At 56.0% G+C, this 70,198-nt stretch overlaps 1 long non-coding RNA gene across 1 annotated transcript; it reads right to left on the reverse strand.

Moving 5' to 3' along the window:
* Positions 1–29,875: 29,875 nt before the first annotated feature.
* LOC116451246 lies at positions 29,876–33,734 on the reverse strand. The gene is made up of 3 exons (XR_004243147.1): positions 33,515–33,734; positions 33,114–33,276; positions 29,876–30,930 (listed from the first exon to the last, which is right to left on the reverse strand). It is a non-coding gene; the product is annotated as an uncharacterized LOC116451246 (long non-coding RNA).
* Between the last annotated feature and the right edge of the window lie 36,464 nt (positions 33,735–70,198).

A 70,198-nucleotide genomic window follows, 5' to 3' on the forward strand; every position in this document is an offset into this window, starting at 1 on the left:
CATCAGAGATGCAGCCAGAGGACGCACTGGCTGTGTGGCACTGAGCCTCTCCCAGCCTTGGGCAGTGGTGTTGCTCCTGATTTGAGTGACACCAAGGTTTCCTTGGAATTGCTATGTAAGGAGGGAAAGGGGGAAGATGGAGAGAGCGGCATCCCCTGGTCCCTGTGGGGTGGGGTCGCAGTTCAGTGTGGAAGGTGTGGGCAATAGATGGTGGATGGGATGGAGGGTGTGGGGACCCCACGGACCTCCACCAAGAAATTCCTGAGGCTGGCATGAGCTGGAGCAGAGCCAGTATGCCCTGCCTGGTCTGGGAGCAGGGGGAGAGCTCCAAAGGCTCTGCCTGGGGTGCAGGAGCACAGCACAGAGTGAGCGCAGGCCCGTGCGGGCACAACCCCAGCCGCATTGCGGGGCTGCCTCTGCCTCCACCTGCAGTGAATTTGGCCTAATGACTTAAACACAGATCCCATTTCCAGGCAAACATCCCAAGTGTTCTGTCCCTGGTGGCAGGGAAACTCCTTAAATCAAAGCGGAGCAATCCGATAGCCGGGGCCGCAGCTCGGAGCTTTATTGATCACATCTGGGCTGGGGCTGGGCTGGGACTGGGAAGCGACTGGGATGGGACTGTAGGGAGCTGTGGCTCCTGGGGACACACTTCTCTCCTGCCCTGCTCAGAGCCCTGGCCCTGCAGCCCCTCACGCCGAGCACTGGAAGGAGAGAGAAGAAACGCCGGAGTTTCTGACAGCTCCAGCCTTTCCGAGCCCAGTGCCACAGATTCCTTTGTCTCTCCAGTTCCCAGGAGTTTCAGAGCACATTGACTGCTGCTGTTATTGTTTGGTAGGGTTTTGTGCTAATTCCTCGTTACCTCTGAGACTTGGTTATAGAAAAGCTGGAAAAAAGCAAGAGATTGGGGGAATTTCCCTTGCTCTGCGCTCCAAATGTGATTAAACACCAAGGTCCCCTCGGCGCTGGGCTGTGACATGTGGTGCTGGCAGTGCGGTGCTGGGGTGGCCGCTTCCCACCCGGGCTCATTCCTGAGCTGCTCCTGGTAACTCCCGGGAGTTAATGGTGTGGGACACACCAGCAGTGGCAGGGTCTCACTGCGCTCTGTGCTGTGCCTCAATCACTCTCTGGGGTGGAGATCCCTCTCTGCCGGGGTTTCAGCTCCATGGGAAGGAGGTTTTTGAGGCAGTTATGCACAACCTTGGGAGGAGCGGGGAAAGGTGGGATGGCGCACTTGGAGGGGGAAGCAGGGCCAGGCTGCCATTAGCCTGGCTGAGCTGTCTGTGCTGGCCCTGACGGCTCTGCCAAAAGGCAGGTGCCACACACAGCTACAGCGCTGGCAGGACAATGCCACCATGTCCCAGGCCATGTCCCCAGGTCCAGGGCAGCCCTGGCTGGGTGCCAGTCCCCTGTAGCTCAGCAGGATTGCGGCCTGTCCCTGCTCCTGGGACCTCCACAGCCTCCCTCTGCGCCCATCAGGAGGCTCAGAGAGCCCTCAGGGGGCATCCGTCATGTCCCATTTGGGAGGCAGGACACTTCCCGTCACATTGTTGTGTCTGGAAGCAGGTCACCCCTCGTTTCCATAAGATCACATTTCCAGGCCAGCGCTGCCCGCAGCCCTGCCATTCATGCTCCATTGGAGAGCCGCTGCTGCCTGCACGGAGCGCGGGAATAAAGTGATGTCTTAATTCATTGCACATTCTTAAATAAAGGAGCGGGAGAGAAAGGGAGCGGCTCAAGGTCAGCACTCGTTGCTGAGTGAGATTTCTTCAGCAGATTGTCTAAAATAGCCTGGAAAAAATAAATAAAAGCAAATTGATGGACACGCTATATTGAGGCGATGGGAAGTGAAGATGAAAAGAGAAGTGCCAGCTTGACTGCCAGCTTGGTGTGAGAATAAAACCTGCAAAAACATTCTCAATTGGTATTTTAATGGCTGACCTGAATGCTTAAAAAACCCCAGGCTTGCTGACTTGAGCCAGGCAGATGCTGAAGCCATTTGTGTATGGATAACACTGGGAGAATCCTTCAAAAATTATTTAATGATCAATCTCTCCAATTCTGGCTGGAGCTGACCAAATTCATTTGAAATCAAAAGAAAGGCTCTCCATTACTTCCTTGAGCTTTGGATCAGGACCCTGAAGGCATTTATAGGAGGCTTTGTTTTGTTTTGTTTTGTTTTGCTTTCCACAGATATTCCCGTGAATATTTTGGGGGGGTGTTAATTGGAACTGGTGGTGGAAGTTGGACTTTGCAGACTGTTGGTTTGATACCCTTGACCTTCAAGCCCATCCCATCCCACCCCCTGCCATGGGCAGGGACACCTTCCACTAGCCAAGGGTGCTCCAAGCCCCGTCCAGCCTGGCCTTGGGCGCTGCCAGGGATCCAGGGGCAGCCACAGCTTCTCTGGGCACCCTGTGCCGGTGCCTGCCCACCCGCACAGGGAGGAATTCCTTCCCAGTATCCCATCTAACCCTGCACTCTGGCAGTGGGAAGCCATTCCCTGTGTCTTCTTCCTCCATCCCTTGTCCCAAGTCCCTCTCCTGGAGCCTCTTTAGGCCCTGGAAGGGGCTCTGAGGTTTCCCTGGTGCCTTCTCTTCTCCAGGTGAACCCCCAGCTCTCCCAGGCTGGCTCCAGAGCAGAGGGGTTTGTGCTGTTGTAATGAGGTGCAATTATTATTTTGGCCCTTTAAAATAACCATTCAAAAAACCCAAAAAGACTAAAAAAAATGGAAAAACATTGCTGGGATGGGATGGAATTATTCCAGTAGGAATTAGAGCTAACTGCCCTGGAAAGGCTGACAGGAACAGAGGCTGGATGGGGTTGGATTCCCGTTCCCAAAGCCCAGGGTCTGTTTTTTCCAGGTGTGAGCAGAGCAGCCCCAGGGGGATGAAGAAGGTACCAGACTGAGGTGAATTCCCAGCCAGACATCGGCTCCTGTCCCCTCTTTGGAACAGCTCTGGGGGTTGTTCCAGCACAGGTCCTGACCATGGTGTGCTCAGGGTGTCACAAACAGTGTCAGAGACGATCCCCAGAGCACCTGTGTGACAAACATTAAACATTCCCTGGCTGTTCATGCTCGGGTGTGACACAGCAGGGAAGCTGGAGCAGCCTGGAGAGAGGGCAAACTGGACTGCCAGGAGAGACAGGGAGTGCAACTGCTGCCTTTTTGTCCAAAACAGGAATTTCTGGTTAAAAACAAAACATGGCTGAGATAAATAAAGATGAGTTAAAATGTAGGCAGCTGCCTTGGAGATCTTTCCTGCAGGCAGATCCTGAGCCTGCTGACAGCTCCCTGGCACAGAGAGGCTCTGAAAGCCACAACACCTCCAGTGGCTGGGAAGGAGAGATCCTGGGATGTGCCCAGGAGTTCCTGAGCACTCAATACTTGGGGAAGCAAGGGTTGAGGTGTCCTGTGACAGCGGGAGCCCAGCTGTGTGGGCTGGGAGCAATGCTGAATCATGGAGACACAGAATCCCAGAATCACTGAGGTTGGGAAAGCTCTCCAAGATCATCGAGTCCAAGCTGTGCCCCATCCCCACCTTGTCACCAGCCCAGAGCACTGAGTGCCACGTCCAGACACCTCCAGGGATGGGCACTCCAAACCTCCCTGAGCAGCCCCTTCTAATGCCTGACCACCCTTTCATGAAGAAATTCCTCCTGATCCCACAAATGGAGGGGTTTCTCATCCCACTGCCCAGCCGCCATTCCCACTTTGCCTTGTGACTCACAGAAGGACATTTGTCCCCTTCCAGCAATGCAACAGCCCAAACTAAACCAGGGCTGGAGCTGCTCAGTCTCTGCTCCCAGGCTTCCCTCTGGATCCTGCTCCTGCCCTACCACAGCCTCCACTTGCCTGGAGCAGGATTATTCCCCCATGGATGTGAGCTCCTGCCGGCTCTGCCACTCGCTGACCAAGCGCTGCTGTGCAGATATCCTCGGATTAAAAGGAGTGGCAATTCTGAATGCCCAGTTGGAGGCAGGGGATGTTTGATGGCACTTGGCCTTTTCTGTAACAGCCTGGCTGTTCCAAGCCCAGCTCATGATGGCTTTCCTCAGAGCCAGGGATGTTCGGCACCCCTGAAGGCAGCTCCCAGGATCTTGGATTTGGATATTTAGGGCATAAGGCTTGCACGAGATGTTCTGCTCACCAGCAAAAATCGTGGCTAGGGACACCAGCAGACATCATGGCCTGAGCTGGGGACTGCTCCCTAGAGGGGTGCTGGATGTCTGAATCCCAAATCCATCTCCGTCCTTCCTTTTCTTGCTTCACAGCCACCATCCTGATCAGGATTTTAACGGCAAAGATACAGCAAATTCTGATGAACTGTCCTGTTCAAGGCTCAGCACGTGGCCAAGTCTGGATGTGTTTTCCAGGCAGGAGGACACAAAGGGCATGTCCAGGCACAAAAACATCCTCCCAGTTTGGAAGCTCCTGCTGTAAAGAGACCTGGGGAAGAGCGAGAGCATTGTAAAGAAACGGCTGTCAGAATTCAGCACATTTTTTTCATGAGCTTCATTCCTGGGAGCAGATTTCAGCATTTTGGCTGAAACTTCGCAGAGTGATTTCGCTCCAGGCAGACACCAGCCCGGAAAATTTCATCTCCAACCATTCCAGTTTGGCAAAGCTGAGAGCAACTGCAAACACAGACCTGTAATGTGTGGAGTGGGAGCAGCCCGGGAACCAGCACTGCATCCCACACCCCATTCACTCCTCTCTTTCTGTAATTATTTGCTTAATCACAGCACACTTTTAATCCTGTGCCCTAATTAATGTGCTATGAAGAGCCATGCAGGCCATAAACCTCCCCGTGGCATGAGCAGGATCATTTGCATTTGAGCTCGTTTTTTCAGCCCAAGATCTTGAAGCACTTTCTGAAGTAGAGATCATTAACCCCAGGTTCCAGCTGGCGAGGCCCAGACAGAGGAGATGTGACACCAATTGTCCCTCTCAGCAGCAATGCCCTTGTCTGGCAGATCGCTGGAATATCCATTGGAATGCACAATCTGGGAGTGCTGCTGTCCTGGGGGTCCCGGGAGTGCTGAGCTCAAGCACCACCTCTCCGTGGATGCTCTCCCTGTGCTCTGGCTTGTGGTTGTCGCCACCGCCTGAGAGTGAGGCTGGCATTGTCCTGCCCATGGAGAAGGAGGATGGCACTGGGATGGCAGGGGAAGGGCAGAGGCGCCGTGTCTGGAACGGCGAACAGGGACAGCGGGACAGTGGGACAGTGGGACAGTGGGACAGTGGGACAGCGGGACAGTGGGACAGCAGGACAGCGGGACAGCGGGACAGTGGGACAGCGGGACAGCGGGACAGCGGGACAGTGGGACAGCGGGACAGTGGGACAGTGGGACAGTGGGACAGCGGGACAGCGGGATAGTGGGACAGCGGGACAGCGGGACAGTGGGACAGAGGATAGCGGGACAGTGGGACAGCGGGACAGTGGGACAGTGGGACAGCGGGACAGCGGGACAGTGGGATAGTGGGACAGTGGGACAGCAGGACAGTGGGACAGAGGGACAGTGGGATAGTGGGACAGCGGGACAATGGGACAGTGGGACAGTGGGACAGCAGGACAGTGGGACAGAGGGACAGTGGGAGAGCGGGACAGCGGGACAGCGGGACAGTGGGACAGTGGGACAGCAGGATAGCAAGACAGCGGGACAGTGGGAGAGCAGGACAGTGGGACAGTGGGACAGTGGGACAGCGGGACAGTGGGACAGCGGGACAGTGGGACAGTGGGACAGTGGGACAGAGGGACAGCGGGACAGTGGGACAGCAGGACAGTGGGACAGTGGGACAGTGGGACAGTGGGACAGCGGGATAGTGGGACAGCAGGACAGCGGGACAGTGGGACAGTGGGACAGCGGGACAGTGGGACAGCGGGACAGCGGGACAGCGGGATAGTGGGACAGCAGGATAGCGGGACAGCGGGACAGCGGGACAGTGGGACAGCGGGACAGTGGGACAGCAGGATAGTGGGACAGAGGGACAGTGGGACAGTGGGACAGTGGGACAGAGGGACAGCGGGACAGTGGGACAGCAGGATAGCAAGACAGCGGGACAGTGGGACAGCGGGACAGTGGGACAGCAGGATAGCGGGACAGTGGGACAGCAGGACAGTGGGACAGTGGGACAGCGGGACAGCGGGACAATGGGACAGTGGGACAGTGGGACAGCAGGACAGTGGGACAGAGGGACAGTGGGAGAGCGGGACAGTGGGACAGTGGGACAGTGGGACAGTGGGACAGAGGGACAGCGGGACAGTGGGACAGTGGGACAGCAGGGTAGCAAGACAGCGGGACAGTGGGACAGCGGGACAGTGGGACAGCAGGATAGCGGGACAGTGGGACAGCAGGACAGTGGGACAGTGGGACAGTGGGACAGCGGGACAGCGGGACAATGGGACAGTGGGACAGTGGGATAGCAGGACAGTGGGACAGAGGGACAGTGGGAGAGCGGGACAGTGGGACAGCAGGATAGCGAGACAGTGGGACAATGGGACAGTGGGACAGAGGGACAGCGGGACAGTGGGACAGCAGGATAGCAAGACAGCGGGACAGCAGGACAGCGGGACAGTGGGACAGTGGGACAGCGGGACAATGGGACAGTGGGACAGTGGGACAGCAGGACAGTGGGACAGAGGGACAGTGGGACAGCGGGACAGTGGGAGAGCAGGACAGTGGGACAGTGGGACAGTGGGACAGCGGGACAGTGGGACAGTGGGATAGCGGGACAGCGGGATAGTGGGACAGCAGGATAGCGGGACAGCAGGACAGCGGGACAGCGGGACAGTGGGACAGTGGGACAGCGGGACAGTGGGACAGCGGGACAGTGGGACAGCGGGACAGCAGGATAGCGGGACAGAGGGACAGTGGGACAGCGGGACAGTGGGACAGCAGGATAGCGGGACAGCAGGATAGCGGGACAGCGGGACAGTGGGACAATGGCCCAACATCCCTCCTGAGCCTGGGCTGCCGGAAATGCTGGCCTTGCTCCGGGATGGGCTCTGGGTGCTCGCCAGCGGCTCCCGGTGGATGCGCTCGCTCCAGGGCTGTTTACACAGGTGCTGCTTTGAAAAGCAAATGTTGCTGTTTATAAAATATTTTGCATCCATTTCCTGGGGAGCAGCGGAGCTGAGCAAGGTGGCTGAGCCCTGGCAGTGCCGATGTTCCGCTGCCAGCAGCTCCCGGTTTCCCAATGCCGTGTCCTTGGCACATCATCCCTGCAAACTCTGCTGTCCCTGACGGGCTGGAAATGGATGCAGGTGGAAACAGAGATCAGCAAAACTCTCCCAGGCCCTGCCTTAAAAAAAACCTGCTGCGGAGAAGGACAGTTTCCCTTTTTAGGTCTCTCCGGATAGAGACAGCCAGAACTGTCTGGAAACAGCAAGAGGAATCTTCATTTCCTCTGGGTGTGCCTTCCATGACTGCCGTGAGCTTAGATTTGGGGTGCACATGGATTTCAGGCTATTCCCCTAAGTATTTAATAGAATCACAGAATTCCAGAACACTTGGGATGGAAGGGAAATTAAAGCTCATCTTGTTCCAATCCCAGGGCGGGGACACCTTCCACTAGCCCAGGTTGCTCCAAGCCCCGTCCAACCTGGCCTTGGACACTTCCAAGGATGGGGCAGCCACAGCTGCTCTGGGCAACCTGTTCCAAATTTCTGCAGAGGGGAGGAGGGGGTTGCCCCGGGCTCAGCCTTGCCGCAGCCCCAGGCCTGGCTCTCCTTGCTGAGCTGGCTCAGGGTCGTTTGTCTCCCCCAGTGTGTCTGGGTTTGATCAGCCCTTCCGTCCTGGAGCTCAGAGATTTCCCCTGATGACAGTCTCGTCAAAACTATTCCATTTCCACACAACTCCTCGGCTTTGACAGCTCCACATTTTCTGACAAAACCCAAACCAAAACAAGGCGCTCTTGGAAATTTCTCAAGCGGCTGCAGGGGAATGTTGATGAGATTGGACACATTTGGGTGAGAAAAGGAATGGGGAACAACCCTCAGCTTTCCTACTTTGGTTCCCGAGGATTTGATTTCAAAGCATGGACAGAGCCGCCTCACCCTGGGTGACACAGAGCCACCATCCATCACCTTCACACCACAGGGGGACCACCTTGGGCACAGAGAATGACAGTGGTGACAATTCAGGGAGGAAAATCAGAGGCTTTGGACACCAGAGTGTGTGGAGGAGATTCAGTGTGGGAAGAGTGACACGGCTTCAGCGTGTTCCCATCCGCTCTCCGGTGCCATCACCTCCCACCTGTCATTCTCACAGTAACTGGCCAAGAAATGTCAGGTTTTTTAACCCCTCTTGCTTTATAGTATTTTTCCTGTGTCACAGTAACCTGCCTGCCCAAAATTTGAAGGTCATTCGAGGGTGAGGTGTGTTGATTCCATTTTTCCAACAGTCAGGAGCCTCTTCTGGTCTTTTCTCGGCAGCTTCTTCACGCCTCCTGCATCCTTGGTCTGGAAAATGAGGTTTCACTGAAACCCCCCCAGCCCCACTCATGTATGAGGGACACAGGTGTTTCTCTGTTTCACAGGTTGCTGTGCGAAGAGAAAGAAACAAAAAACCTGAATTTCAGAACGTAATTTTGGTTAAGCCCCACTAAAGCTTGTGTTGAGAAAACAAACTATCCTTGGGCTTATTTGTCTTAAATGAGCCCCAAAATATTTACCATCTGCCTGTTTACCCCGTCAGCCACTGGGATGAGGAAAGGCAGCACTAGGAGGATGAACAGGGACCACCAGCAAAGGGAATTGAGTTCAGAGCCTTTCCCACGAGAGGCCTCTGCTCAGAGAACCTCCTTTGGGTGCTCCTGTGAATGCTCAGGGCCAATGCAGTAAATTGAATCATGGAATGATTTGGGATGGTTTGGGTTGGAAGGGACCTTAGGGCCCTTCTCATTCCACCCGCTGCCACGGGCAGGGACACCTTCCACTATCCCAGCTTGCTCAAATCCCTGTCCAACCTTTCCTGGAACACTTCCAGGGACAGGGCAGCCACAGCTCCATGACCTGGGATTTGTTCAGGGGATTCAGCCTGGCACCCCCAGCAGCAGCCCAGATCTGGCTTCTCCAATTCTCCATGTTCTCTTCCAGCCGGCAGCTGCCCCAGGAGCTCTGTGCTCTTCCCAGCCGCAGCTCTCTGCTTCTACAGCTGATACCAGAAATGCCTCTTCAGGCACTCTGCTGACTCCCATATCCCAACCCTGCCATTCCTTGGGGAGCTGTCGGTGCCAGCAGGAAGGGCTGGCACTCAGTGGGCAGAATTCCTGCATGGAACTCAGCGGCCTCACTGGGAGTCCTGCTGCAGACATGGCACAGGCACGGCACGGCATGGCATGGCACGGCGCAGCCCTCGTGCAGGGCAGCTGCCTGTGGACACAAAGAAATTCACCAAAATTAGTGGATCCGCCACCTCCAGAGGGGTTCAAGTGTGCAGCAATTATCTCCTGAACCACCCGTCCCACCTTCCTCTGGGAATGCCCTGAGGCACCGCCTCGCAGCCAGGGCTAATGAGTGGATTATTGCAGCATTTTAAAACTCAGCTGTTTTGTAAATTGGGATTATCCACTGAAACCAAGACGACTTTCAAGAAGGAGCAGCCCTTCACCCCCTTTTCACTCTCTGCAGCCCCTGTAACAGCAGCACGGCCGTGGGGAAGGGCTCATTTTTCAAATTCTCCATCTCAAACACTTCCTTTTCAATCAACATCAAGCCTCTCCCTCCTGCTTCACTTCTCCAGTGCCAAGGAGCTGCACTTCTCCCTGTCCCCATCTCCCACTGAAAACACGGCAAATCCAGGCAGTTCTGAAGATCCATGAGCTTCAAGATTCCTCCCAACCCAAAGCATCCTGCGCCTCCATAATTCTGTGTGTGGGGCTTCCAGACAACCCCTCAACCCCTGACCCCGGTGTCAGAGTGGGACACCCACGGAGCCACCCGGGAGCCCTGGGCAGGGCCATCGGCTTTCCAGGCACCAGGGAAAAGCAATCCAGTTGTGAGATGTGGCTGGGAGTCCGCTGGCAGCATCTTCCCAGACCCAAAATATTTTAATGAAATATTTCAGTTTTGACGAACTGGCATTTTCTTTCCAAGCACATTTCCCCCAGCTTTAGCTGGAGGAGCCCAGCACTGGGAACAAGTCCAGATCCCACAGCCCTCCCTTCCCACTGCTCCAGCCACCAGCAGGGCTTGGCTGAGCCAGGTACTGCATCCCCGGCTGTCACCTGCACCCCTGGCCAGGCTGGGATGTGTGACCAACAGATTTGAACCTGTGCTGGAGTCGAGCTTTGGACAAAAGCCTCTGTCTGCTCCCAGAATTACCCCAAATAATTTGCTTTCCCAAGCCCTTTAAACTGGGATATTCTAATAACACTTCCAGGAGAGAATTTCATACACATCAAAGATACCGATGGGCCTGCTTGCCCTTTACTTCTTCCAGGAATTCGTTTTCTGAAGGATTTTTCCTTTTTTCTGAGCAGCACGGAGAGCTGTGCTCGTCCTGTGGGGCTGTGGCACAGGATGACCATCAGCCCGAAGAACCAGATCCCAAACTCTACACCAACCTGACCAGTGGGGTGAAACCCATCCCCCTCCCCAGAGCCCTGGCAGAGCAGCACAACAAAGGCAGAAAACCAAGGAGGTTTCTTTGGAAAGCTGTTTCCATTTTCCAGAGCATTGTTCCGTGGGTATGAAGTGGAGCTATTTCCCTGGGGTTTATCCCAGATGAAACCCAGGAACAGCAGATTTTACCATAATGGGATGTGCCTGCAGAGCCCCGGCACAGAGCAGCCCCAGCCCAGGAAATCCGGGCTTTCCTAAAGGGAATGGATTGTCCTTGTCCAGGGTGATCACTGATTTGCTTTGGGCATGGAGGGAGGAGGTCCCAGGGGACGCTGGGCTCTGAGGGCCCCTCAGCTGGCGAAGGTTTATTATAAACAAAGATTTAAAGGCCACCAAAATTATTCAGCATTTCTCTGGTTGGGTGTGGCACCAGCCCCAATCCCAGCCGGCATATTCTCTCCTGATTTTCCAAACCCTTATGCTGTGGTGGCCGGTGAACATACAGTACAAGGGACAGAGAGTTTCCAATAAGACAAGTCCCCAGTACCACAAGAACCACTTCAGGTTAGGGTGACCAAAAAGGCTTCTCCCGGGATGCATTGTTCGGTTATGTGAATCTACCCCAGTTTGGATTCCCGGGTTGGCTGTCAGCCTCTGCCCCTTGTCACTCCCCCAGAGCTCCCCATTGGTCCCCATTGTTCCCTAGTCCCGCCTTTTCCCCGCCCCCAGATAAAACCGTGAGCTTCGGGATCGCGTTGGTATTTGCCCCTGCGCCCTTCAACAGTGTAGCAGCCGTGAATGCTCCTGCTGGAAGGCACACAAATGCCCTTCTCGACTCTTTGCTGCCGACTGTAGCACTGAACCCACCCGTGTGTCTGTGGGGGCACGCGGGACCCCACGGAGCCGGGCAGGGACAGTACCATCGTGCCTCCGTGGGTGACGCTGTCAACCGGTCCTTGAAAATGTCACACTTCTGGTGTCTCTCATTTGCTTCTCTCCCTTCCAGCTGCTTCCCAGTGAGGAGGAGGGAAAAGCCCTCAGGCTGCCCCAGAACGCCCCTCCTTGAAGTCTCCGTCCTCCCATTAGCTCGACGCCCCCCACGCTGCCATCGGGAGCAGGGTTGCCTTTGGCTCCCTTTCATCCCCTCTGTGACATTCAGGCGCTGCCATGAGGGGCAGAGAGGATTTCCATTCTGAAGGATGCTGCTGAGCCCCTGGGGGCCTGCCATTAAAAAGAAGACGGGGAACAAGAGGAGAGGAGAAAAAGGCGAGCCCAGCCTTCCCGGCTCTTTCTTTTCCCTTTTCCCCAGTCAGAAGTCCCTAATTGGTCTGAACTCTGTGGGTGTCGCGGGGGCCCTGCTGGACCACTGACCCCACACGAGACCCCGGCGCATCAGCTGTGGAAGGAGAGGCTGGAGCTGCTCATCTTCCGTCCCTGCTCCCACCAGAAACGCTGATTCCTGCAAAGCTGTGACAGAAAAATGTGGAATAAATAATTGCAAAGATCTGAAAAATGTTATTTTTGTGGTGGGAAATGCATTTGGGGGAAGGGTGAAAAATAAATAAGAGGAAAGGTTTTGAACTGATGAAGAAAACAGGGTCTCGTCAGAGCGTCCCAGAGAGACCCCGTTTGCCATTAATGGGGAAAGCAAATTGGAGGCTAATTGCTGGATTTGGAGAGGGGGTTTATGCCGTAGGAAACAGGATCTGGGTTATGATTGCTGTGTTCTGGGCACGAGTGAGCACTGGAGGGAAGCTGCTTTAGCGATCAGGTGCCATGGGGTGGGAGCGATGGGGATTTTGGGATGGGGCATTGCCCCGGCAGCAGCGGGTGGGACAGGGCAGCTCCTCCTCCCTCCTCTGGAGAGGGACCACGTCCCACAGTGGCAGCTGTGACCCCACTCCATGCTAGGCTGGAGCACCTGATGGTCCTGTAGCTTCACCCAGCACCTCCAGCTCCTCATTCCAGTTCTCCCAGCACCGCTTCCTGCCCTTTCTGGGGTGATGGGATGCTCATGGACTCTTGTCACCCAAAGTTGACCAAAACTCTTCACCACTGGAGATGCTCTGGCCTGGTGGGAGTGCCAGTGGTGGAATCATCTCCCCTCATTGCCTTGTGGGAGGCATCTCCGTGGGAGTGGCGACGGAAGAGTGAGGGGACAGTGGGACACGGGGACAGTCGGACACAGGGACATGGGGCTGCAGGAGCAGCACAGTTCAAAGAGGGGTGCAACAGCTCCTTCCTGCTCTTCCTGCTCGAAGGCAGAGAGAGAAATAATGGACAGAGAGAAGGAAGTAAAGGAAGATGAAGGGCAGAAAGGGAAGAAGACAGGACGGGTGTTTTCCACTTGCCTGTTGGCTGAGCAGAGTTATTTTTGGGACCCTCTGGGGCATCTCAAACAGAAACAGCTCATGACGTGCAGCCCAGCCCCTGGCACCTGGAGGCTCTTGGGGGCTGTTGTTTGAGTGCAGATGGTCCTCAAGTCCTGGTGGGGTCGGACCATCATGATGGGGAAGGGATTCCAGAGGCTGCATTCACTCACTGCCCAAACCCAAACCCCGTGTGTTCCAGCTGGGAAAATGATGAGCAAATTCCAAGGCTCCCGACAGCCAGCCCCAGGTGAGCATCGCTCAGGAAGTGTCCTGAGGGTTGCTCCCCCCCAGCCCACCCAGATTTCATTCCCAACAAGCAATTCCCACCCCCAACCCTGCCACCAGGAGCGCCGGGATGAGGCACCCGCAGTGCTGGAGCTGAACACCCCCACAGGCAGCCAGGAAAAGGAGCAGTGTCACCCTCGGAGGCTGGCACCGCGCTGCGTTTCATAGTAACAGGGAAATATTTTATGCATCAAAAATAATATTTTGGCAAGATCCTTCCCAGGCACTTGTAAGTGCTTATCACGGCACAGGAGCCTGGATACTCCAGGCCCTTGGACCCAGATGCTTTTTGTTCTTGTTCAACCTGATGTAGGTGCTGCTGCAGAGAGAAAAATAAACACTGAAATCAGAATAAACACCCTGTTGTCTGCTGCCCCCACCAACTGTGTCTGTTCCTAAAATAATTGCGTCTGTGGTAAACGCCGACTAATTAATGCGCACATATTTAGAAGAGGATTAACATCAATAATAATCAATGGAGATCTATTATGGCTAATTACGGATGTGGATCTATTGCATAGCTCCTAATCTTCTATAAATATGGTTTTTATAATCACTTTGTTAGCAGGTATCTAAAGCAATGCAAAGAATTTGCAATACAAGTTAGAGCCTGGCTCTGTTCCAGCTCAGGTAATTACACCCTGGCTAGGTCTATCCTTCTGCAGCTCCCGCTGGGAATATATTTATTTTTAACTTCTTACCCAGAAATGTCTCATGTCACTGAGGGCCATGTGCTGTGTGACACCCCAAAGGACACGGAGCACAGGGGGGATGTGGGATCTCTCCGGGTGAACCTCAGAACACGCTGGGTGTGTTTAGTCAATCACAGCTCGGGATTTGGTTGTTATTATTCCCTACAGAGCATCAGGAACAGCTCTTTAGTCCGGGGAAAGAGGCTCTTAAATAACAAGGAGGATCTGAGAGCTTTGTTGGATGAAACACTTCGCTCTGTGTGTCTGGGCTCCTCACCATTTCACGGCCACTGCTCTCCTCCGGGACTGATGCTCAAATCCTGCTGGTGCTGATGTGTGGCTGATCCATCCCAGCATCCCAGCAGGGTTTGGTGTACATGGATCCCAAGGAGCCCCCAGGTCTGGGGGATGCTCAGCTGCTCGGCCATGGAGCTGCAGGAAGGGGCAGTGGGAGCTCTGCGGAGCTCGATGGGATGTGGGGTCTGGGCTGGGAGGAGGAAGACCATGATCCAGCATCTGGAAGCCTGGGAGCTGGGTGGGCAGCGGTTCTCTCCCACTTCTGCCCAGGCTGCTGAGTGGCTCCTGGACTTTGGAAGCACCAGACTCTGTTGGTTTCTTCTTTTTTTCGCTTTTTTTTTTCTGAGCAATGACCTTGGGAAAAGTGAGCTGGGGTGGGAACTGTCACACTCTGAATGGGAAAGAGGTGGCAGCTGCACAAACCTCAGGCTGTCCAGGAGGCTCAGGAAGCAAAAAACAACATCCATGTTTCACCACAGCCCCAATTACAACAGGGTTAAGTTTGGCACTTCAGCAGTCAAAACATCTTTCCAAAGTCTCCTCAGGCTGGAACCCCCCTCCAAGAGCCATGGGAAGGAGGACACATAACCCAATCTGCTGCTCCAGATTATGCAGTGTCCGACCATGTAATTGAGATTAATCACTTCTTCCCCCATGCCCAGAAATACCTTTCATGTCTGGAACACTCTTCCCCATCCTGAGCCACTTGAACTTTGAGACTTGTGGGCGATGGAGATGGAGGGGAGAGGGCAGGGTGGGATGCATCAGCCTGGCAGCACTTCCCGAGTGTCCTGTGCTGGTCTGCAGGGTGAGACACCACTCAGCAACCTCGAGGGAGCAGCCTCTCTGCCTCCATCCCACCACATTGTGCCTCAGCCCCCAGAGGTCTGTGGTGTGACACTGATCAATTATTTAATCATTGGCAAACCCAGCTCACATGACCTTCTCAGGTGCTGTGGTAGCACCAAGACAGGTGGCAAGCGTGGCCTGAAATCTGGCAGTGATTTATTTAAACCTAAACCTGGGCTCAGCAGTGCTGAATTAACAGCTGCACTCGATGATCTTAAAGGTCTTTTCCAACGTGAACTCTTCCATGGTTCTCTGAACCATCCCTGCCTGCTCCCACACAGGAGACATCACAATCCCACCAGGCAGCTCTGGGGAGGTGAGGAACCCTCTCAGCTGCTGGGGAGGATAATTCTCCTTCCTTCAGCAGTGGGAGTGAAGCAGATGTGGGGTTTCTTGTAATTCTCCAGGATTTGGTAATGTCGATGTGCAATAGCCTGAAGAGCTGTGGTGGTTTCCCAGCCCGGAAAAGGTGGGAATCTCCCTTCAGTCATCATAAGGAAAGTATGTGTGACCTTGCTTGTTTGTTCCTTCATGGGGCAGAAAGGAAAGACCCCACCCCAGGAAGTCTGGGTTGGGGTCAGGAACATCCCAACCACACAGATGTGTCACTGCAGGGACACAGGGCATGTCCCAGGACATGGGGTTGGGAAAAGCAGACTTGTCAAAGTGGGATGGTGAGGGACACACAGGTTCCTGCTCCAGAAGGTTCTGGGATTGCTGGGAGGCTCAGCAGGCTGTGCTGCTGGCACAGCCATGCATGCAAGCTTTGCTTTTCCATTTTAACCTAAAGACCCGAAAAGATTGGGTTCCAGCTGACAAGTCATAAAAGCTGTCGTGTCCTGTATCACAGCAAACATCTGCCAGCGGCATGGCTCCCAGCGGGATCAGTGCTCTGACACGAGTTCAAGGGCTTTTTGGGGGCTTGCTGGAAGAGAGCCGAGGGAGGAAGAGGAGCAGCAATGCCCCCGGGGTCCCCTTGGCCAACTGCAGAGGAATTGCAGCTTGGGCTGGAGCTGGGGCAGACCCAGCGAGACTCTCCAAAGGTCAGCAGCATTCCAGATGCAGGAGCTGCGGGACGCCCGCTCTGGGTAACCGGAGAAGGAGCTGGATAAGCGGCTGAAGACACGGTTTAAGGCAGCTCGTCCCTGCCATAAGGGGCCTGCTGTGTTTATGGGTTCTGCTCTCAGGACAGGACAGGTTTGCACTTTACTGGAGCTCACCCGGAGCCTCAGAGCTCCTTCTTGGCACCAGCAGCACTCAGGATCGTGGGCCTTAGGGCTGAGTGTCTGAGGGTTTATGGGAAATGAGCCCCACAGACTGCAGGGGATGGAAGGGAAGGATGGGGGCAGGAGGTGCTCAGACCTCAGCCCTTCCACTTCATAAAGCAAGCCTGGTGGAGGGAACTGACTCCCATCCCTCTGCCAGACTTCCTCCCCTCCCCGGCTGCCCTGTGTGGCCATGTCAGGGTTGGGCAGGACAGTGACGGGGCCAGAACACAGGAAAGGTGGCTGGGAGAGGAGGGCTGGTGGCCAGGCTGCATCCCAGAGGTGGCACAGTGGCTGTGTCCTGCTGAGGTGGCACAGTGTCCCTGCTCCCAGAGAGCATAGCAGTGGGACTGTACAGACCATTGCACAGACCCCCAGTGCAATCCAGCCATCCCAGTTCCCCATGCAGTGCAGGCAGCAGCCACCACAGAGGAAAAGCCCCAGTGCCAGTGAGGGAAAGGCAAGGCAGAGCCGTGTGTGGCAACTGAGAAGGAAACGAGTGTAGACCCTGCAGGACTCACTAATGGCCTCCACCGCGTGCCTCTGCCTCGTACGAGGCCTTCACTGTGCGAGTTTGGACACATCCCATTTCCCACAGACCCTCATTATCCTACTCGTGTTCACCGCAGTTCTCCATAAATATTTTATGAGCATCCTCTTTGCAAGGCTTTCGTTTGGATTTGCCCTGTGAAAGCGTCTGCCTGGCAAGGAGAAGAGAAGGGAAATGAATAACAAGAACGATCACGGAGAAGCGGGTCGAGGGGGAGTGGAGGGGATGGCGGGGAGAAGGAGCCTCTCTCTCTCTCTCCTGTAACTGGGTTGTCTCATCCCTGCTCTTGTGTGATAACAGCAGAGCAGCTGCGTCCCTGAGCTGGGATCCTTCGGAGCACTGTCCTCAGGAGTGGTGCCCAGCTGCCTCTGCCACCACCCAGGGGGACAGAGCCCAGCTGTGCCGTGTCCCCCTGGGATGGGGAGAGGGAGAGTGAGGAGACGAAACAGCCCCAGCATGAGGAAACACAGTCACCTGCTGTGCCCTACTTGGCTGAGGCCCTGACACACGGGAATGTTTTAGCACATCCAATCCTGCCCATGCCAGGCAGAGCCGGAGCCTGATCCAGCAGGGCACAGGTGTGTGGGGCCCAGGTGTGCTCCAACAGGGCACCCTCCAACACAGCATCCCCTGCCCACAGCATTCCCTGCCCACAGCATCCCCTGCACACAGCATCCCCTGCACACAGCATCCCCTGCACACAGCATTCCCTGCACACAGCATTCCCTGCCCACAGCATCCCCTGCACACAGCATCCCCTGCACACAGCATTCCCTGCCCACAGCATCCCCTGCACACAGCATTCCCTGCCCACAGCATTCCCTGCACACAGCATTCCCTGCCCACAGCATTCCCTGCCCACAGCATTCCCTGCACACAGCATCCCCACACAGCATTCCCTGCACACAGCATTCCCTGCCCACAGCATTCCCTGCACACAGCATCCCCTGCACACAGCATCCCCTGCCCACAGCATCCCCTGCCCACAGCATCCCCTGCACACAGCATCCCCTGCACACAGCATTCCCTGCACACAGCATCCCCTGCACACAGCATTCCCTGCACACAGCATCCCCTGCACACAGCATTCCCTGCACACAGCATTCCCTGCACACAGCATCCCCTGCACACAGCATCCCCACACAGCATCCCCTGCACACAGCATCCCCACACAGCATTCCCTGCACACAGCATTCCCTGCACACAGCATTCCCTGCACACAGCATCCCCACACAGCATTCCCTGCACACAGCATCCCCTGCACACAGCATTCCCTGCCCCCAGCATTCCCTGCACACAGCATTCCCTGCACACAGCATTCCCTGCACACAGCATCCCCACACAGCATTCCCTGCACACAGCATTCCCTGCACACAGCATCCCCACACAGCATTCCCACACAGCATCCCCACACAGCATCCCCCATTCCCCACACACAGCTTCCCTAGGCCGCTGTGCAGGTGGGGATATCTGTCACCAGTTCCATCTTGTCCCCCTGGATCAGGCACATTAGCCATGGCTCCATTTCCCTTTGGGACCTGCCCTCCCTCCCATCGCACCCCTGGGTGCTGCAGCCCTGGCTGTGGGGTTTCTCTCCTCTGGTTTCCAAGGCAGAGTCCGAGCCCTTTCCAGCCCACCTCCACCCGGGAGAGCCTCCGGCCTATCCTTCTGCTTCACAAGCGAGCCAGGGCTGGCTGGGAAGCAAGAATTCCATTTAGGGAAAAAAAATCAACAAACCCTGAGGTTTGGAAATTGGTTTTCATCATTATTTCGAAGAGGGAGCAAAGTGCTGATGACACTAAGGCAGGAAGGGAGCCGCTGGCACCGCTCTCCCTCTTTGTGACCGGGGCCCTGCAATCCTGCATTTCTGTGGATGAAGGACCTGGGGCAGAGCTCAAACCATTCCTGGGCTCTCTCCAGAGAGCTCAATTTATGGACTCCATAAATCTTCTCAGCTGTCCAATGGGATAACCCTCCCATCCCGCTGGAGGAGCTGCACTGCAAATTCCTCATCAGCCAAAGCTTTTCCCAGAAAGGGGCTGAGCTGGGCTGAGTTGGGTGACCAAGGGGTAACAGGGGGCTGGCGCTGCCCCAGGAGCCACAGCCCAAAGCCCAGTGGGTTTGAGGGTCTCTTGAGCCCCTCTGGAATTGGAAAATGTCTCTAGTAAAGGAGGAAAGGCAGTAGGGATGTTCCAGGAAAGCACCCATACTGAGCACACATAAAATCCCACTTCCCTCCCTGGTCCTGTAGCCCACATAGCCTTGGAGGCTTGTCAGGAGAGATTTCCTTCCCAGATTTTCCTTCGGAAGATGCTTTTTACAAGTGTGTGTTTATGAACGAGGAGCTGGGCTTCCACCCTTCCCTTTGCACGACGGCAGCTCTTGCCGCTGGGGTTTTCCTGCTGAGGTACGTTCCTAAATAAATAAATAAAGCAGTTAAATAATTTCCTGTCTAATTGGTAAGAGGATGAAATAAGTGACCTAATCAGCCTTTTCTGTCTCTCATTTCTGCCTAACTCTGACCTTACTCGCCCCAGCTTGGCAGTACAGGGAGCCCGGTGCGTGTGTGGGGTTGCCCCGTTTACCCTGGAGCAGACGTGGGAAGCATCAGGCTCGTGGGCTCTGAGCTTTCCTCGGCTCATTTCAATCCCATCAACCCTTACCTGGAGCTGCAGAGGCCATAAAGCCTCTCTGTGCATCCCAGTTCTCCTTGCACAGCTGTTGGGAAGCAGGCCAGCCCGAATGTTTGTTGAGATGCTCCCACACAGCTAAAAAAGCCTGGAATTACCCCAAACCAGGCTGGTCTCCTGTGCCCCAGCGCAGCAAACACTGGCGCCAGGGTGTGTTGTCAGTGTCCAACCCTGGATGGTGCAAGGAAAGTGCTCCAGGATTTGTTACTGGCGGGGGGAGAAGCCAGGAACGCTCCTTTCAGGGCTGGGCTGGGTCCCAGCATGCAGGAGTAGAACCAGAATTAGGCTCTCTGTCCCTGATAAGAGGAATTCGGTGTTTTCCAGCTGGCTCTGCCTCAGTGGGCCATCCCTGCTCCCTGTGCCACCCCCAAGGAGATGCAGGGCTGCACATTTTGGAAGTTCAGCTGATCTCCCATGGCCACAGCAAGATGGTCCCATCTCTTCCCAGAGAGGAGTTTCTCACTCCTCTGCCTCTCTCTGTTGGATTATTGCCCTGAAATTTATCACCTGTTTTCCTTTTCTCAACTCCACCTTCCTAACTCCACATTCCTCTACCTTTCTAAATCATTCTCCTCCCTTCTGCCTGCTGACACCTTTAAGCCAGGTGAAGGTCAATGGTTGGACACCTCTCCCCTGCTTTTCTGCCTCTTCCACCCTAACACGAGCAGGTTCCAGTCCGCAGACTGTCCCTATGCAGTGTCTTCCACTATAAAGATGATTTTCCTTCCTGGTTCCATGGGCCAGCTCCCAGGTGACAGCCATGAACAAAAAAAGCCTTGGGATTAATTGCTCAACCTCGAGTGGAGGTTTCCCAGTTTTCCAGCAGCTGTGCTGAAGCATTGGACATGCACAGGTGAGAACATCTGCCACCCACCCAGATGGGCATCTTCTTCCTCCTCCTCCGCCTCCTCCTCCTCTTCCTCATCCTCTTTCTCCTTCTCTCCAGCCCTTCCCATGCAACTCCTGGGGCTCTGCTCTCCCCCTGCCGTCCTGTCTCCCTCGTGCCCATGTCTCCTCCATCCCTTGGTGTTTGGGGTGTGTTCCCAAGTCCTGGCCAAGCAGGGACACAGATCTGGCTCCGGGGGAAGTCAGGCAGGGAGGGCTCCGTGCTCCAGCACCGCTGCACCTTCCAGCCCCCGCTGAAATTTGTCACTCTAATCCCGTTTGGACACCGCTAACTCCGGCATCCTCCGCCTCCGCCTTCCCTCTCCGGTGCCTCGCGGTGACTCCCGCAGACGCTGCCTTATCTACAGCCCATTTGTTATTCCCATTCCTATTCATCCCGCGTTCCCGGGCTGCTTGTGCTGCGGGAGACAGGAAAACAAAGTCAACTCTGGCCTCGGGGGACCCCGCGCTCGGAGAGGAGAGGCACACGGCAGAGGGATGCGGGATTCGGAGCAGCACTGATGTGGGGCGCTTTCACCGCGTCTCCATGGCCAGCTCATTTCCCATGGCTGTCACGGAGGGAACAGGAGTGAGGGCAAGTGGATGCTCAGGAGAACGTCTGCGAACCCCCGTCAGCTGCCCTGGGCCCTGCCCCGGGTGCTGTGGCACAGCCAGGCAGCTCCGGGAGCGGTGACACACGGTGACACGGTCCCGCGGTGGCACTGCCGAGCTGGAGCAGCTCCCTGCGGCTGCCGCTGTGCTCGGGAGCCGACATCTCCTCCCAAGATGGATTTCCGAGCAGGGACCATTCATCACCCATTAGTCCTGTATTTATTTGAGGTTGGTCTTGAAGTGTTGTTGCTTTTGACCACTCGCTCTGCACTGGGGAGGGATAGGGGAGATGAAAGAGCAGGGCCGGGTAGGGGGGCCCATCCATCACCGGCCCCGGATCCATCCCTGGATCCATCCATCACCTGCACAACCCCACGGCGGGACAAGGCTGAGGAGCCAGGACAGGGGGATGGAATCCCAGATTATCCCGATTCAGAAGGGACCCACGGGGATCTCTGAGTCCAACTCCTGGCCCTGCACGGGACACTCCAACAATGCCACCCTGTGTTCCTGCCCAGACCAGAGGCTGCCTCCCATGACCACTTCCACTCCATCTTCCCTCCAAGGGCCGATGCCTTAGGGCTGCTTTAGTCTTATCCTTAATAGGAGAAATTTAAGGCTAAGGATGGCTGCAAACTGGAAAACAAATTCCCCAAAAGTAGGGCAGGCCACAGAGCTGAGCCGAGCCCATCGCATTGTCTTTTCCTGGAGAAGTTCACATTTTTTCAGTGAAAAACAAAATTAAAGCAAACGAGTTGTGTTTGTTGGGATTTTGTTCTGGCTGTTGTGTGCCCCAGTGTGCCTGTGCCTCAGTGCATGCGTGGAATTGCTTGCTCTGGCTCTTTTCCCAAGGGAAGCCAAAGTAGGGAAATAAAAACCTAAAGTGGTTTTTTTATCATTGCTGCTCAGAAACTAAACAATTCCAGCTATGCAGGATCCTCACAGAGGAAGGTAATTGAGATCACAGAGGCTTTTTCCCCACACAGGCACTTCCATGGGGAGGTTTTGCTCCACCAGTTTTTAAGTGCTTTATTTTTAAATATGTTTTTTCTACATGGCAAAAGAGTTTTCCCTAAACCAGCATTTTCCCCCAAATCCTCCTGTTCAGCCTGTTCCTGTGGCCACGGATGTGCTAACCCAGGTGACTCAGGCTGAGCCTGGGCTACAGGCCCACGTCAGGGACGATGTCACTGACTAAGGTGGTGTCATGTGTCTGGTGACCCAACTGTGGAGGAGAGAAAGACAGAGAGCTTGGCCTAAAAAAGTGTAAATAAAGGACATCTAGTTTGTGGGACCCAGGCAGGGAAAGGTCTGATCAGCCCCTAATGAACAAATGGCCCAAAGCACACCAGGAGCTCAGGTCCCAGAGACACCAGTAACCAGTCCCAGTGACCAGACCAGCCCCTTGGGGACATCACAAAAGGCCTGGCAGTTTCCACAGACACTGATGGGACTGCCAAAACCTACCCCGTGGGAAGCTGTGGGTGCTCACCCCTTCTCCACTCGCTCCATCCTCCCTCCTACAGTCAGGATGAAGATGGATCCGTGTGGATTCATTCATCCAGGGCTTGCTTTACCCCACCTCTCCCAGGATATCCTGCCAGGCAAGACCAGAGCCGGGCTCCTCGTGGCAGCCGTGCCCCAATCCTCCCACACCTCACTCCCGACACTTTCTGTGAGTCTCCTGCTTTTCCCCGGGCCCGGGGCCGCAGCCCTGGGATGCAGGGAGAGATAAGGCCCTGCTCACATTACCTGATGCTGCCTTCCTGCCACCTGATAGCATTAATTATGACTTATTCTAATACGAAAGGAGCCCTTCAGAAGGTTTCCCCCCGCTCTGCCTCCATCCCCATGCCCACCACAGGGACCCCCCACCCCTCCTGCCTCCCCTTCCCGAGCCCACGGGACTTCCCAGTTTTCAGCAACACGAGATACAGGAGGCTCTTTGAAAACGCTGCACGCTGGCAGCTTTCCCACCTCAGTTTCAAATCTCACTGGATAATATTCTCCATATTCCTTTATGGAAACCAGAAATTCTGGCTTCGCCGTGTCTCAGCATGGCCACGCTCACACCCGAGCAGCAGCTGTGGGGAGCTGGGGGACAGCAGTGGTGACAGCAGGCACAGCCCTTGCCACCAGCCATCGAATAAGGCCACAGAAGGCAGAGCTGGGGGAAGCTCCTCTGCCAAACACGTTGTTTGCCCAAAAGTGCAGCCACAGGTCAACCGCGACACTGACGCAATGGGAATGATCTTGTACCCCCCCAAAAAGGGGGAAAATCTGATCAAATCAGCCAAGTTGAACCGGTTTGTTCTGCTGGCTTTGAAGGAAGGCTTCCTGAAGTTCTGTGATTTGGGCTGAACTGATGTTTTCAGGAGAAATTTGCCTGTGTTTAACTCAAGCCCACTTAAGAAGCTTAAAAAGGAAAAGCCTGGGGCGCACGTGGAATGTTTGCCTGATGACTGAACCAAACATTTGGGTTGACTCGAGGCAGGTTTTGGAGAGGGATTTTTTCGGGTTGTTTTTTGTTTTACTGAGTGCAAGTTTGGGTTTTGTAAATGTCTCCCAGGTTTCCTGTAACCCCTGTGGACAGATGGACTGCTGAGGGCTGGGAGAGCACCATGTGCCAGTGCAGGAATGGTTACTGCATTCCTCCAGTCCCCAGAATGGCCAGGGGCCTGCAAATAACCTGATGGGCTCTCCAGGTGCTGGGAATTCCCAGCCTAGGATGTATGGGATTATCCAGAATGGGAAGGGCTGTGCTGGGGCACAGGGGAACACTCCAGGGTCTCTGGTTCTGGGATTGCTGTGGAGAGGATTGCTTGGAAAACCTCCCTTGTAAATGTGGTGAAAACAGGTTTTCCCCCAGGATATCAGTGAGGGAAAAACTCAAATCTGCTCTAATCTGGTGCTGCTGGGAGCATTTGTGAGCATCTGCCTGAAGGTACGGGAGGGTGGCACGTCCTGTGGGGTGACAGGGGGACATTTGTATTTCCATACAATTTATAAATGGGCCAGGCATGGGGATAACTGGGTGGAATGCTCTCAGGAACAGGGCCGGGAGTAGGCAGGAGTAGGTAACAGAGCCCTCCCGAGGGGAAAAGCCCCATGGGATGGGAATGGAGCTGAGCACGGGGGCAGCAAGAGGTAAAAATGCACATTTTCAGGCCCCAAAATGTGAGCTCCTTCCCCTGAGTAAGGGCGGCACCACTCCAAGGACAGGGATTGGTGGAAGGAAAGGAACTGCACAGCAAAGGACAAGAACAACCCTAAAAGGGGGCTCTTTGCCCTAAAACACCCTCAAAACCCTTAAACCCTTCATGGTTCGAGCATGACTCATGCAGAAACTGCTTTGAGCAGCCAAGTGACAGCAGGGATAGGAAGGATCCTGCCTGAGGGCAGAAGGAATGGAGCAGCCCTGGGAAGGCCGGACACCCATCCAACAGGTGCTGCAAAGGGAATGTCAGCTCAGCTGAACGGGAATGTTCCCTCCCAGCCTCTGAAGTGGAACTGCCAGGCCTCCCGCTGCTCTTAATCCATAGCACATTGAGGAGCTAAATATATTCCCAGCCTAATGCAGCAGGGCCTGGCTAATCTGCCCTTCATCGCTGGGACACCCAGGACCGGCTCTCCCCGCACCCCAGCGCGGGTTTAACAGTGGAACCAGCAGGATGAGGGCTCCTATTACCGAGAATTCCCGGCTCTGGCAGGGGTGACTCCAGCTGCTGCCGAGGACACGGCGAGGATGTGCATCAGTAATTGAAACAGAACTGCACTTGTCAGAGGGAATGAGCCGTGGGCTTCCCGCCGGCCTGACCTTGCCCTGTGCTGGATTGGGGAACAAATTGCATTTGTTAATTTGCAAAACAATTCTCCCAGTCATTAGTGTGACTCAGGTCCTAATCCTGGGGTGTTTTCATGGAATCACAGACTGGTGTGGGTTGGAAGGAACCTCAAAGCCCATCCAGTCCCACGCCCTGCCATGGGCAGGGACACCTTCCACCATCCCAGGTTGCTCCAAGCCCTGTCCAGCCCGGCCTTGAGCACTCCCAGGGGTGGGGAGTCCACAACCTCTCTGATTTTCCCTGTGGACCTCAAATCCCCGTCCCAGGTCCTGAGTCCATCTGCATGGGAGGAGGGCTGTGTGGGGAACAGTGCTGAGAGAGCTCCCTTGGGCTGGGCCTTTGGAGTCAGTGATGGGACAGCATTCCCGCCCTTGTGCCTGGAAAACCCGGGATGCCCATCGGCCAGGAGTGAGTGTGCAGCACAGCCCTCACAGCAGAGTCAGGCAGGCACAGGCAGCTGCCTCCAACTCACACCCCAAAAGAGAACTGACTTCGTCCAGCAACACTGGGCAAGAAATGTTCCCCAGGGACGCTGGGCGAAGGCCGGATGCGGTGCAGATTCCCTTCCCTCAGCCCTCGATTTGGGAGAAGAGCCCAGCCAGCCCTGCTCCCACATCCCAGGGGAAACAGGAGCCGGGGAAGGGGGAGCCAAGGTGCTGCCTCGTGCTCGGCCACCCGTAGCCAGCCAGTCCCATCTCCCACTCCCCGTGCCTGCATTAGCATTCCCCAAATCCTTTTAACGCACTGATCTGATAAGGGATCTGCCTGTATTGGATTTTTTTGCCGGTGACACATAACCCAGCTGGCTGGGTGGCGGCTCGGGGAGGAATCAAACGGTCAGGAACAAATGAGTAAATCAAGTTACCATTTTACATCTCTTTAAGTTGTTTCCCTCTAAGAGCTCCCCAGATTTTATCTCAGGTAGCTTAATTGGAACAGGAGAGCCGCGGCTCCTCGGAGCGCCGGGCTTTCCAAGGGAAGGGCAGCCCCCACCAGGTAGGAGGGATCTTTGCTCGGGAAAGTACAAGGGAAGGGGAAAGGCAGGGATAATTTATCCGGTCTTGTGGGAAGTCCGGTAAAGGGCCAGGAGTCCCCGTGACGGTGAAGGAGACGGCCCGGGAGCAGCCCCTTCCCAGCGGAGCTGAGCACTGTGGGGAGAGGGCTCTGCCTTTCGGGGGGACCTTGGTCCCTCAGCATCACCTGCCCAGCACCCTCACCTTCACCAGCTTATCCCGGGCATCCCACAGTGCCCTCCCTGCCAGCATTTGCTGGATGCTTTTGTCTCCAGAGAGTCACAGGACGACTTGCCCAGGTTTCATCTTACGTGCTTCAATCTCCCCATTCGTTGTTCCCCGGGACTAGCTGTCTCCAACCCACAGAGCTGGAACTCCTTGGGGTTTGTGCCTTGGGACTACAAGTTGCTCATCCAGGCAAGAACTGAGCATTTGCTGTCACTCCCTGAGCCCCTGCGGGCACGAGGCCACTCAGGAGCCTTGTCCTGGGCTGCTCCATCCCACTGTGACCTTGGATGAAGCCCACACCAGTTCCTTGGGCTGGGAATCCTGTGCACATTCCCTCCAGCCCAGGATGTCTGCTGGCACATTGCTCTGAGGGTGCAGACACACCCCCCCTCCCATGGGCAGAGCTCCCATTCCAGGCTTCTCCAGACCAGGAGAACTGGGCAGCTGCTGCTGAGCTTTGCTGTTTTCTGCTCCTCAAGTGTTTCCATACAGAAATTTGCCCAGCTTTCCCTAACCTGAGAGATAATAACCTGAGGAATTTCTAGTCAGGCTTCATTGGCCATGGCATTTCACTGCTCTTTCACAAATCCCTGATGTCTTCCTACCCCAAAACACAGCAGAAACAGAAAACAAATCAATCCACATAACAACAGCATGATCAGCTTTTGTCTGGCCCAGGAGAGAGGAGAGAACAAGGGAAGAGATGGAGTGATAGGAAGAGAAGGGAGAGAAAGTGCAGGGCTGAGGAGGGGCAGCATTTATGGACTCATTGGAAACCATCAATCACTGTTAGTGCAAGAGGCTGTTTAGAGCTGGTGAGTATTAAATTCCAGCAGAATTTGATGAATAACAGGAGGAAAAACATTCCCATTGTAGAAGAAAAAAAACAAGAGTTCCCTCTTCCCCCCGTGCCAAACATCCCCAACCTGAAAGAAAGTCCTGGGAAAGGTTGTTTCTGAGTGAGGGGACACGGAGCAGCCTCACTGGGAACTCGAGAGGGGCTGCAGGGATCTAAACTGGAACCTCACTTTCCCAACCCAAATCTCCAGCTGGGGTGGAGGGGATGGGGAGTGGCTCATTTTGCCTTAATGATCAGCCAGCCCCTGCTAATTATTAGCAACTGGAGTGAGTCTGCTCAGATAAAATCAGGCTTCTGACTCCCCAGGCCCTGCACCCTTTGGGGCTCAGAGGGGTTCCTGCTGCCCAGGGGCCTCCTGCTGCTGAACCTGTCATTCCACTGTCTGGGACACAGTCAGAGCTGCCCTCCTGTCTCTGAAGATCCAGACCCCAAAAGCACGGATCCTGGTGATGGAGATTGGCATTTTTTGCTCCCCCACATCGTTCTCCAAAGCAGTCAGCAACAGCATCTCTCCTTAATTAGACAGGTTGGTAATGAGAGCTGAGGGCCCCAGAGGCTTGTCTGACATCACCAGGTATTGCTGTCAAGCAGACACAGAAAAATGCACTGAGATTCAGTCAGAACATCCCCAGAATCAGGGAATTTGTCCTAAAAAAGCAGGGGCTGATGCTTTGTCTCCGGTGTGTCTCAGTGCTGGGGAGGAGGGAGGGGAGCACCTGAACGCAGGCAGATTTGGAAAACATCAAACAATGGCACAGGGGGCACTTGGGCTTCTGATGAAGAATTAATTTGGCATCAGCATAAATGTGAAAGGGAGAAGCTGGTACAGCTCAGGTGACCTTTTCCCGGAGCCGTGTGGGCTGTCATGGTGACAAATGGGACACCTGGGCACTGGCACAAAGGGGAAGCACTCCAAGGTCACCTCGGTTTGCTAAACAAGGGGTGGCTGCACTTTGGGGCCAGAGCCTGGACCCCCAAGCTGCTGTGGGAGGTGGGACTGAGGCATTCCCACTCTGGCCCCATCCCAGAGGATGGGCAGTGGTTCCAGCTGGGCAGAGACCCCAACGTGGCCACAGCAACGTGAGCATGGCATGAACATGTCATGGAAACATGAGCAGGTTCATGGTCACTCACCACTGAGCACCGGGCTCTGAGCAGCCCCTCCTGCCTCCAGAGGAAAGGGATGGCTGACACGGAGTGTCTGCTGAGGGCACCGTGCCACAGAGGGCGGGCACAGAATTCCCAGCACCTGGCATGGCACCCACCGAGAGGCTGGAGTGATGGTGGCACGGCTGGGAGCAGGGTGTCCCCCGGGCCCTGGCCCTGCCATGTGGCAGCAGCCCAAGGATCGCTCCGATGGGAGAATGACTCACAGGGACTCTGCTGCGGGTGTGTTTCCTATTAGGGCCGTTCAAGTCTCCACAATTAGGAATGCAGCTCAACCAGAGTGTGAATCCCTAATAGGAAACATTCCCCAGATGCACACGAGGGCCCCGAGGAAGATGCCAGCCCTGCAAAGGGCTGGGGGGCGAGAGCCGCCAGGATGGCTCCCACATGAGGAGGCATCAAAGGCGAGGCTGCAGTCCTGGGGTCTCCGTGGCCACTCCTGCCAACTTTGATCAGGGTTTGTCGTCTGACTCCCAAACAGTTTTTTCACACTTGTTTCCCAAGTGTGAAGAGCCCAAAGCCATGCTGGAAACTCTGAGACAATTTCGGATTCCTTTGCAACAAAGCCAAGGCCAGGACAATGGGACTTTGATGTTATTGACATATTGGTTCAGAGTTTCCTTGTTTCCATTTCCCAGCATTAGGCCGGAGCAGAGGGCTGCTGCCTTGCTCTGTTTAATTAGGTAATGTTTGTACAGTGCTCGGAGAATATAAAGTGCTCAGCAAGTGGAAAGCTTTATCCTTATTACTATGCCTTCCATATCCACTGGCTGGATTTGGTGGAGCTGCAAAAGCTTCGAAAGAGAAATAAAATAAGGTCAAGCTTATGTTACTTAAATATAAAATAAAATTGTGGTGCTGAGCAGAGGCAATGGACTGGCAGAGGCGGGGAGGGAAGAGCTCTGTGTGTCTCCGGAGCAGGGACAGCACAGACTGTGCCAAGCTGAGTCCCCTTGATGTTGTCCCAAGCTGTCCTGTCACTGTGTGTGTCCAGCGCAGACTGGACAAGCCCTTCCCAGAGGCAGCAGAAGCCAGCCCAGTTCCCTGCTGGAAAGGCCACCAATGGAGCCCCTGGTGCCCGTCACCCTTTTATCAGGTGGAGATGGGACAGCTGCGGATGGGGCGGCTGCCAAGCAGGGCCACCACGGCACTGCCAGGCACAGCTGGGCTGGACAGGGGCTCCCAGCACTGGCACATCCCCTGGAGAGTCCCTGGGTGCTGCCAGCACTGCCAGGCCACAGTGCAGCGCTCCAGAGACAGGGAAAACATCCAGCTCCTGGTGTTGCTGATCTGCCTCCCGATCCCGGGTGCTGAGGTGCTGTGAGAGGTCCTGGAGGATGCTCCGAGTGGCTGAGAATGGGACGCCCCTGCACTGCCACAGCTGCCCCCCAGCCCGGAGTGATGCTGGGGGTGCTCCCACCCAGGACTGCTCCACTCGGGCCTCACGGCTGGGGCTGGCTGAGCCTTCTCAGGCTGCTGTTCTCTTTTTCCTTCCCCTGGGTGATTTCCCCTCATTGTGATTCCTCTCCTTGCTGGTGATAAAACATTTGACGAGTTGCACTGAGGGCCCAGACTCAGCAGCCCACCCCAACCCTCCCACCCCAGCCTCTCCCCCGCCAAATATGTTTGTATTTTTAACATTTTTAGGCAACAATCTTAAACTGAAGCAGATGTGACAATGAATATTTATCTGCAGCATCTCAGTATGGGATTTTCTCTTAAACTCGATAAAATAAACTGCTCAGGATACAGAACAACATTTCTCCTAATATACAATACACAAGGGGCAGGAGGGGAATTAGCAGATGAACTCGCCATTAAAGCCATTTAAACTCAAAAGAGCAGCAGCATTTACATGCGAGGAGAACAGTTGGTGCTTTCAGTGACATCCTGGCATGTTTTCCTTCTCATTCCTGGAGGCTTGCAAACACCAGGCAGGAAGGTTCCTGCCAGGGAGGGGCAGGTGAGCAGGGGGCTCTTCCCGCAGGTGGGAGAGGCAGGAGCAGCCCCTGTCCCGAGTGGGGCACAGCTCCCATGGGATGGGATGAGGAGCAGGGTGAGGAGGGGAAGGAGAAGGCAAACGCTGCTCCAGTGACAAAGAGGTCACCAGGTCCCAGTCCCAGCCTCGTGTCTCTCCCATGGGACCATTGCTGTCCCTCCCTCCTGGGGGCTCACAGCAGCTCCCCCCTGCTGACTTCTCCGGGGTTTGTTCCCATCCAGCAGGAGAGTGGCAGTCGGGAGGAATTTTGCCCACCTGAGCTGCTTCTGTGCTTGGAGGGTGCTGGGTTCACCCTGCTGAGTCTGGTGCACACAGGGTGCTCCAGGCTCCCTGGGCTGGGACTTCTGGGCTTCCAGGGGAGGATGTGACTTTCCTGGCTCTTCAGCAGCTCCCTGTGCAGTGGAGGGTGGGATGATGTGGGATCCCTCATGCCCAGGGGTAGGATGAGCTCCTGTCCCACGGGGCGGCTGGATGCCACCATGGAGCAGCCCCACAGGACCAAACCCTGTGCTTGCTCTGGTGCTGAGAGCCCCTTCTTCCCTACCTTGCTCATCCTCAGGGCCTGGCTTTTGGGGCTCAAAGCGATCAGTGAATAAAAACTGCTGCAATCCTCGGGATGAGCACTGCGGCTCAGCCCGGCCCTGCCGGATCCGGCGGCTGCTGGAGGCAGCGTGTTCTTGTGGAGCTGGAGGGCATTGCCAACCTTGCCACGTTGTGCTCCAAGAGCCAGGCACGTTTCTCCAACCTGCTGTCTCTGACGCAAATCCAGAACAATACACAGATTAAAAATAACAACCACAACAAAAAGGCTCCACCACCACCCCAGAGAGCCTCACGCACACGGAGCCCTCCCCAAAGCCGGAGCAGGGAGTGGGCACAGTGGGTGGGTGCGAGCCCAGGTGCCTGGGCACGGGTGGGAGGCTGGAGGGGCAGCAGGAGGACCCTGAGGGTCGGTCCTATCCTGTGTCCAGGGCTGAGGCCCCCAAAGCCCCTCGTGCTCATTCACTCCCCCACAGCTCCGCAAGGGGAACGATTTGGAGGGACCAGGGACAGTCGTGCCATGATGGTGGCCCTCTGTGACCAGTCCCGCAGCTGAGCTGAGCCAGTGACCGCAGCACCACACACTGGAACATCTTGTTCCTCTTTGCTTTAGGACCATTACCCTCCTCCTCCTCCTCTCCCAGAGAGGGATCTGTGTCTCTGGGTCCTGAGGGACCCCTAAATAATGAGTCAAAGGGGCAAGGTCTCCTTTGGTCTGTGGCGACCATGAACTGGAGCCAAAAAACTGCTGACTGAAAGGGCTCAGCGGCTTCCCGAGGGGAATGGTCCCAGCTGGTGGCACTCACAGTGTCAGGAGTGGGATGGTGACTGTTTGAGCCTGGAGGGAGCATCTCCCATGCTGAACAGAGACCAGCTTGGCACAGGAGGTGCCTCCAGCCACCAGCACAGGCCCTTGGGCCAGTGAGGGCAGTGGAGGGCTTTGGAGTCCCTGTGCTTTTAAGGTAATGGGGAGGGTCTCCAGGCCCTGCCTCACCCCCTGCCCAGGCCTTTGTGGTCCTGTCTCTTCCAGCCAGCACTGCATCCCACCCCTGAGTCCACTTGCCCTGAGCAGGGATTCTCCCCTTGTGCTTGACCAGGTCTGGGCTCCCCACATGACTCCTGGGGCAATGAACATTCCCCCCTCATCCTTCATCTCCACAGCCTGGCCAGGTCCAGGCTCCCCTCGTACCTTCCCGGGGTGTGAAGGAGGAAGGATTTGATTTCCTGAGCTGTGCCCAGAGCCCCCAGGGGAGCAGGGGGACGTTCCCAGCCCAGGAGCTGCCCAGCATCCCGAGACAGGTTCTATTCATTCCCAGACTCCATGAGAGTGGCCTGATGCGATGCTGCAGCCACAGAACATTCCTCTGTAAGGAAATAAAGTGTCAGCGCCGCAGCTGTGACATCCAAGCTCCGCTTCAGTAGCGTGCCCTGGGCAGAGAGAGGCGGCGGGTTCCTGTTTAGGTTTTCGGTTACTGTGTTTGTAAAATATTTATTTTTCTTGGTGTTTCTATCCCAGCCTTTTTAGAATCCAAATATTTGGAGGCTGGAGGAGCCGTGGCCGGGCCCAGCGCTGGTCTGCTGGCTGGGCTCGGCGTGTGCCAGGCATGCTGATGGCCCCGGACCCCCCCAGACAGCCCTCAGCATCAGACAGTGTTTGAATGCAGTCTCCAGGGGTGGAGAGGGTGGTATGAGGCACTGAAAGAGCTGAGAGAGGAGAAAAAAAGGAGAAGAAAAAAGAAAAGGAAAAAAAAAGCAAGGCAGTGGCGTATAAATGAATAAATAATAGTAATAAAAAAGATCATTGGGAAGCAAAGACATTCTTTATGGTGCATTAATGTGTTTTCTCAGCTGCTCTCTTGACTCGGCACCAGCTCTCTCAGTTCCTGTCCTCGGGACACTCCGCTGGGCGCAGGAAGGTTTGTTCTGGCTGCTCTGTCCCAGTCCCGCTGCCCCTGGAGCTCCTGTCACCCACTGCCTCGTGGGGGAGCACAGAGCCCCCACCTGCCCCTTTCCCCCTGGCCTCCATGCCCATCACCATCTCCTGGCATTCAACTCTTTGGGAGAAGAGCCTCTTGCTCCAGAACAGCCCCTCAGGTGGGAAATGCCACAGGAACCCAGGGTTTTGTCCCCTTGGTGCCGCCCGGCACTGCCTCCCCCCACTCTCCGAGGCTCCCTGAGCCCATGCTTTCCTTCTCCCCCATCTCCAGCAGCTTCCCAGGGAAGGGATCCATCCCCAGAGCTGGTGGGACCCCAGCCGTGGAGGCAGCAGCTCTTATCAGGCGGCTGCCAGCTCCGTCACCACGCTGTGCTGAGTGACAGGCGCTCCCACCTGCTCGCGGCGCTGAGCACGGGGTGCTGCTGCTGCTGCTATAGAAACACCCAACTTCTTACACTCACCTCCTTTTTTCTTTCTCTCTTTTCTTCTTCCCTTTAGACCCTCAAAGCCACTTCTGAATTCCCTCATGATTCAAAGGAAGATCCGACGGTCTCTTCAGCGCAGCCGCATCCCTGCCGAGGCACCGTGTCCTGGCTGTGACAGGGTGTGGTGATCCATCCCCACCTGATGGAGAGGGAACTCCAGAGTCACCACCTGCTTTCCAGGAGCTGAGCTGAGCTGAGCTGAGCCCTCTCCTGCTCACACCGGGGCCACAGGATTCATTCCCTGTGCTGGCACTGCTCTGTGAGCTCATCGGCTGCTCCAGCAGAGCCCCACACAGAGCTCCGGTGGGTTTATTTTGCTGGCTGCTCTCACCCAGCTGTTTATTTTCTTGAGTCCCCCCCCTGAACCCACTCCACACCTGGAACTGCGCTGATGAGTTGACTTCAAAGCTGAGCTAACTCTGCAAATCCCTTCCGTGCGTGACTGTGGGGAGCAGGTGCTCCTCACTTCCCCAGGGCTGCAGAGTCCCCCAGCAGGAGAGCAGAATCCATCTCATTGCTCATTTGCCAAGCAGAGGCACTCACATGGAAAACCAGCATGTTCTCAAGTTATAGAATCACAGAATGGTTTGGGTTGGAGGGACCTTAAAGCCCATCCAGCCCCACCCCCTGCCATGGGCAGGGACACCATCCGCTAGCCCAGGTTGCTCCAAGCCCTGTCCAGCCTGGCCTTGGACACTTCCAGGGATCCAGGAGCAGCCACAGCTTCTCTGGGCAGCCTAAGCCACCAAGTCGGGACTCATCCAGCATCACCGTGGTAGATCCAGCACACCCCTTCCCATCCCTTCCTGTCCTCACTGGCTTTGGCTGACAGGGGCTTGTTCTGGGGTCAGTCCCCATGGACACTCTGCAAACCAAACCAGCTCAGTGTAAGATCCAAGGAGACATTTACTAGCACGATTTGGGCTCAAATGCAACCCTTTCTCAAAAAAAAAGAAAAAATTCCTTCAAACTAAAAGATTCTAAACAAACCTGACTCGAGAGTCATTTAATACCCTGTCAGCTTCCCTTCCCACTTCTCCCAGCTCTGGTGAGGTGAGCCGTGTCCCTCGGATTGGGGTCCTGCTCTCCCGCGCCTGCTTGGAAGGCGCAAACAAATCCTGAAGTGCAGATGCCAAAGTCACTGATCCAGAGAGATCCTTCTGGAGCTCAGCTTTGCCTCGAGCCTCAGTGCAAGGCCAGGACAGGTCATTTCACAATGTCCCCCCTTTGATTTCCATTGTATCTGCTGTGACTCCCACTTCCCACAGCGCATCCCAGCGCTGCTGCGTTCTGGAGGCATTTCGGAGTCCTGGGGGCGTTGGTCTGGGTGAGTGGCACAAGTGGTGATGCCATCAAAGCAGGACAGACTTTCCAGCTGTGTCACCTGTAAGAGTCGGGTCACCCATGTTTCGCTCCTGAGCGACCATCCAGCTTCCCTTCCCCCCCCTTCCCCTTCCCCTTCCCTTTCCCCTTCCCCTTCCCCTTCCCCTTCCCCTTCCCCTTTCCCTTCCCCTTCCCCTTCCCTTCCCTTTCCCTGCCCCCGATCCCGGCTCTCCTTAGCCGCGCTCTCCCCCTGGCGGCAGCGCTGGGTACTGCCCGCCCCCGGTGCCGCCGCCCCGCCCGATCCCGCCCCGGCCCCTCCGCCCCGGCCCCCCCCGGTCCCGCCGGGACGCTCCATCAGCATTTCCACCTCCCGAACCTGCAGGGACCGTGGGGCTGTGCAGGAGAAGGACCCCGGAGCGTCCCCCAGCCCGGGGGGCTCGACTCTCCCCCGCCCCGGCGGTGACAGTCCGCACGCGCTGCCGGGGACACCTGACGGGGAACCGCTGGCTCCTGGAATCTTTGCTCTTCCCAAGCGCAGAGAGCCCCCGCGAGTGACTCGCAGTAACGAAGATGCACCTTCCAGCCCCCCACCGCTCAGGCTGGTGGCCTCCTTGGAGCATCCTCACCGGAGACTGAGGGAAGAGAAGAGAGGGAGGGAAGGGAAGGGAGAAGGAGATGGGAACAGAAAGAATTAAACCCCCTGCTTTAAATGATGGAAAATATCCCAGCAGTGTTCCCTTTCAAGCCTTATTTTGCTATTCAGGAGCTTGAAAGGCACCGAGCTCCCAGGCCCTCGCAGAGCAAGCAGAGATTTCACGTTATAAAATATGAATATCCTGGTTTATGAATAAACCTGGGTTTGCTGCGCAGTCCAATCCATCGCAACCTCCTCGGTTCTCTCTGGGATGATTTGGTACAAAGAGCCCGCGACACACAACGTCATGAACCTGAACTTGCCAGGTGTGGCGTGTCCCAGGTGTGGGGTCAGCAGGGGAGGAGGGGATGGGAAACAGCAGGGAGCAGCTGGAGGCACCGATCTTCCTCCCCTCCGGGGGCTGCGAGGGGCGGAGGCACTGCTGGGCTCTGGGGTGACGCCAGGGCTGGGAGATGTCCCAAATCCAGCGCTGGGAGCCGTCCCCAGAGTTCAGGCGCATGTCCGGGGGGAGATGGTCTGGGTTCTCAATGGCTGGTGTTGCCGGTGTTAGAGCACCAGCCCTCGGGAGAGCAAGTGGAGAGATCCAAAACCTGCCTCCGAGTCCTCCGTGGTCCCACAGACCTGACAGAAGGACGAGAAATGAGTGCAGAAGGAGAAAGTCTGGGCTCCCCCTCCCCGGGGGGAACACAGGCAGCAGGGCCGTGGCAGGGATGTGACAGAGGAACCCACCCGGCTCCCGCCGGGGCTGGCGCTGGGCACGGGGCCGAGGCACCGTGGCTGCGGCCCCACAGCTCACCCGCTTTTCCCCATCTGGGGAGGGGGAGGGGTTGGCACGGGCATCCCCCAGCCCCTGCCCACCTCTGGGCACAAAGCCAGGACACGGACCCCCGTCAGAGCCCCCTCCCCTGGCCCCGCTGCTGCCCGAGCTGTGCTGGGGAGGGACGGACCCGCACAAGGAGCAATGAACACTTCAGAAGCGCTTTGGAGGAAAAGGAAGGAAGGACAAAGAGAGGCTGGGAAGAGGCCATCCCTGGTCCCCTGATGCACTTCAAGAGAAAACAGTCTAGACTTTCTATTTTTTCTTTCCCAGACCCTGTTTTCCATTTCAAATCAGCCCTGACATTTTGGTTATCTTTTCTTTTAATAAGCCAGGTTTGGTCTGTTAGAATCCATTCATCAGTGTGGCAAAGGCAGGTTCAAAGAAAAATAACACCTGGGGACGAGCGAGCTCCCCAGTGCCCCAGTGCCACCAGTCTGCCCTGGCACCGAGGTCAGGGGGACACAGGAGGACACCCAGCACCTGTGTCACCCCTCGCCCTCTGACAAGGACCTGTGACCCCAGGGGACACGAGGCTCTCTCAGGCTCCTCTCTGCAGCCTTCACTCCCCCGCGGGAGGTTTTGGCACGGAGAAAATCCCCTCGTCACGGCCGGGGACTGCTGCTGGCAAAGGGTGCAGGGAATCAGCTGCAGATTTGGGGCTCCTTGAGCCTCCCTCACTCCTCCTCACTGCCGCCCGGCAGAACTGCCGCAGCACAGCCGCTCTCCGGAGCGCACCCGCTCTCTGGGGCACTGCCAGGGGATTTCCAGCTCCTCCCGCCTGGCCCCGGAACGGTCCCTTTGGCGATGTTGGGAGAGCTTCCCAAAATCCCGCCCCAGGAGCCTTTCCCTGCTGGCAGCCTGGCTCAGCCTCTGCCCGGCCCCAGCCCCAGCCCTGCTCCGAGTTCTCGCCCCTCATCCCGGGGAGACTGGAGAGGAGGGAAGGCAGATGGAGCTCGGCAGGAGAAGGCGGCTTGAAGGAGGAAAGGAACAACCAGAAACACGGAGAAAGGGATGAAATGTTACAGAAAACTTGGCCTGAGGGAAATAAGCGAGCTAAAAATAACCCATCAAAGGCTGCGATGGGAGCAAGAGGAAAAGTGCCAGTCCCGAGGAGAAAAGGGGTTACCCTGCAGCTGCCCCCACGCTGCTCCTGCTGAGCCCCCCAGCCTTGCGGGGGTGTCCCAGGGGTGGAGGGCCCCGGGGGCAGAGATCTCCACTTGGATCCCTGAGCCGGGCCAGCACTCTCCAGGAACGGGGCACATCCCACGGGAGCCGGCTGGGTGCCCACCCAGCCCAGCCCAGCCCAGCCCTGCGAGCTCTCGCCTTGATTACATTTCTGTTTCCTCCCCGAGCCGAGCACAGGAAGCTGCTTTGCCATCCTTTTACCCAGGGACTTCACTGGTATTTAATAAACTCGATTAAGCAAGCGCCTTAATTTGCTTTGGTAATGAAAACATAATTGTTTCTGCAGCTCCAGTGCGGGGACTCTCCACGGCGAGTGGCGTGTGCAGGCAGTGGGATAATCGAGCACAAGAGCTCAGAGCTGGGGAAGCTGTTGGTTCTCCCCTGAGGAAATAACCAAGTTTGCACCTCGTCAGGGCACGGCTGGGGAAGGGCAGAGGGAGAAGCTGCTGCCGTGGAGGGCTGGGCTGGGCTGATTCAGGGCAATCCTGCCCCCTCATCCTTCTCAACCTCGTTCAGTCCTTCCCCACAAAAACATGCACCGCACTCCACTGGAGACTTTTCCTATTCCCTCACCTCACCGCTCACCCACACCCTGGGCAGGACGCACCATTCCACACAGCGTGATCCCCTGCAGGGATGCAGGTGGGATAAGGCAGGGGCTCACCTTGGACCTTCTCGGGCACTAGTGCCCCGCGGTGCCAGGCCACAGATAACGCGGAATTCCGTCCGTAGGTGTGTGTGCAACTCTCAGCACCTGACTCAGAAAGGAGCAGACAACCCCACTGTGGTGCCTCGCAACCCCTTTGGGACTGTGTGAATGGAGCACAGCAGCACCCAGGGACACGGCCCACAGCAGCCTGGGGACAAATTAACGGGGAAAGGAGCTCCTTGTCATCATGGCAAGCCCCGAAACGAGCAGCCAGGTGCAGCCTGTGCTGTCTGTGTGACATGGGAGGTCCCTGCAGGGACCAACCAGCACAACCCTGCCGCGTTTGTGCACTTTATGTGAGATATTGCTCATGGTTGATGATTTAGGGATTGCTGCAACCCCTGCAAAGGTGGGGAGAGCCCAGGGGTCACCGGGGCCAGCAGGAGCTGGGGGAGGCCAGAGCCCAGTCATGCTCCCCAAGGAACACTGCAGGGAAGAAGGGCCCTGGATGTGCAGTGAGCGCAGAGAGGGAAAATAGGAGGAGGAAGAGACAGATGGTCCCATTTTGTATGAAAAGGCAGAGAGGGAAGATGTAACTTGGGAATCTCCCCAGAACAAGCCATCTGTGAGGCGCAAGGCCTGAGCTGCTGCCGGTGCGGCCAAAATCCTGGAGCAGCAGAACATGCTGCGCTCAGTCCAAAGATTTCATTACCTTGTCCCCATTATTTGTGACTCGGAGGTCACAGGTAGTGAAAGCAGCAATTTAATCCTTTGTCTTTTTTATTTTTTTCTGCTCTAATAGGTTTGTGTTTTCCCTCACCCCTGTCTGATGCCAGCCAGGAGCTCTGGGAGCTCTTGTGAGCCTGAGGCAATTCCCTCCACTGATTTAAGGAACCCAAATAAATAAATGTTGTAGACAAATCCCTTAAAATATTAGAAACAGGGAGCAGCTCTGGAAACCTTGTGAGCCAGCCTGGTTTTCCTACTGCAGCTCCAGGAATGCCTGTAGGAGCTGCTGGAACAAGGAGGACTCAGCCCCAGCACCCTTCTTGTCCCCATCCCCTCCCCATCCTGTCTGGAGAGTTGTCGCAGTGGGAAGGAAGCTCTGGGACAAGGGCAGCTCCTGGGTTATCTCCTCTAGACAGTTCATATCCCTGAAAATCTCAGTCCCTCTGGAAGGACGGAGCAGCTCTGTCCCTTCTGCAGTGCAGCCATGGGGGACTCCCAGGTCTTTCTACTTCCAGGGGCAGCCAGGCCAGAGATGTCCCCATGCCTGGGGACAGTGGGTGCCCCAGCCCCAGGCTGGGACCCTCCTGCACAGGGACCTGCACGTGAGAGAGGGAAACTGAGAATGTCCAAGCTCTGGCAGCCACACTCCCACAGCTCCCCACCCTTCCCACAGCTGGGTCCCAGCACTGACAGATCTGCAGGGCCACCAATCCGGGCAGGGTCATGTCCATCCCAGAGCCCAGCCATGCTCAGGAATGCAGGAGCAGCAGGATAACAGGCGCTGCCCATTGTCTGATGTCACCCAGTTTGGTCAATGGAGCTGGGAATGGGAGCAGCCCCAGCACTGGGATGGGGCTGGGTGAGACGTCCTGGTGCCACTGGGCTGGGTCCCTGCAGGGTGCTGGGCTCTGCCCCCATGCAGACTCCAGCAGGATGGAGCTGCCAAGGCACAGTCAAGGCCGGGATCTGGGGGTTTTGGAGGTTGTGGGCAGGAGAGGGAATGAAACAAGCCTCAAAAATAAAAGACACCGCCCCTATAAATCACTAATATTAAAAAGCATGAAAGGGCCGGAGTCTTCAGCCCCGATAAGCCCTGGGTGGGAGAGCAGGAGCAGCGCTGGCCCCGCTGCTCGACTCTGCAAATATCCATCAGCTCTTCCTGACACATCGTTATTAGCTTTCCTACGCTGAATTGCACAGGGATAAACTTGGGGCTGGGAGAAAAACCGCAGAGATTATTGTCAGCCCAAGCGCTGCCACGCGCTGTGCTTTCCCTCCTTCCCCCCTCCGCCTTTTTCAAGCAGGAACACAAAGGAAATTCATGGCATTTCTACGGCTCATACCGCAGGAAGCGTTGGTGGGCTTGAAAGAGGAGAAAGAATTAGAGGCTCATCCAGACAGTGGGATGTGGGGGGCGACGGAGGGGGAGCAGAGAGGGGGGCATCAGGGAAGGCCGAGAGCAGCTGATCTCAGTAAAGTGAGAGTTTGATGCATTGGTTGGGGGAAAAAAAAAGAAACTTCAATAAAACAAATTGAATTTAAATCCTTCAGCAGAGCTGGTTCCCAGCGAGCGAGCCCCGGGAATGGGTTTGGGTTACACTGGGACAGCCGTGGCCCCTCACTGCAGTTTGCTAACCAAGGTGGGGGTTTGGGGGGCTGGGGACAGCGAGGGGCCAACATCCCCCCACTTCCCATCCACACCCATCCGCTCTGGATCCGTGTGTGGCCCCCTTCGTCTTTCTCACACACCAGAGGGATCCCAAAGCACTGGCAGGCGGTCAATCCTTCCAACCAACTCCTGCACAAACCCCCAGAACTCTGGGACCCCTCTAAAACTCTGTGTCCCCTTCACCCCTTCAATTGTGGCTCATTCCAACCCCTGGGCCCCCTGTGCCCCTCACAGAATTTCAGCTCTGGCTCTGCCTGGCCCTGGTGGTGTCAATGGAGCAACTCCCTCCCTGTCCAGGAACGATAAAAGCCAACCCTTGGGAAGGGCAGTGGGCTCGGGAGGCTCAGGGGGCTCGGGGTCCTCTCTGGGCACTGCTGCCATCCCCCGCTGCCCATCAGCACAGCTATGAGATGATGATCCATGGAGGCCAATGGATAAGAGGAGGATCCACCTTGGATTCCCCTCTCCATAAGCAGGGCTGGACGTCAGGTCCCCAGAGGGTTGAAGCCCCTGGAATTAACTCCCCTGCTGCCAAGTTAACTGCCCAGAACATTGATGATACAATCAGCAGTAAAGCCTAAAAATAGCCCCGAGCTGCTGTCATCAGTGTAAATAGAGATTGGTGAGTGTTGTGGAGCAGGATAAATACCGGGGATTCATGGATCAGCTCCCTCACATGGGCAGACAATGCCTATGGGTTATCTCAGAGCAGCTGTGGCTTCGGGAATTGCCCAGAGACCCGGCCTCTGTGGGCATATGAGGTGGCATTTCTACAGCAGCAAGAGCTCCAGGAGAGCTGGAGAGGTACTTTGGGCAAGGGCCTGGAGGGACAGGACAAGGGGGAATGGCTCCCCGCTGCCAGAGGGCAGAGTTAGAAGGGATATTGGGAAGGAATTCTTCCCTGAAGGAATTCACCCTGTGAGGGTGGTTGGACCCTGGCACAGGGTGCCCAGAGAAGCTGTGGCTGCCCCTGGATCCCTGGAAGTGTCCAAGGCCAGGCTGGATGGGGCTTGGAGCAACCTGGGATAGGGGAAGGTGTCCCTGCCCATGGGTGATCTTTAAGGTCCCTTCCAATCCAAACCATTCCGGGATTCTGTGATATGGAGCAGAGCAGGGTGGGGGGATCAAGCCTGCAGGACAGGGGAGCAAAGCTGACAAGGGACCCCCCAGGGGTGCCCCAGGCTGTGGGGGAGGGCAGCTCCGAGTGCCTGATCCACACCCCTGCTGCACAAGGCTCCTGTCTCCTTCCCGAGGCTCTGGTCTCCTTCCCGAGGCTCCGGTCTCCTCCCCAGACCAGAATGCCCCCGCTGTGCTGGAGGCCCCCACGCTTTATTTACGAGTTTATTCCTGCACGAGGGCCCCCGGGCCCACGGGAGCAGCCTCCAGGAGAGCACGCAGCACCCTTTGCTCTCCCGGGGGCTGCCGGAGCTGAGGATTCTTGTGGCACTGGGAGAAATCTGGAAGCGATTGCTCCGGTGCGCCTCTCCAGAGGGAAGACCGTGCCCAGTTCATTTCCTTTAAGGAAACGCAAACCAAGGGGATAATTAGAGCTTCTTTGCGTACACAATCCCATATTGTTTATCCAACACAAATTAAAAAACGTGGTCCTCAGGAGCACAGAGTCTGGAGATAAAGAAGCGATCGCTCCCATACGGGTTTCATTACTGCCCCAGCACACCAGGCCCCCGAAACCACCTTGTGTTCCAGGACAACGGCAGGAAAACCGGGATGTTCGGAGCATGAGTGGGATCCAGGGATACACCCAGGGTGCTGCAAATAAATATGATGGAAAATCAGCTGAACCTTGGCACCAGCATCCATCTCTCTCCTGCACTTTTGTGCCTCTTGTGTCACATGTTCAGGTCTTGGGTGCACACAAACCGTGTGAAAGCCTGTTAGTGATGAGAATCACGGACTCACGGAATCACAGAATGGTTTGGGTTGGAAGGGACCTTTGACATCACTGAGGACTTGGAGAGGGGCTGAGCACCAGGGTGGTTTGTGCTCCCTGCCTGCTCCCCATGGCCAGAGCAGAGGGTCACTGCTGGGGGTGGGGGCTCTCCCAGCACCCATGGGGTTTTTCCATGTTCCCCAGAGACGGGGAAGGAGGTGAAGACGGAGTGGGGAAAAGCCCCTGGAGTGGAGCCCCAGCTCGGTTGCCGCAGGTCTGGCTCCGTCACTGCTGCGGGCAGGCGGAGCGGGGAAAATGCCATCTGGGGTCTCACTTGAAAGGGCTTTTACAAGCACTGGGATTTTATTACAAGCAGCCCAGTGCTGGTGTGATTCCTGCCTGGCTCCGGGGTGGAAGGGCAGGGCTGGGAGCGGGGCTGCCCCTCCACAGCCAGGGTAGCACAGAGCTCACCCCTGGGGGACACCCTCGGCAGAGCCACCCAGGCCCCCACCACCGGCACGGGACAAAATCCGTGTCCCTCCTGGAAATGTGCTGTGGAAGATCCATCCCAGAGGGACACAGGCTGGGTTTGAACACTTTGTCCTGCGGTAAAACAATGGGAATGTGAGAGGCCAAACCATGCGGGGACGGGCAGGAAGATGCTGGCGGCATCCCCGGTGCCTGCGGACCACGCTGTGGGATCAGGGGAATGTCGTTCCGGGAAGGGCCGCGGGCATTGCCTGGCTGCGGGGCCGGCCCCCAACGCCAGCGCACATGGCAGCGGTGGCAGCCGGTCCCGGTCCCCTCCTCCCCTCGGAGCCGGAGCTCATTAGGGCAACGCTGTTTGTTTGTTTTGTTAATCGACACCAAGAGGCCCCATCTGGGCTCTGCCGAGCCCCCTCTCCATCCCTGGCAGCACGGAACGCGAAGCCAATTTTCCAGTGTGGTTTCTGTGGCTTGGGAACGTATTTCAGGATCCTCATTTGGAGACCTCGATCAGAGCTCAGAGCTCTTCCCTTGCCCTCCCTGGTCTCCATCTCTGCTCCACCCCCCCACCCCCCCCACCCCCGGCTGCCTGGAACCGAATTGTTCTCAGGCCACTCACACCCCGTCCCCTCACAGCCCGTCCTGGGGCCATGTTGTGTGGGGAGGATGGAGGGACATCCCCAGGGGACGTGGAGCGTTCTCGGACACATCTGGGATGGGCACCTGCAGGAGGTGCCAGCCAAAGCTGGTGCCAGACAGCAGCTGGGTACCAGCAAACCGGGAAGCAGCTCTCATCCCGTGATCTCCCGGAGACACCAGTGGAGAGGTCACCTTTGAATGGTCCTGCTGGTGATTCTGCTGCCTTTGGGGGACACTGGAGCCACCCAACCCCGTGATGAGGCAACGCAGAGGAAGCAGAACACACCGTGCCAAAGTCAGCCTGTACCCTGAAGGCAGGGACACTGGCAGGGACTCTGACAGGGACTCTGACAGGGACACTGCCAGGGACTCCTCTCCCCTGGGAAGTTGAGAGTGGATGTGACACGAGGCTGATGTGACAAGCACTTGCCACCGTGAGCCAGCAGCGGGGACAAGCTGGGCTGCTCCCACCTCCAGCCTCCCCCTCCTACCCCCATAACACCTCCCCCTCTTTGCTGGCACAAATGTCTCTGTCGCCAGGAGAGGAGCAGCTCTGGCTGAGAAAAGCCCCATTTCGAAGCCAAGCCACCCCCTGTGACAGTGTCAGTGGCTCCAGCCGTGCCCCCGAGCCGGCTGCTCCTCCCGGCCGTGCCTCCCACAGCCCCGCGCTCCTCCACGTGCGGATGCTGCGCAAAGGAAAACCAAAGCCAGTGAAATCTATCAGGTGAGAAAAGCTTTCTGGAGGATGAGAATGAAAAACAAAGGCTTTTCTGAGCCTTCCCTCAGGCTCCCTCCACACGCACGTCCGAGGCAGTGTCTGTCCCGCTCCGCGTGATTTAGTGAGTGAGACAGTGCAGAGCAAACGTGCCATGTGAAGGAAGGAAGGGAAGCTGCCGCTGTGTTTGGCATTCTTTCCTTCCTAATGACCTTGGGAGGCACTGGAGGCACAGGTAAAGGGACACAGGGCCCTTTGACCACCAGCCCAAGGGGAAGCCACCAGTGAGCCCGGCCAGGTTGTGACAGGGAGCCCCAGAGTGGCCGTGCCCCGGCTGCAAAGCTCCCACCACGTGAAGGAGAGGATGGATCTCAGCACAGGGGGTTCACAGACCCCAGCCCTCCTTCCCACTCTCTCCAAAGGCTCAATACATGCCGGTTCCCCTCCCCTCCCTGGACTCAGGGAACATGTGTCTGGCAGATTTTTATTAACTGTGCAGCTTTCCCTTGCTCGCTTTCCGTCTCTTTTTTTCTGCTCCCTGCTTGCTTGACAGAATTTAGATTAGACAAAACATGAGATCATTCCTGCCTGCGCAAAAAGGAAACAGAAGAAGAGAAGGAATTGGCTCTGGCTTCTGCACCCCCTTCCTTCTGCACCCCAGCATCTCCACCTGCCCCAGCCCCGTCCCTCTCCCCCAGCCGACAGATTTCTGACATTCCAGACGTGATGAAGATCCAGGGCAGACCTGCTGCTGGCCACCACCTCATCCTCAAACCATCCCTCTCCCTGTGCCTGATGGAACTGTTTGCTTTTTCCAGCCCTGATGGCTTCACGCTCTACATGCACGGAGCCGGCACCACCACCCGGAATCCTCCCTGCAGGGTCAGGGCTGTCCTGCAGGACACAGGCTCTGCCACGGGGCCTCTGGGCCAGCACTGCCCCTCTGGCCAGAGCTGAAGGTTTCCCCATCCTCACTTCTCTCCACACTCCCCAAAGAGTGGTGGCTTCCAGTGAAACAGGAACAAGAGCCAAGCTGGGGACACTGGTATGGAACATGGGTGTTCATGGGTGAAGGTGGGACTGGTTTCCCATCCACAGGGTCTCCCACTGGACAGAGCCCCTGGCACAGCCCTGGGTGCTCCTGCCATCCATGGAACTGCTCTTTTTCTCCAGGAAAACCATGGGGACAGGGCACCACTCTGGATTCGTGTTTCCTCCTCATTGCTGCTCCCCTTTCCAAGGAGGAATCTGCAGCTAATTTTATGGACACCTGGAGGAGCTGGAAAAATGATCTAACATCTCCTAGGGCCTTGCAGAAATGGAGGGAGGTGTGAGAGGGGGAGGAAGGCAGCTCTGGAGCCATGAGCCATGCGGGCAGCTGGGAGGTGGGAGGATTTTCCCCTGTTCCCTGGTTTCCAGAGAAACTTGCCTCTGGGTAGAGAAGAGCTGGTCCAAGGCTCCAGTTAACATTGGAGCCCAAAGGCTTGGGAATAGCGAGATCACGATCTCATGGATAGGCTGTGAGCCCTCCAGGGTGTCCCCAGATGGGTGCTCCCCACATTCCCAGATCCAGGGCATCACCTCCTCTTTATACTCCAGCCCTGTTCACACCTCCTGGGGCAGCACTAATCCATCTTTCCCTCCTTCCCTCCTTCCCTCCTTCCCTCCTTCCTTCCTTCCTTCCTTCCCTCCCTCCTTCCTTCCTTCCTTCCTTCCTTCCTTCCCTCCTTCCCTCCTTCCTTCCTTCCTTCCCTCCTTCCTTCCCTCCTTCCCTCCTTCCTTCCTTCCTTCCTTCCTTCCCTCCTTCCTTCCCTCCTTCCCTCCTTCCTTCCTTCCCTCCTTCCTTCCTTCCTTCCTTCCTTCCTTCCTTCCTTCCTTCCTTCCTTCCTTCCTTCCTTCCTTCCTTCCGAATTCCTTCCTTCCGAATTCCTTCCTTCCGAATTCCTTCCTTCCGAATTCCTTCCTTCCTTCCTTCCTTCCTTCCTTCCTTCCTTCCTTCCTTCCTTCCTTCCTTCCTTCCTTCCTTCCGAATTCCTTCCTTCCTTCCTTCCTTCCTTCCTTCCTTCCTTCCTTCCTTCCTTCCTTCCTTCCTTCCTTCCTTCCTTCCTTCCTTCCTTCCTTCCTTCCTTCCTTCCGAATTCCTTCCTTCCTTCCTTCCTTCCTTCCTTCCTTCCTTCCTTCCTTCCTTCCTTCCTTCCTTCCTTCCTTCCTTCCTTCCTTCCTTCCTTCCTTCCTTCCTTCCTTCCTTCCTTCCTTCCTTCCTTCCTTCCTTCCTTCCTTCCTTCCTTCCTCCCTCCCTCCCTCCCTCCCTCCCTCCCTCCCTCCCTCCCTCCCTCCCTCCCTCCCTCCCTCCCTCCCCCCCTCCCCCCCCTCCCTCCCTCCCTCCCTCCCCCCCCTCCCCCCCTCCCCCCCCAGGCCCTGTGTGGGGGATACAAGAGGAGCCAGGAGGTGAGAGGGTTGATGTCCCAGGGGTACAGGGATGATGTCCCAGGGGTGCAGGGATGTCCCCCATGTGTGCCAGCCCTGGAGGGGTCCAGAGGCTCCTGTCACTGTGCTTCTCCTGTGCTGTTCATGGTCTGCAGAGCACACACACGTGTTCTGTCCTGCACACATGCAAGCCCATTCCATGCCCAGGAGAAGTGCTCACATCCCTGGGCAGGCCAGAGGATGCATCTGTGGATCTCACAGCCTCTCTTGTTTCTCTCGCATTTCCTTTCCTCTCTCCCTGACCTTCCTCTTGGACAGGACACCTGGATCACTGACTGGAATTGAACGATGACAATTGGATAAATAAACCCCTGCCCTGACAGCAGCAGTGACATCAGCCTGTACCCGGCCGTGCCTCCGGAATGCCGGCTTCCAGGGACCACGCCCCAGCACCGTGCCTGCTCCAGAGGAAGGAGGGAGCACTGCAGGAGCTCCTGGAGGAGCTCACAACCTCAGCAGCCCTGAAGTCTGCTGGGACACATCTGATCAGCTGGGGATCCTATTCCAGGCACAGGTGACCTCAGGCAGAGGAAATCCAGAGGGGCCCAGCCTGCAGCACCCAAGGGAGCAGGGATGCCCTGGGCTGGGTTAAATGATTTTGTTTAATAACACCCCAATGACAACCTGAGAGATTGGAAGTCAAGGCCCACCCAAAAACAGTTTCAGAGAAATCCTAATGTGCTTCTCAGGAGATGGAGCAAGGCCAATGGGGCTGTGTCCCCACCCTTCAGGGTGCTCTGGGGACACCTTGCTCCTGTTTCCAGTGTTTTCTTTCTCTGTGGCCATGAGGTTCTCTTCAACAAAACCTTCACTTTGGACCCGCTTGGCCAGGCCCAAGAGCTTTAAGAAACAAAGAAGAACCTGTGAAGTATCTCCAGACCTGGCAGGAACACAGCTCTGACTGTCCTGGTGATAAATTTGCATCTCCTTCTGAGCATCCCACTGGCTCCTCCTTCACAAGGGGGACATCAGCTCTGGGCAGGCAGATGCTGCAGCAGACCCCCAGTTCCCACCCCAAACCCCTCACCTACTGGGAATATCCTCACCCCAAGGACAGAGCAGCCCCAGAGGAGTGGGTGGGCCATGGCTCGCACTGAGGCACAGCTCCATGAGTGATGTCCCCCCATGATGTCAGAGCCCGGAGCTGTGCCAGGAGCCTGGTGCATCATCTCCCAGTATAGAAGCGTGAGCTGTTCACAAGAGCTGAACATCTTGAATCCTGAGTTTCCAATGTGCTCCAGTTCTTTGGAAGCCCAGGGAAATGTCATCTGCTTGCTGGCAGTGGGAAGGCAGCCCAGGCCTGGTGCAGGCTGGTGGCTCCATCCCCAGCCGACGGTGATGCCGGCGCTGTGGCAGCAGGAGGTGTTTGGGGAAGGGGCGGCGTGTGCTGACGAGGAGTTGGTGGAGAAGGAAAAGGAATTCTGACAATTTTCAAAGCACCAGATCCAGCTGGAAGACAACTGCAGCACCCCACAGAGCAGTGCCCCCCTTCCCACCACAGGCTGGCCTCCATCCCAGCCACGGGACCTCCCTGTGGAGAGACAGCAGGGGATGAGGAGCTCCCACCATCCCAACTCCCCAGGAGCTGTGGGGACAGTGCACAAGCTCCCCAAGCTTTCCCTGGCCTACTTTACCTCCTCCTTCCTGCTGGGCTCCTGTGCCTTGGTATTTTCTGCTGGAAGGAAAGGAGAAGGCCCCCCCTGCCCAGAAGGGCAGGACAAACCCAGCCCAGGGGGTGGTGTGGTTCCCCCATTACAACCAGAGCCCAGTTCCTCCCATACATCTTCTGGAGTCTTTGCTGTTTCCCTTGAAATCTGTTTATTCCCAGCTGTTATTTCCCCTCTCCCCATGTTTTCCTGCCGGGCACCCTCCCTGCCTGTGCTCGTGTCCACCCCCGTGGTCCCGTGTTCCATCCCCGTGTTTTCGGGGGCGGGGGGGCCCCCCCAGCCCACGAGCTCCGGAGGCGCTCACCAGCCTCCGATTACAGCTTGTTAGAGGCTATTATAGCCTCCCTCATTTAGAGAATTACTCATTTTTTAGGCCTTTCAGGAACTTTAATGAGTTGTTTTAAACACATGCAGCAGATGTGGCCTTGGGATGAGCTCCTTTGAAACCCTCCCTCCCCCAGCACGCAGCCGGGAGCCCCCCCAGCTCCGCAGGGAGCGAGTGGTGATGGTCCTTGTCCTCCTGTACCTGAGCACCTCCAGCCCTGCTGTGGTGCAAAACCAGACACCCCAAACCAGCCCAGCACTGCCTCCCTGCTCGTGATCTCCCTGTTTTCTGGATGGAGGGATCCCAGAGGATGCAGAAGAGGGGAAAAACACAGGGAAAATGCAAAGGGAGGGGAAGATGGGTGTGTTGGGGCTGAGCCTGGGCTCTGTCTTCGGGACCTGCTTTTAGGAAGGGGAAGAAGTGTCCACTGGTGCATCAGCATCAAGCCTCAAGCCGTGCTCCAGGGAAGCCAGGGAGGCTGGGAAGCAGTTGTGGGAAGCAGTTGTGTGCCAGTTGGCTGATGAGAGGTGCAAAAAGCCCCCAGCCCTGAGCCCTTCCCAAAGCCCCAGCAGAGGATCCAGCCAGGATTTGCTGAGCTGGTGGCTGCTGTGAGGAGCTGCCCCGGGAGAACACAGCCCAGGAGCTCATGGACACACAGCCCTACTCTGCCTCCTCACAGGAATCTCCACAGAGCTTGTTTTCCTTTTTTCTTTTTTGGATATTCATCAATGTATTTGCAAAACCTGGACCAAATTACAGCCCATTACTCAATCCAGCCGGTTCCAAATCCCCGGCCTCCCTGCAATCAATAATGGGGATCCAGCTCCCATCCCAGCTGAGCCCAGGAGCCAGTGGCAGTTCCCAGCCTGCTGCAGGTTCCTGTCACCTCCCCCCTGCTGCACCTTGTGCCTGCCAGCCCCAGACTGGGGACACCGGGATGGAGTTCAACAAGGGGGGAAAAAGGAGGGGAAAGGAGAAAGGAAAAGGAAACCAAAGGCTTTGGGTGCGAGGGAAAGCTTCAGTCCGTGCTGGAATGCAGATTCCAATTGGAATTCATGTAAACATGCCTGGAGTGCAGGTTGCACAAGCCAAGAAATCGCAGGTGCAGGACGTGGTCCCTGAGGAGGCGCTCAGCAGAGGTGGGGATGGGGCAGTTCCCCCCTGCACTGAGGGCTGGGCACGGGATGGGGGACAGCGACAGAGCCCCTGTGACCCCTGCGCTCCACGGGACACACTGTGCTCGTGCTGTGCTGCCCAGGGAGGTGCTTCCTTGGGAACGGGGTAGATGACATCTGCCACTTGCAGAGACAGCCACTGTCACTGCTGACAGGGATCGCTGTGTCCTCTTTTCCTTATTATTTTTTCTGCCTGTCACTGAGGCCACTGGAGCTGAGAGCAGGCTGAATCACACCCACCAGCACTGCTGCACGAGGGACTTTTGGGAGATAGAACGCGAGGACCAAAGCAGAGCTGTGGAGAGCAGGAGGTCTCTCAGAGCTGCTGGGAAGGAAGGGAAGTGTCACTTCAAATCACACTGACAAGAAGTTGCCTTCGGTGCTTCCCCGCTGAAGCTGCTCTGCTTCAGCTGCAGCCCAGCGAGCGTGGAAGTGCCTGGGTAATGGAGTTAAGTGTTTCCATGTATCCCAGGGAGCTGCAGCCTCACCTGCAGGAGCTGCTGTGCCGTGCGGTCACCAGCAGCACTGGGGCTGGGGCTGCAGTGCCTGGAACAAGGCAGGAGTCAAATAATCCCCCCAAAGCTGAGCTTGGCTCGGGGGCAGGGGAAAGAGGCACTCTGTGAGCCAACTGCTTCCAGGCTGGGAGAGACACAGAGTCCATCTGGGATTGTCCATCTTTGCACTGAGCTGCTGTGACCCAGTAAAACAGGAGAGTAAAGGAGGGCGATGGGTGGGTGCCCGGCTGGGTGGGTGCTCCCTCAGTGGGTGCCCTGCTCACAGCACAGGGCTGGGAAATGCGAGTGTGAAGATGAGTTCTTGGCAGAAAATCTCCTTTTTGGGAGAGCTCTGCTTCCCCTGGTTTATGTGGCCTGCACCAGCAGCAGCACCGGCTTGGCCAGTCAGCCCTAAAAATACCTGTCCCATTAACCCAGTTCCATCCCAGCAGGGAGAGTGAGCAGCGATTCCCTGGAGCCCCCCCAGCTCCCCCATGACCCCCAGCTCCCCTCCCCAGCAGCCCTGGCACAGTAGAGGCTCCGGGATGGCTGCCAGGAAAACAGCATCGAATGTAAACCCGGCTGCTCCTGAAAGCGCAGCTTAGCCCAGTTTCTCCCACATTCCCTCTGCTCTGCTTTCACTTGGGTTTGCTCCCTGCAAGCAGCAGGAAATTGCTCTGTTGGCACTTTTTAAACTCTCTGGGGGGAGCTGGACGGTCTGATGGGGGTTTGTCCGGAGTATCGGTCCTTGGGACTCAGGGCCAGAGGGACAAGACAGAGAGCCCAGGGCTGCAGGGCTTCAGAACACCACCCGTGATGGAGTGGGTGCTCCCAGAGCCTGGCACATCCCAGCCGTGAGTGGGAAAATAAATGGATTCCAGCAGGGAAGACATCTCTGCAAGTGCTCTGATGCCTTCCCCACTCCTGCTTCCATCTCCTGCACCCCACATGTGCATTTTTCCAGAGCCCTTGCTCCTTTCCAATGGCCACAGCTTGTCAGGCCTTGGCAACGGGGCAAAGAGGGAGCAGAGATGTGGGGAGAGCTGAAGGGTGCCAGGAGAATGCCAGGAGGGAGCTGGGACAGGGCCAGGAAGGAGCTGCAGAGGGGCACAGGCCTGCCCTGGCTGTGCCAGCGTGTCTGGAACCAGCACTGCTAAATCCCTGTCATTCCATCAGGGATGGGATGGGATGGGAGGAGAGGAGAGGAGAGGAGAGGAGAGGAGAGGAGAGGAGAGGAGAGGAGAGGAGAGGAGAGGAGAGGAGAGGAGAGGAGAGGAGAGGAGAGGAGAGGAGAGGAGAGGAGAGGAGAGGAGAGGAGAGGAGAGGAGAGGAGAGGAGAGGAGAGGAGAGGAGAGGAGAGGAGAGGAGAGGAGAGGAGAGGAGAGGAGAGGAGAGGAGAGGAGAGGAGAGGAGAGGAGAGGAGAGGAGAGGAGAGAGGAGAGGAGAGGAGAGGAGAGGAGAGGAGAGGAGAGGAGAGGAGAGGAGAGGAGAGGAGAGGAGAGGAGAGGAGAGGAGAGGAGAGGAGAGGAGAGGAGAGGAGAGGAGAGGAGAGGAGAGGAGAGGAGAGGAGAGGAGAGGAGAGGAGAGGAGAGGGGAGGGGAGGGGAGGGGAGGGGAGGGGAGGGGAGGGGAGGGGAGGGGAGGGGAGAGGAGAGGAGAGGAGAGGAGAGGAGAGGAGAGGAGAGGAGAGGAGAGGAGAGGAGAGGAGAGGAGAGGAGAGGAGAGGAGAGGAGAGGAGAGGAGAGGAGAGGAGAGGAGAGGAGAGGAGAGGAGAGGAGAGGAGAGGAGAGGAGAGGAGAGGAGAGGAGAGGAGAGGAGAGGAGAGGAGAGGAGAGGAGAGGAGAGGAGAGGAGAGGAGAGGAGAGGAGAGGAGAGGAGAGGAGAGGAGAGGAGAGGAGAGGAGAGGAGAGGAGAGGAGAGGAGAGGAGAGGAGAGGAGAGGAGAGGAGAGGAGAGGAGAGGAGAGGAGAGGAGAGGAGAGGAGAGGAGAGGAGAGGAGAGGAGAGGAGAGGAGAGGAGAGGAGAGGAGAGGAGAGGAGAGGAGAGGAGAGGAGAGGAGAGGAGAGGAGAGGAGAGGAGAGGAGAGGAGAGGAGAGGAGAGGAGAGGAGAGGAGAGGAGAGGAGAGGAGAGGAGAGGAGAGGAGAGGAGAGGAGAGGAGAGGAGAGGAGAGGAGAGGAGAGGAGAGGAGAGGAGAGGAGAGGAGAGGAGAGGAGAGGAGAGGAGAGGAGAGGAGAGGAGAGGAGAGGAGAGGAGAGGAGAGGAGAGGAGAGGAGAGGAGAGGAGAGGAGAGGAGAGGAGAGGAGAGGAGAGGAGAGGAGAGGAGAGGAGAGGAGAGGAGAGGAGAGGAGAGGAGAGGAGAGGAGAGGAGAGGAGAGGAGAGGAGAGGAGAGGAGAGGAGAGGAGAGGAGAGGAGAGGACTCTAGTGTGATCTGGACCCACCATGCCACTCCAGTCCAAGTGCCCAGCAAATACCAAATGCTCCATTGGTTGGAGGTGTTTTCCCTCGGCCCAGGGAGCCAAGTTCAAGTCCCCAACCAGTGTGAGGGAAGAAAGGCTGTGGGTACCTTCCCTCCCTTCCCTCCTCACAGAGCTGGCAGCTCTCCTGCCTCTCTTATCTCTCACTGAGCAGAGCACTGAATGATTTTTGCAGCATGAGAGCTGCAGCTGGAGGCCTGTGTGTAAATAATAAATGCAGAGCCACTGAGGAGGCAAAGCATGGGGGAGAGTCGTGCCCTGATGGCAGAGCGGGGCCTCAGCTCTCGGGGAGGGCTCTTCAAGCAGAGCACAAATGGAGAGGGTGACAAACTGCTCAAGTGGCTCCATCGGTCGCCTCTCCCGGGGCTGAGGTTCCCAGGGAACTCCGTGCTGAGCTCTGCAATCCCTGTGCAGCTCCTCATTCCCAGGATCCCCCTGCTCCTCCCGAAGTCTCGGGGATCCATACACAGGTCCTGATTTGTGACCATGGCTCTGGTGCAGAAGAGCCTTTGTTTTCCTGCTGTCGCTTCCAGGAGGTGAAACTTACGATGAGTCTCCTTTTATATCATGACTGTAAAGATATCGTCCTTTCTTAATGCAATAAACTAATAAAAGTTGACAATAGCATCTGTTCCCGGGGTTTAATCTGCATATAGATCAGGAATGCAGTGATTCCAGAAGGAGGAAACAAGAGTTTGATGAAAGAAGATAAGATGGAAAAAATACCATCTGGAAAACAAAGGAAGGAAAGGCTGAGGCCATGACAGTAATGGCAGATTTAAAACATGACAGGCCCTAAATCAGCTCGATCTGGGATCATACCTGGGCTCCCTGCCCGCCATGGGACACAAAAAGTTGGCTCGTACTGCTGGCAGGGGGGTCCCAGCCTGGGCCGTGCCCACCCTGTCTGCTCCAGCCTCTGCTCTAGGGAGGGAGGGGGAGGACAGGCTGGGCTGGACCAGCTCCAGCTTTGGGGCTTTTCTCTTGCTGAGCAGCAAGTTCAGGGTGTGATGTGATGTCCAACAGCCTGTCTGCAACACGGGGTGGGGACACCAGGGGATGGCTGGACCCAGTGGTGCCATGAGCGAAGGAGGAGCAGTGGGCAGAGGCAGGAGAGAGGCAGCACAGAAGGGCCCATGAGATGTGGAGAAGCTTTTTTGTCTCAACACCCACAGCTCAGATGGTCCCTGCTCCAGGCAATCTTGTGAGATGATTTCGTACTTTCATCCCAGAATGGTTTGGATCCTTAAAAAAGCAGGGTAGGAATTTTGCCCGGAAGCATTTTCTGCCAATCCTGCGCACGTGGAGGTGCCCTGTGGCAATTCTGGCTTGCTGCAACTTGCCGGCCCATTGTCCATCAGACACCTTGGACTCCCAGGAGGGTTCAGTGGGATGCTCAGTGGGACACTGGGGAGGACACATTGCTGCCACTGGTGGGTCCTACGGGAATATCTGGGAATGGTGGCACACTTTAGCCAGACCTCAAAGACACCAGGAAGCCTTGCAGTGAGGCCGACGAGCTGACCCACACAGAGAGAGCCAGGTTCCTCTTTTGTAAAAGCCATCACAGAGCTTTAAAGCCATTTCCACATCTTGTGCTGTGCAGGACGGAGCCTCCAGCAGATCCTCCCAGCCTGGAGTCCGAGACCAATCCTTGATATGAGACCTGGACCCCCTCCAGGTCTGCAGGCAGCAGTGGGACTGCTGGACTCTGGTTTGGCAGAGCAGAGTTTGTGGTGATAAATTACCCCTCTCTCAGGGAAGTCCCTCCCCGTCCTTCTCTTCTCGTGCAGGGCCCTGACCTCCTTCTGCTCCTTTTGTCCCGCTCTCCCCAGAAAGCCCCTGCCCGGAAAAAGGCTCTTTTTAAACCAGTATTCCCAGAAGGTGACCAGTCACAGCCCTCACAGTCATCCCCTGTGGTGGGGGGCAGGAAAGTTTGGGGGGGACACACAGGGAGGGTGGAGGTGGCTGGGACGGGCTGGGATGGAGCAGTCTGGGAAGGAAAGAGCCGGGATCTCTGTGCCAGCCAGCCTTGCATCCCTGTCCTGGGGAACTGCCAGAGCCTTGCTGCCCAGCCCGGCTCCTCTCCTGCCATCAGCAAGGTGCCCCTGAGGCCGGTGACATCACGGCGTGCAGAGGAAATGACCTCACGGGGAGGGCAGCAGCAGCCCGGTGCCAGGTGATGGCTGCAGAAGCATCCCGGCCATTCTCATGCAAATGGGGGAGGCAGGAGCGGGGAGAGGGAGCCCGGAGAAATCTGATGTGTCGGCAGAATTGTTTCTATACAGAATATTTTTCAAAGACTTCAATAAGGCAAGAGCAGCGTTTGCAAAGGGAGTGCGAACAAAGAAAACACAGCTGCATCTTGGGGCTGAAAGGAAGAGCTGGGGGGCGGCTGCGATCAGCTGGGCGGGGGGCGACAATCGGGACAGCGGGGCAGAGAATGGGCGCATTTTTCTGCAAATATTTGACGCTTTTGGATGAGTTTGCTTTAGTGCTTCTTCCCCCTTGTGCGCTCCCACTCCACAAACATTAGCACTATCAACTTTTACTGGCAGGAGAGCTCTCAGTGGGAGATCTCCGCAGCTGATTCATTGAGGGTTCGCAGGAAACGGAATTTTAAAGGGAAATTTGCATTGTAAGTGCTTTGCACGTTCAGCTAATCAAGGCGAACATCAACGCCATGAGGCTTCCATGGCCAATTACAGCACAGCTCAAATATTGGCGATGGAGCCAAGGGGGGGACGTTCTCCAAGAGACGTTCCCGGGAGATGGGAGCCGGGGCCGGGGCGTGTTCGGGGGTTCGGGGGGGCTGTGTCTGGCCGTCGGGGTGTGCGCTGCGAGGAGAACACGGACAGCTTCCAAGCGTGGGAGCTGGGAGCCGGAGCTCGTCCGTGTCCTGTGAGCAGAGATCTTGTGGCCAAGGTTTTGGGAATGCTGACAGCCGGATTGGAGAAGTGCTGACTGGAGACACGGCAAGAATTTTCAGAGCAGCTTCCAGCAGTTCCGGGCTCTGTCCTGAACCCTTTTGATCCTGAACTTGCTCTGAAACCATGGCACAGGAGTTCTCCCGTGGTGTTTGCACCCTACGGTGATTTTCACCGGATTTGCAGAGCCCAGGAATTGTTCCTGGCTTTCCCAGCTCAGGGTTTTCATTTCTCATTCTGGCCCAAGCCTGGAGGAACAAAGAGGCCTGGGGGAAGAATATTAAACAGGATCTACAGCCTTGAAAACTCTCCTCGAAAGGCAGCTTGTGACCTGTGCCACGACTCCAGTGAAGGCCTGAGCAGGAAGTTTTGAGCCTGGCTGTAACTTTCTGTCCTTTTTCCTTTGCTTTCTGCCTTGTATCGCCAGGCAGGGAAAATCCTGCAATATTTCCATGTGGTATTTCTGGGGTAACACCCCAGGTTACCCCACGTAGTGCCCTGGTGCATGAGGGGGGTGTGGGGACAGCCAGGTGTGAGCCAGGTGTGCAGCTCCTCTGTTCTCCCAAGTCTGGCTTAAATCTTCTGCTTTTCCACTCCTTTGTCTTCCTTTGTCTTCTTTATTTGCCCCAAATTTTCCTTCTTTGGAGCTATTTCAGACTGAGTTCCAAGGGGTCTGTACCATTTCTTTCAATTAACCTTCATATCAAAGAGATTGCACCATGTTCAGCAAGTGTTTTTGGAATAAATGCTAAAAAACCCCCACACTACCCTGATTTTCCTTTCTTTGCTGTTATGCCTGGTGGCATCAACACCTGCCCGTCACAGCACTTTCATTCCTGGAACAGCTCCATCTCTAACACACTCTACTTTTTTTTTAGGTTTTTTTGGTTGATTTTTTTAAATTTTAATGTTATTGTGCAGCCACTTGTGTTTTCCTGCCTCCTTGTTCCAATTTCTTCCATGTATTTTCTGTTTCTGCCTTCCCACCCAATGGCAGCAGGCGCCTGCATGTGCTCGGGGGATCCTTGATTCAGTTCCTCTCCCTGACTCCGAGAGCATCACGCTCGCTTTGAAACTGCAGCAGAAATTGGGGTGGAAACAGGGGAATGGCTTCTCCTCCAAGAGAATTCAGTGCTGTGGTGTTTCCTTCACGTGCAGAAGTGCAAAGTCCACTCCTCAGGTCCCTCTGGCATGGGGAGGAGCCGTGGGATCTGTGGCAGGAGGGATGCAGCTGAATGTGAGTCTGACATCGGAAAGGGCTGATGGAAGTGGAGGATCACTGGAATGGTTTGGGCTGGACGGGACTTCAAAGCCCATCCAGTCCCACCCCTTGCCACCAGCAGGGACACCTTCCACTATCCCAGGGTGCTGCAAGCCCCGTCCAACCTGGCCTCGGACACTTCCAGGGATCCAGGGACAGCCACAGCTTCTCTGGGCACCCTGTGCCAGGGCCTCCCCACCCTCACAGGGAAGGATTCCTTCCCAATATCCCATCTAAATCTACTCTTTCTCTTCCAGTTTAAAGCCATTCCTCCATCCTGGATCCATTCCAGGATGTGCAGGAACAAGTCCCAGAAACCACCCATTGTTGCAAGGACTCCTTTATTTTAGTTCTATTTTTAAAGAAAACTGGAAAAAAGAGAAGCTGCTGAGCACTTTGGGAAACCTGGCCTCATCTCCAAACCTGGAATAACCAGGTTTAGTTCCCAGCCTTGGGAATGGAGCACTGGGCATCCCAACACTGACCTGAAGGATCAGCTGGGACAGACCTTGGTTCCTTTGTTTTCCTTATGGAGGCTGTCAAGAGGCAGTGGTGGCTTTTTTGTGGAGATCCTGCTGTGGCAGGAAAGCAAGGGAGCATCCCTAAAAATGGTATCCCTGCATCCCTGCATCCCTGCATGCAGATCCCACACAGGCAGAATGATTTCAGATGGGAAAATCACGTAGTTAGGTTTTTCTTCCTCCATCTTTCTGCAGCAGAGGAAGCCACAGCTCCCAGAGGTGACCCAGGAGCACCAGGAAGTGCCCGCCTGACCCTCGGGGGACCCAGGGTTGACCCAGGGACGGGACTCTGCTGGGAGGGGGCTCCTGCACAGGCCCCCCACCCCAGCACCACACAGGAGCCCTTTTTCAGGAGTTCATCCACCTGGAGCATCCGACAGGGGCCCAACAGCCCTAATTACACCTCTTCAAAGGCCCGGGGCTCTGGGCAATTTACTGGGGCAAAACTTGGGGTGTTTTTAATTAAAAGTTTCAAAAAGTTGGGCCAGTTAGGTCAAAGGAATTCTCTGTTGCTCTGACCCATTGTCCGCTTGGAAATTGTTTAGCTGGGCATGTTTTCCCCCCTCTTTAATTAAAGCTGAATTAAAGCACAGCTTGTTTGAGATAATGACTGTAAAAGCCATTTGCATTTTCTGTGGGTTCTGGCTGCCCAATGGACACTGCAGGGGGAGCCTGGTTTGAGGGGAGCCAGATCTGAGGGGCCCAGGGCAGCTCCAGACCAGCAGGGCAGTGGGACAGATGCCAATGTCCCCACCTGGTCCCACAGCAGCCACTCCCGTGGAGGATTTTGGCTCAGAGGAGGAGGTTGGTGTTCCCACTGCCCCACAGAGCCCCCCTGATGTCCTGACCTTGCTCTTGGCTGGAGAGGCAGAACTGGGGGACCTTGTGTTTGGTGACATCTGTGCTTGGCTCCAGGGAGGGCCTGAGAAACCGTGTCATCCTGGAGAAAACAGGGAAAGGGAAAAGGGAAAAGGAAGAAAGGGAAATGCAAAGGGAAGGGAAGGGAAGGGAAGGGAAGGGAAGGGAAGGGAAGGGAAGGGAAGGGAAGGGAAGGGAAGGGAAGGGAAGGGAAGGGAAGGGAAGGGAAGGGAAGGGAAGGGAAGGGAAGGGAAGGGAAGGGAAGGGAAGGGAAGGGAAGGGAAGGGAAGGGAAGGGAAGGGAAGGGAAGGGGAAAGGGGGAAGGAAAAAGAAAAAAGGAGAAAAGGGACAGAGAAAGGGAGAAAAAGGAAAAAGGAAACAGAAAAAGGAAAAGATGAAAAGGAAAGGGAAAAGGAGGAAAAGGAAAATACGGAGGACCCTGGATAAGGACTTTAGGCCCAAAGAGCCATCAAAATCCTGAGCGCTGAGCTGGGCTTTGCTGGTTCCCCCAGCAAGTGACCAGCAGCCCCCACCTGCCCCCAGCCAGTCCCATTCTCAGGCCCCCTGGGGCTGTTCCCCCCCAGCACCCCCAGCCCCGGGTCCCACGAGAGGCTGTGAGAGCCTGGCATCTCTGCTGGGAATACCCAGGGATTGCTGATCCCACCTGAGCTCGGCCAGCGCACAGGGCTGGGGCAGCTCTGGAGAGGGATCTCTTTCCTGGGGTAAAAGGAACATGGGAAAATCCCTACAAGCCGAGGAAACCTTCCCGCTGCCGCCGTGGAGTGTCTGCCCGAATGCAGAACGCATCAGTGCTGCTTTATTTGTGGCTCTGCCCCGGCACTTCTGGGAACTGCTGGCTGCAGGTTTGGAAATGCAATTACAGGCTTTGCCGGGTAATTTTGGGTTTATTTCCCACTGTGTTTGCTGGTGCTCTGCAGAGAGGGGAGGCTTTACTTAAAGTTCATGGAACACAAACCACTTTGCGCCCACTTTGTGCTTTTCCTAGAAAGTTTGTGCCATTCCTCCCTGGGGATGGGCTGCGCCATGGGAAGTTTTCTTCTGGCTCGACACAAATAAATGTCCAGGTCCTCCCTGCCCGGGGCTGGAAACAGGATACAGAGGTTTCACCTCCACATCGTTTCCTTACATCCAAAGCAGCTCAGGCAGGACCAGAGGCTGGTGCAGTCTGAAGGCTCGAGGTGTTCTGGGGGGCTGAGCCACATTCCCCATGGATGGGGCTGCCCTCCCACATAACCCCTGGCACCCTGAGGCCGGCCACAGAATTGTGTCTGCCTTGGAAGTGTATCCATGTCCCTCCATCCCTTGTCCCAAGCCCCTCTCCATCTCACCCTTTAGGCACTGCAAGGGGCTCTGAGCTCTCCCTGTCACCTTTTTCTCTCCAGGTGAACACCCCCAGCTCTGCCAGCCTGGCTCCAGAGGGGCTCCAGCCCTCAGAGCATCTCCGTGGCCTCCTCTGGACCTTCTACAACAGCTCCAGGTCCTTCCTGTGCTGAGGACACCAGAGCTGGATGTAGAGGAGCTCTGGAGAGGGCTCTTCTGTGCAGGACAGCCCTGCCCACACGGAGATCCCATTTAACCTCTCAGCCCTCACACTCTGCTCTCCATCCCAGGAGAGCAGCAGCCCCATTCCCACTCTGGCCAGCATTCCCCAGCCATCCCCCCTTGTTTCCTGCCATGTTCACTGCTGGCGCAGCTTCCTGCAGCCCCTCCAGCCGGCAGGTACTTTGTGCTGGATTAATCATGCGTTATCCCAGCAGTAATTCCTGATGGGAGTGAACATGTCACAGCCTGGGGAGCCATCAGGATCTTGGTAACTTCCTCTTGTGACTCCCTGAGCCCAGCAACAGAGGCTGGATGGGAAAACACCTCCCTCATCCATGTGTGCCCCTGGTCTGGCTGGAGACCCGGGAGAGGCTGGGATGGAGCCAGCGATTAAAGGTCAGGCTTACCTTAAAGGGAGAACTTGAGCCCTTTTAATTAAATATTTATTTGTAACAGTCATTTCCCTCTTTCCTTCTTTCAAGTACCAGGCAGCTACCAAGGTTTGGAAAAAGCCCAAAAAAATTCCAGCAGAAAAAGAGGAGACCGGGGGGAGAAAGGATGAGCAGTGATGGGAGCAGGGCTCTGCACTCCCTTCCACCCTCAGAAGATGCTCCAGTGCTGGATCCTCTGCAAGCAGCTCCTCACCTGAAATTCCCATTAAACAGCCCCTGCCACGTCCTGTTCTTCAGAGCTAAAAACCCCCACGAGGTTGGGCACAGCTGGTGGGAAAATTCTGCATTTTTGGGGAGAGGAGAAGGGTGTAAGCCCGGCTGCCTCAGGCACACAGTGCTGGGCCAACATTCCAGCTGGATGCCAGGGGAAGAATGAAATGGAGGGAAAGGCATCCTTGGGAGAGCGAGCCAGGGGAAACGCAGCTTCTTCGCACCTGATTAAACATCGCAGCATTTGCGGGGGGAACTGGAGCGGAGCCGCCTGACCGCGCAGGGAGAGGGGGCGGAGGAGCATCCTCCGGGGCTGGGATGACATTCCTGCTCCGGGAGCTTTCCAGCCCAGCACTCATCCGGGCGGATCCCAGTGCGCTCCCACCCTGCCGGCCAGAGCAAGGAAACGCAGGTTATTCATTGGCAAGGCAAAACCAACCAGACGAGAACATTGAACTTTGGTGCATTCGACCAACAAAACGATAATATTCAGGGTTTAGACACTGGAAAACCGTGAAAGCAGCCATTGCCCTGCCCAGGCCTTGCTGTTTGCTCCTCAAGCTGTTCCCTGGGCTCAGACTGAGCCTGCAGGCTTGGGGGAGCTGGGGGGACACAACAGAGAGTGCACTGAGAGAAAACATGAAGGCCAAAGATTGATACATATCTAACACAGAAATAAAAAAAAAATGCACTACATACATGATAAAATATATATAAATATAAAGCAATTAATATAGAGAAAATGCTGATTGTATATTAATTGTCAATATCTAAAATAACAACTATATAAATTATGAATATATAATATATTGTATATAAATAAAGATATTTAATACAAATTTCATTTTTCATTCATTTGAGCTGATGCCTAAAAGCCGGGAGGACCTGGCACTCCCGGGTGTGCCCGTTCTGCAGCCCGTGGTGGGGATGTCCCAGTTTGTCCCCAGGGCACAGGGACCCATTTGCGTGCCCATCTCGAGTGGAAGTGACAACGCTCTGGAGAGCCAGGAGCGCTTCCCAGCAAATGGCTTTTGTTTCCCAAATCGCAGCGACTGAACAGTCTGGTCTTGTCAGCATGGCCTTGATAATGGCAAAACCAGGATCTCCCGGGGTGGAGGGAAGAAACAACACGGGCAGATTTGTCCAGGACACCGCTTCAATCCGTGGGTGTTGAGGGTTCAAAGGCTCCTTCCTTTCTCCTCTGCTGATTAAAATACGCAGGTCGAGGTATCCCCACTCCCAGGAAAAACGAGAATGCGGGAGAAATGCAGCCTCCGGATGAACCCGAGGCACAGACAATCAACTGGAGCTCAGGGGTAATTTTCGTTTCTGATCAATCTCAAATCATTTTGACCCAAGGTATAATTTGAAGTGTTCGTGTCTCGGTTATTACAGCCCCAGGGCCCGCTGGGTTGTTTTCACCCCTTTGCCTGCTTGTTCTCTCTCGCTGCTTATAAGGTCCCGGGAAGAGTTTAATGAAAAATGAGTGTGTGGCTGGAGGGGTCAGTGGAGAGTCATTTTGGATGCTTTTAAAAAATTGGGCAGGGTTTGGTCGTGTTCTTTTAAACACAGGTTTTCACACTGGAGAAGATTTGTAGGAAGAGAAAAGCATTTATCCCCCCGCCAGTTCTTCTGGCTGCCTGCCCCTGCTCTCTTTTTCATGGAATCATAGATTCACTGAATCATTTAGGTTGGAAAAGCCCTCTAAGAGCACCGTTTCCCCAGCACTGCCAAGGCCACCACTAACCCGTGTCCCCAAGTGCCACATCCACACGGCTACACATCCATGCATCCATCCATCCAGGTGGGATGTGGGTTTGCTGTGCACTAGGGAAGCCTTTTCCCATCCCACCAGGGCAGGGGCCGTGTCATCCCTGGCCAGGGCACTTGGCTTCACCTGGGGGTGGCCCAAACCTGGGCACCCTTGGGAAAGGTGCTGCAGCCTTTTCTGACCAACGCCCAGGGAGTCTTGCCCAAGGACAGGCTGCTCCCCTTTTGTCCCCGCCTGCCTGTCTGGAGGCCTCTTTCCCCCCGGGAACGTCATTCCGTTGGGAAATGGAAGGAAAAGGTGAATGAAGGACATGGCCAAGAGCAGCCACGAAAACCTGAATCAGCACAGAGCCGGGCAGGCTGGGCTGGAGGGTGGAGGGTGCTCGGCGAGGCATCCGGGGCTTGAGGATGGCAGTGAGCAGTTGGCAGGATAATTATTACAGGCGGAAAACAAAGGAGAGTGACAATTTTCCTGTGGCTGGATTCAGCCCTCGTGCTTCTTAATTCCCGCGGAACAAAGAGCTATAATTGTTCTCAATAGCGAGGAGGGGAAGAACCTAATTTCCAATGTGAGTCAGAGAAGCTTTCAAGCAGGGGGTGGGTGGAAACTATTTATAAAGGACCATTAGGGAAAATCAGATTTCTACGCACAGTAAACAGAACACAGAAATAAAGCATCTATTTATATGTGAGTGTGGAAAGCTTGTCCCGAGCAGCGCAGCGCCCTAGTGACACCCAGGGTCACCCCGTGGGGCCGCGGAGGGTTGTGGTGGCTTCGTGATGGAACAATGCCGTCCTCCAGGCAGGCAAACAAAGCTTGTTCCATCCTTCCTGTGCTGCCTTTAGAGAGAGAAAAAAAATTATTGAACAATTGTCTTTGTTTGGCCAAAAATGTGCAGAAAGCAAACACCAAAGCGCTGTGCCAGAGTCATTGTGGAGATGAGCTCCCAGTTTGCTCAGAGCTCGTGTGCCCAGGGAAACTGGCATCCTGCTGCAGCCAGCACTCATGGAATATTTACAGTTCTGTATTCCCAGCATGGAGAAAAGCTCTATAAATAAATAAAACGTAAAAACAAGTTCTGGTGGTGCTGCAGGATAGTGAGACCGCAGGCATCGGGTGTGAGAGGAGGCTGCAACCACGCAGAATGTTTTCCTGGGAATTGCTTGGCTCCCTGGACTTATGTGCTAAAAGCATCTTACTGGAGTTGTGGGAGTCCCACAGCTAAAGGGAATCTGCTCCAGGCAGGGCAGAGGGGCCTGGCTGTGAGATCCCTTCTTACAGGAAAGGAGCTTCCCAGTGGTGGGAAGGGCACCAGCTCTGGGCATCTCTCTGTGCCATGACTCCGAGCCCAGCTCAGCCCTGTGTGTGCATTTCGGGACTAGGACAGGAATATTTCACTGCAGCCACTCAACAAAAGTGAAATGCAAGCAAGAAAAATCCTTATGTCACAGATGAGCAATGTGGGCTCCCTCCTCCCCGCTCTCCATGAGGGAATTGCCTCCCTGAGCCTAAATCCAGGCTTGAGCAAGGTCTGGAGGCTTGGCTGGGATAACAAAGACATGGAACAATCGGAGCGATAATCTGCTGATTAGCTCTGGTTTAGTGTAATCTGTTAGATATCAACCTCGCAGAGAGCTGGCAGTTTTCCTCCGTTACTTTTGGAGCACTAAATCAAGTGGGTGAGTGGATCCATTTAGTATTTTTTGGTGGATTTATTCCTGTTTTATGGGTTAGCGAATGGAAACCAGCGAGCAGAAGTGAGCACAGCCATGCCTTGAGCTGTCCCTATGCTGCAGCTCGTGCTCCCCCACAGCCCTGCCCTTCCTTCTGCCTCTCCCTTCGGTGGTGTCTGTGACTGATGACACAGCCTCTGCCCGTGGAGCAGAGCCCGGTTTATGGGATGTCTGCCCTCGCTGCCGAGTTGTGCTCCCAGGCTTGGAGCGTGAAGGAGAGCTGTTCCGATGTGAGGTACTTTATGTGCACACAGGCCTGATTTATATCTCTTCCAACAAGCTGTTCTTTGCTATCATGAGCCAACAGGACCCATAGGGTGTTACAAGACATATTACACACAGCCAAGAGCTTTAATCCCCTTGGGGGAGTGATTACAAACAACTACACACGTCCCAGAGTTGCTTAATCACTGTTAAGAAATTTCTTTATAATCTGAGTAAATTACTTTAATTACTTGCAACTACCAATTAGCGTTTGAATGCTTCCACTGAGAAGTTTGCAGGCATTAATCTGCTCCCTTGGAATGTGAAATCAGCGGCTGGAAGATGGCTTTGGTCTGTGCACAGGCAGCAATCTGGCAGGACGAGGAGGCAGCAGCCCCTGCCCGGCAGCCCCTCCGCAGCCGCCTGCCCTCCGCTCTGATTTATTTAGGAGCTTGAAAGGAGAGTTCAGAGCTTCCACGAGCTTTAGCAGCTGGATAATATTGCTGGATCCTGGGAAAGGGAGGGCCTGCTTGAACCCTGCAGTGGGCACAGAGGATCTGCCTTTTGTAGCCGGACAAAGCAAACAATCCCAAACCCTCCCTACCTGGGAGATCACGCACTCGGACACATCCCACACCCTCCCTGCTCCCATCCCTGTCTGTGCAGCCCCAGTTATTCCCTAATCCCCAGTGTTCTCCAGCATGGGGGGGGGTTTTGCCAGCTCCCAGGTCTGAGCTGAGCTTCCCCTTCAGATGTGAGCGCCGGTGAGGTCTGGACAAGCACAGCTCCACTGCCCCTTCTCCCATCAGCCTGCTCTGCCAGGAACTCTCAAATTTGAAATGGCAGCATCAAGGTCTGGACTTGCTTTTCTGGCCACTTTCGAGGCTTTGCCAGCCTGGATTGGGTTCAAAACACTTTTCGTCTTTGATATTTCAGCCCAGGATGGCTGCTCTTGTTCTCTTTTCTTTTGCTCATCATTAGGAGGGTGCTGGTGTGAGGAGTCCGGGCACAGCCCCAGAGGGCCCCGGCCTGTGCCCGTGGTGAGGCAGAGCAGCTTCACGGAGGAGGCCGGATCCATGGGCAGGGATCCTGGGAGCAGCTGTGCCGGATCCATGGGCAGGGATCCTGGGAGCAGCCATGCTGGATCCATGGGCAGGGATCCTGGGAGCAGCTGTGCTGGATCCATGGGCAGGGATCCTGGGAGCAGCCATGCTGGATCCATGGACAGGGATCCTGGGAGCAGCCATGCTGGATCCATGGACAGGGATCCTGGGAGCAGCCATGCTGGATCCATGGACAGGGATCCTGGGAGCAGCCGTCCCAAGTCTTTGCCAAAAGTGCCCCTTCAGCTCTCATAGGTCGTGGCTGGGCTTCTGTGCCTGGGACTCCCACTGCTCCAGTCCATGGCTGGGGCTGAGGGACAGGAACTGTGTGCCCATGTCCCCAGGCCACGTCTGAGGGGATGAGCACTGTCCCTTCCACGTCACCCTGAAGGTGTGGGGGTGTATCAGCCTCGTCCCCCTCCATAATGCAACAAGCACAACTCCCCAGAAATGACAGGCTCACAAGTTACGTGCCTCTTTCCCACAGCACTGTCACTGTCATGGCTATTCCTGACTTTGTGGGCAGCCCTGAGAGGTTTTCTTTTGCCCAAGAATTTGCTTGGCTGAAGGAACTTCTCCCCTCTCACCAAGTCCTGCCGCGAGCAGGTGAGGAGCTGTTTGGAGCAGGTGTGTGGCTGCTGACTCACCCCACCCCAAGTTAGGTCTCCTCTGGTGCTGGTAGCGGTCCTGCCACCATCCCGTCCTTTGGTGGCTCCCAGGGGATGGAGGGTGGCCAGCCCCTGACCGCGGCCCTGGCGCAGGCTGAGCTGCTCCTCCCAGCCAGGGTGGATGCGGCCCAGGCTCCACTGGCCTCTCCCAGCCGCTGTTTGTGCCTTGTGATACTTTCACATGAGAAACAAATAACGGCTGATGGTATCTCCTGCAGGAAAAAACCAAGGTTACTCCCCTGACCTGATTAATGCAAATAAACTGAACGGAGTCCTGTTGCCCGGGGCTTGCAAATTTAATATCTGTTCCCTGCCTCATTTCATGCTGGTTTAGCCTCTTGCCCTGTGACTGCAATTACCTCTGTGGCTCTGCCTGGGCGTCGGGGCCGCTTCCCCGCGCCGCACGTGATGCAGCTTGGGCTGGGGTGCCTCGCTTTGGTGTTTGGGCCTTTTTCTTCTTGTGGTTTAATTTCCTTTGAGTTTATTAATTATGGCCAAGGGTGGGGGCCAGGAATGTTTGGCTGATGCTTCCTCTTTGCGTGGTGCTGAACTTCAGCCCTGTAATTCCCCCTTTATTGGATGCCCCGGGTTGGGTCGGGGAAGAGGAGTCAGTCCTGGCTGCAGGGAGCTGGGGATGGGAACCTCTTTTTCCCTATTCCAGCCTGTGGGCCCTGTGCCCAGCTCCCTGTATTGCTCCCTGCATCACCTCCTGCATCCCCTCCACCCCCTCCTTGCCCTGTGTTTCCCACTATCTTCACTTCCATGAAGTGACCACTTTGCAGGAGGCTCTGAAAGGTGTTTGGAACCATTTCATTGGGGCATTCTGTCGGTGTGCCTTGGACTGGATCCCTGGGAAAGCAGGCACAGACACCCATGTTCCCCAAGCCTGGGGGAGCCAAGAGATGCTCCAGATCCAGCACTGGGCCCTCAGCATGACCCTTTGCGGGGCATGAAGCAGATTTTTATTCCAACCCCACCTGCCGCAGGCGGGATCTGCATCCAGAATTCATCTGAGTGGCAAAAGTCTCATGAGAACAATGGGCAGGACTGTCCTGGAGAGATGGGATTTCCTTCCCCTGCTCTCAAGACATCCTGCACCTCTGTACTGCACCGGGATGAGTCCGTGTCCAAGGCAGAGCTGGACGCTGGTGCCCTCCTGGGACACTGGTGCTGTGCCAGGAGGGGCTGTGGAGGGGAGGCTGCAGCCCCTTCACCTGTGCCGTACCTGTGCCCAGGAGAAGCAGAGACTCTGTGGCCATGAGCCCAGCCCACCCTTCAGCAGCACAACACTTGGTTTAGAGGCATAAAAGCAGCTCTGTGAATGGCCCTTTATAATTTCCAGGCAGGACTGCGAGCGGGGGCTCCCACCCTTCTGTTTGCTTACATCTTCCTTCAGGTTGGGAGCTGTCAGGGAGGTGAGAATGAGGGATGGTGACTTCCCAAGCGTGCCTGGCCCCACGCGAGCACTCGCACACCCAGCACTGATTCCGCAACTCTTGTTTGGTTCCAGGCCCTGGAGCTGCCAATCTCCATTGGTTTTCGGTGCCCTGCGCGAGTCTGTCACAGTGCCCTAATGGCTGTATTACCTTTTGAAGCTCTCAGACATCCTCACTCCTTTCATCAGCGGTGGGAAACCTGCCAGGCTCTGCCAGGTTCTCCCAAACAAATCCCAGCACGACGGGACTGGGAGCTGTGACCGGTGCTTTGGCCCCGTGCCTGGTGCCCGCAGCACCCAAACCTCGGAGTGTCCTTCCAGCAGTGCCTGGCTTGGCCAGGACAGTGCTGGCCCCAGCCATGAGCTCCATGCTCAGCCCCACGAGGGACAGACAGTTCTCCGCCCTTTGAGTGGCTCATCCTGAGCTCCGTGTCCTTGCAAGGTGTCCCTGGGGCACCATCCCCTGTGCCCAGCACTGGCACACCCTAGAGCCCTGTCCCAGCCACATCTCTATCTCTCTGCATCTCAGCAGTCCTGCTCTTCAGAAGGCTCCAAAGGGGTTTTTCCAAGCTGATTTGGGTATTTAGGTTTGCCTGGCATCAGTTTTGGCAGGAGCTGCCCAGGGAGGTGGTGGAGTCCCCATCCCCGGAGGTGTCCAAGGACTTGAGGTGACACTCAGCGCTCTGGGCCGGGTGACAAGGGGGGCTCGGGCACAGGTTGCACTCGATGGTCTTGGAGGGCTTTTCCACCCTCACTGACTCTGGGATTCTGTGGTCCCAAGAGACTCTCCGGAGCAGTTTTGGTGCTCCCTGGGCAGCCTGGCCATGGCTGTGTGAGCCTCCACACCACATCCCGGGGCTGGGCTGTGCGCGGAGCTCGAAGCAGCTCAGGGCTTGATCCCACGGCAGCATCCGGGGCTGGCTGCATCCCCCTCCCCCAATCCCTCTGCAAGAGCCTGCCTGGGGGCAGGAGTGGCAGCGAGCAAATGGAGAGCTCCTGGAAACTGCAGAGGACACAGCATTTCATCATTTTGGGGCCCAGACTGTCTCTGCTGCACCAACAAGGGAACTATTTGTGTGGTTCAAAGCCTTATTCATTCTGTTGTGGGTTTCTTTTCCAAACCACCCACTTTAAGTTTTGGGTGAAGGTTCAGTTCCATTTTTCTTATTCCCAGCTCATTTGCCCATCCCTAAAACAAACATATTGGAGCAAGCATGTGGGGGAGAGGGAGCATTAATCAAAGCAAAGGGGAGGTGAACGTAACGCAAACAGGGAACGACAATGCACAGAGTATTTGCATAATCCAGGGAAAAAGCTCTCCCGCTGAAAAGCCAAAGCTACTGGCATGGAAAAGCAAAGGTCTGAACAGGAACTCCGGTCCTGAGCAGCAACAGACACCGGGGGTAATAAATCAGGGATGTGGGTGCAGATGTAGCGGTTCCAGCACGCTTCCCAAACTTTGTGTTCCGTGCCTTTGGAAGAGGGCCGATCCTGCCTGCTTTGAAGCTCCCGGCCAAGGTGCCTGGACAGCAGCAGGAACAAGCCCAGGCCTGAGAAGCAGGTGCTCAGGTGGAGCCTGAACCCCTCAGAAATCAGCACTGGCCTCGTGCAGATGCTTCCCCAGGACAGGGGTGTCCTGCCAGCTGATACAGCCAGAACAGAGCCCCGAGCACTGGGAGAGGGTAATGGATGCAATTCCAGGGCTAAGAAGTCCAGGGATTTAATAGCAGTTGGCATTTTACAAAGGAAATGGCTTTGTGGAGGTGTCTATGAAAGCGTGGGGTTTTGGGGAGTGCCCTGGCTGGCATTCCCCACTCCCGGATGACCTTGGGCAAGGTGCTTCACCTTGCTCTGCTGGGGTTTCTGCTGAGCTTCTCCGCAGTGGGATAATTTTCCCTGCTTCACAGAGGTGATGTGGCTGCGTTTGTTGGTATTGGAGAATAGTTTGAGAACCCCTAAAGCGTTATCTTAGAGGAAGAGAAGGGAAATAAAAATACAGCCAGGATCCTGCCCTAGCAGGAGGTGCAGAGGTGGCAAGGACCTTTACAGGTTGAGTTCCCATCTGTGCCAGCTGTAGGCAGGGCCAAGGAGGGAGCAGGGAAGCATCTGGAGGGCTCAGAATCACAACCTGAGCTGAAAGCCTAGAGTGTGTTTAGCCTGAGAGGACAGATCCGAGGGGGATGAGATGGTGCTCCTCAAATACACAACAGGAGGCTGAAGGAGAGAGGGTTCCAGGCCAGGCTGGACAGGGCTTGGAGCAGCCTGGTGTAGTGGAAGGCATTGGAAAAAGATGAGCTTCAAGTTCCTCCCAACCCAAATCGTTCTGTGATTCCATGGACATGAAATAACAGGAAGAAGAAGCAGCAAGGGAAAAGCAGGGCAGAAAGTGGGAAAGGCATGCAGGGTGGCACAGCTCATATATGGGGTCATATATTTCCAGCCTGGCCCCACTGCAGACAGAGGCTCTGTATCCAAGGATCACCGACAGACTGTGGGAACATGGAGCCCTGGGAATGGCTGGTGGAGAGGTGGCTCTGCTCTGCATCAGGCGGGTGCCACCTGCCTGCCCCGAGCCCTGTCCCCAGCACTGTTCTCCCTCTGTGTGACCCAGGGCACCAGTGCCACACACAGTCCCAGCCCTGGGAGCTGCGTCCCTGCCCACCCGGCACGCGGGGCACACGTGGGATGTGCCATATGTTTCCTTCCCCTGCAATTCCCTGGCTGAAGGTATTTGATCAGACCTGTCACTCAGGAGCCATCTGTCCCCTGCACAAACACAGCTGATTCTCCTTCCAGCCTCCGAGGGCAGCTCCAGGAGCACACCCAGGGTAGCAGCGCTCGGAAAATGCATCCCTGTAAGAGCCGGGGCTGTCAGGCATTCCTAGGAACAGCAGTGGCAGAATATTTAAAGCCCACTCTGCAAATCAGTGCCTTGGACACTAATATAAGTAACTTTAAGAAAGCAGAGAGAA

This window comes from Corvus moneduloides, chromosome 14 (assembly GCF_009650955.1).
Source record: "Corvus moneduloides isolate bCorMon1 chromosome 14, bCorMon1.pri, whole genome shotgun sequence".
Lineage (NCBI taxonomy): Eukaryota > Metazoa > Chordata > Aves > Passeriformes > Corvidae > Corvus > Corvus moneduloides.